A 72089-nucleotide genomic window follows, 5' to 3' on the forward strand; every position below is an offset into this window, starting at 1 on the left:
TCGCCAGGTTTTCCCCGTCTGCGAGCAGAAGCTCAGAACCTGGAATATGGCATTGCTAGGCTCAGCTTCACCAGGTTTTCCCCGTCAGCGAGCAGAAGCTCAGAACCTGGAATATGGCATTGCTAGGCTCAGCTTCACCAGGTTTTCCCCGTCAGCGAGCAGAAGCTCAGAACCTGGAATATGGCATTGCTAGGCTCAGCTTGCGGGCAGCACCTTGTCTGAGTAGATGAGTAAGAACAAAGATCAAGCGAGTTTAACTTTCCACCAATCACATCTATCTGGAAATAGAATAGTTTTTTTAAAATCTAAAACAGTTTTGTTTATAAAAATGAAAGGCAAGCATTAATTTTCTGACCCAAAATATGTTTCGAGAAATGCCTTAATTCTTGCTGTTTTTTTTTCAGGTAGACCAATAAATTACAAAGATAAGTATTTTACACAAATGCTAAATAAATACATAAATACATATATAAATTAACTGTGGATATCCTAAACATAGAACAGTTCTTTTTTGGATTGATTGATGAACGAGCTCGCAAGAGCATCATCACTATATGGAAATCCACCAGAACATTCAGCTTTACCAATAATTATGCAGTAACCAGCTCTGACGGCATCCTGTAAATTATTTCAAGCATATGAAATATCTGAGGAAAGGCCGCCAGCATAGCCCCAGCCTCATTCCTTATTTCCTGACCTCTCTGTTCACCTAGTTTTCTCATGAATGAACCAATGAATAAATGATGTAGCACAGACTTCCTGAAACAAAGTGTGGTAGTGTTGAAAAGTTCAAAAGCAGCTTCCTCCACTTCAGTGCACCCTGTGTGGCGATGGCCTGGGAGCTGCCACTTCAGCCTTGAACCTGCCACCCCGATAGGGCTTGGGCCTTCCCACTCAAGCGACACCAGTAACCAAGTTCCCACATCTGTCTCACCACAGATACCCAAGGTCTGAATGGGCACATAGGGTAGGTGGCTTCTGCAGAACACGAGTCCTACTGATGGGACGAGGTTTGGAGTGCATGTAGGCTGGTGACAGATGACTCTGGTGCTGCCTGGTGGGGTGGATGCAGAAATGGGGCAGAGAGTATGGACTTTCAAAGATGATAAGGAACTTGCTCATCAAGAGCGGAGGTATGTGGCCCGGGAAAAAGGCCATCAGGGAAGCCATCACTGCAATGAGTTCCGGTGCAACATTCCACAGGACGTGCAGTCTGCAAGGAAGCAATGCTGTCGGGTATAGTAACTGGATACAGGCTGACAACATTGAAGGCCATTGCTTTCCTTGATAAAGTGCCATCATGTGCATAGCTCAAGTCCTTCTCCCTCAGACTTTGCGTCCGCACTGCATGGGAGAACCATTGTGGGCTCATCAGTGTCTGTAATCAGTACAATGTCATTATTCTTGTTTATAGGCAATCCTTAAGGACATACGCTGATCCTTCGTCTCCATTAATGATAACACCCAAAGGATCCTGAGGTTATCCCTTCAAATCATGAAATCAGCTATGGGTTCTCTCGGTTGCTAGAAGCAAGGCCGAAATGGTGCCAGAACACTACTTTCCTTAGGAAGAGTCTCTATGAACTGCTTATAGTGACTTCTTGGAGGAACCCCAGAAAAACCACTATTGATGTAAAACGATGCTGCTACCCTCCAATTAGCACCAAGACGAAGCCTGAGATACGGTAACCAAAGCAGAAAAGGGTGGCGCTTCTTCACACTGGCAGCTACAACTCCCTCTGGAATTTTCCTAGAACCTGTCTTTGAATTCAACATCTGCCAGTGTCAGAGTGCTGAACTCCAGGTGGAACCCCTTCTGTGTTTCTGTATGGGGTGCCAGTGGGGAAAACACCCCAATGTCAGTGATTAATTTGCCAAGAATATGTTGTCCTGGCCAGAGGTCACTGTTACAGTCTATATGATCAAAGGGAAAATCCAGTGGATTGTGCAGAAAACCTGACTCTTTGCTTGCCGTGGTGATCAAGAGGTTGTTCTGATTCCTTTCTCCAGTTAAGTATATGTCCGCGTGAACCAATGTTTCTGTCGAGTGATTAGATCCACCCTGCTGCTTTGATTCCTGCTTTAAGTATCCACATGGTGGAGAAGAGCCTAACTCTGGCTCTACATCTACTGTGCAATCTCTTTGTAAAGTGCCTGATAAAACTGAAACACATTGTCCATTCATTGGCTCACAATTAGTCCCATTTTGCCTCGTCCCATCCATGCCTTTGGATTGTTGCAGGTAACCATTGCATGCGGCATGCCCTACATTCAAGTCAATTCCTTCCATGTTAATCCCACAACTGACACCATTAGGACACACAACACTATTCTGCACTTTGTCTTGCCCACTGTTCACAATATCCAAAAGGCTCTTATTCCTTTTAGCACAATGAGATAAATCCTGAGAATGATGTTGCACGCTTATGCCACTGTCTTCTTGTATTCTCATGCTCTCGCTCATTACATCAAGTTGCTTTCGGTAGCCTTGACTACCCATGCAAGTGAGTTGACTTGAGCTGAAGATGGTCCCCCTTGTACAGATGCCACTGTCTGTGCCAGTCCAGCTGTTCTCTGAACACTGAGGCATTACCGGGGAATGCGCTGGGTCATCGAAAGTGGGAGTGAGGGATCGGCTCTCGCTCTCCAGCGATATCTTGTCACTGCCGAAGCCACTGTCGGTGCTCAGTCGAACCGTGGAGTTCTTTTGGTCCATGGATAGCCTCTTCATACACTCTTCATCCAAACACACCACAACGTCATTAATCCACGGAGGGGGCTGCCACTGCTCCATCCAGAAAGAGCTAGCTTTGATGGGCAATTTCTGGAAACAAAAAGAAATGAACCCAGAATTAGCATGTGAAAATAATTCCAGTCACTTTTCAAACAAATACATCTAGTACAGACAACTTTGAACATCAGGTTCATTACAGCACATTAAGATGCAATTGCTCATACTGTGGGAAGCGTCATCATATCGGCGCACATGTAACAGGTACTTCTGACCTCCATCCATCAGTACCACAGGGTACCTCATCTGACTTCTGGCTACCCGACTAACACACCCTGCCGCCTTCCTTAAGGAGCCATGCACAGGGAGGCCAATATTATTGGCAGAGGGGCGCTGTATAGGACCAATGTCCATTACATAGGAGATGGGTTTTACTCTTGAGTTTCAGAGCTGGGGTTTGCTTTCAGTGGGGGAAGTTGCTTCTGTCCAAGAACGATGTGGCTGAGGGCGGGGGCCATTATAAACACTGCAGGGCATTACTATAATGTTGAAGCTCTTGCTCTGTCCCCCTTTCTGGAACCCAACAACACAAAGAAAGACTGGCCAATAGCGAAATGAAATGTCAAACTCGAATTCAAAAGTACGAGAGGGCTGGGTCCGAATCAGTTGCAACTGGGGCACAGCTGACACGTTATTAACTCTGCCTCCTTCCCAAAAATATTCTGATTGCTGCACAGGGCAGACCCACTCTGAAAGAACACACCCGTGCGTGCACATTACCGAATGACCAACAACGCCAACTAGCTGCAGCAGGAAAGCTTCAGTGGAACAAACAAATCGACAATCCGACATCTCGTGTTCGTTGCGAGCCTCCTTACCCGGCCTAAAGCCACACACATGCTGTTACACGAAAAACTTGAAGCTGGCTGTTCAAGCCCCCCCCACCCCCTAGACAACGCGCCAGAGGCCGCTTTCGCTTTCAGTTAGGGACCAGGCTAGGGTTTCCCAGCATCCATTGTGCAGCTACAGCCACCCCACTTCTGATTGAACCGGAAGCTCTTGGAAGGTTCATCGAGTCCAAAGCGGCTTACATGTGTGATGATCATCCAATGAGAGCTGGGAGCATCCCACGCTCTGCTGGAGAACAAAGGCATCAGCTGCCAGTAAGCGGCAGGTCTGGCTCACAACACGACCTGGAAGCACATTTCAGAAGGGCTTCCGCTGCCCACGGCAAGCTAGCTCTCAGGATATGGGATCGGATGTGCGCCAGCATTCTTGGGACATCTGCCAAGCACGGTCACTGGATGCAGATGCAATCCAGACAGAAACCAGACAGCAGATGTCTGGGTGCCAGCCAGAGGCCTTTCCTGCTCGTTATTTGGCACCAGCGCCAGATTTTAGATTCTAAAGGTTCAAAGATTGTAGTGTCAGCCCCCATCCTCCCTCCCTGGGATGGGGAGAGACCTGTGGGGTGATATATTTAGCCATTGCACCTTTTGCAGTAACTGGCAGAAGGTTGCCTGGTCATCTTTTACTAGAAGGATGAAAGGCAGGTCAACTGGTTCACCTTTTATCCTTCCTTGATGAAAGAATGGCCAATGGTCACACTTTTAGAATTTTGGGAGCTGTATTTCATCCCTTTGGGAAAAGCATGAGGGCAAATATTTCGCTTTTCATCCTTTTGTAAGGTGATGAGAGGCGAGTCAGTGGTCCGAAGGGTTTGATTCCCAGAGTTTCTGAAAATGTTCAGTCTCTCCAACTTCCATGAGTGCTCACTGACTGGCGCCCCCTTTCAGTTGGCTATGAAAGAAGACACGGCGCTGCATCGCCCTCCCTCTATTGTGACCCCTGCACGTTCTTCCCCATCCTCTGCTTTATCCCATGACCCCTTTATTGTAATGGCCACTAAGGTCTGGATAGCCCGTGCGGGGGGCACAATACGCCCATTTCTGGACAAGCCGGGGTGCTTTGAGACCTACTACGGTGGTAATTTGGCATAGTAGGACATCTTTGCAATGTAATATTAAAAAATTCGGCCTTTTTTTATGCTTCACCCATGCGATGCAAACAACCTTTTCATTATTTATGATTCATTGTGCGCTAAAAGCAATCTACACGTGTTCTAATGCCCCTTTTATACACATTCCTAAACACAGTGGCACAGAGTTAATGCCGGGTTAGTATGTTTATATCGCATCAGTTGAACTATGGAGTCAAAACTAGCTCCTGGTAGCTGTTGGTGTCAAGCTAACAAGGCTGTTCTAGGCTACAAGCAGCAGCTAAATAGCTCAGAGCTCCTGGCAATGTCATACTCTGCGACCCTACTGCCGTGGCAGGTTGGGTTGGTCACCTGGCATGGGGCGGCAGAAGCAGGATTCAATTCTCTTAGAGCCCCCCACCCAAAGTAGAAATCCATCTCTTAATTGATCTACATTGCCCCTCGCCCCACTTCTTCACAAGTGGTTGGCCCCCATCGAACCCCAGTAAGAGACATCAATTTCCTCCAGGAACCAGAATGCATGGGGGCCAGACTCGCACCAGACAGGTCAGATTCAGAAGCCACACATTATATGTAGGCTAGGACCCATCCTCCACCTCACCCACTCCCTGTAGCAACCTGCTCCAGGTTAGGCTCTGGGCTGGGAATAGCCTTTTAAGTAGCCTGCTTTGAAGGCTAAAGGGGGCCTTCAAAAAGGCCTGTCACAGCCAGGCTTGCAGCTGGCCTGAATAATGGGCTGTTCAGTCGTATAGTGCGCAGAGCCTGTTGTCCACACGACAACAGGATTTTCAGATCGTCTTTTCACACCCCAATACCCCTAAAGACCTGCTGGTCAGGTGCCTCTCCGTTAGGGCATTAATAGCTCCTTCATGTCCTATCAGGACACAGACACAACATGGCATTACACGTGGGCAGCAGGGCCACTAACAATGAATCGGTCAATGCCTGGGCGCTGCCCTTGTAACTGGTTTAAGGCAGACTCTCCAGGCACCCTCAAATCCACTCTGCACTGAACCCACAAAAGATCAAACACAGGAAGGGCGTTTAATGAATTTAATAGTACTCATGACGTACTAGTGTTTCCGGAGTTTTCATTGGTCTCTTAATGTACAAGCAGACGAAGATGTTCCCAAACACCAGGAGCATGCACAGCACCGTGATACAGGAGAATGTGGCCAGCACGATCACCCCGATACGCTCTGCAAAGGAACAAGGCACAACAGTTTTAGGCTTCCCTTCAGCACTGGCAATTATCAGGCATTCCATCAAGCATGCACAACAGTCATATAGCCAATGTATAATGGTGAATGTGAAAATATATATATGCATATACATATTTGACATGATAGGTTATTTACAACGCGCTTAATACCCACAGGTTTCTAAGCACGGGCCTGGGGATTGAACCTGTGTTGCTCCATGTCGTCTTGCTTCCAAGGTGAGCACGTTTCCCCTGAGCTATCCTCCTGAGACAATTCATAATATATATCTATATGGCAGGAGACACCTGTACCCTTCCATATGCAGTTTAGATTTTGCTCTGACATTATACTGCAGCTCTACCCTGAGGTATGAGATTTTCTTCTCACGGTTTGCCATAATGTCTCCTATTCTTTTCAATGGGTGCATGCAGTGCGTCAACATATGCATACGGCTGGACTGTCGAGATGGGCGGAGCCTCCACGTTGGCCAACAGAGATCTTCATCTAGATGAAGTACCAATTCTGCCCTAGATGTTTGATGTATGTATGAGTTTGGCATTGCAGAACTGTTTTTATAATACACATTTATACACACACATACACAAAACCAGAAGTACAAAGTCCACAGACACCTAAATAACCAGGGGGTGGGAGGGTCCTTCGATCATACCCAGTGAGCTGTCCTTGTACCAAGTTCCTAAAGTGTTAAAAACTCTATGCAGAATATGTCTAAAAATAGGTGCTGTTATTACCTACTTTAATGGTACCCAAGTTACTAATCGTGGAAGGATGAATGCCCGAGTCAGCCCTTCTGGGATCTGATTTGAACCTGTGTCTGCATCAGAGGTGAGCGAGTAACTCACTGAGCTACATTGTCAGATCATTATGTATTCTTTTACAACGACCAGACCCACGGAGACAGAGTGACCTTCACCTCCATGCATACTTTGTGTTCAGAATGAGACTGGGCATCCTCAATTAGACCCTATACGGATCCTACCCCAAGCAATTTGCCGTTTGGTAGCGCAGGCTCAGTATGCAAGGCTTCCCTTGGAAATGTGGATGGGTAAAAGACAAGTATATTCCAATACAATACAATCAGTTTGAAATGCAATAATAAAAACATAGCAAACTATGGCAAAAAAAGCACATTTTATATTCAACACTAAATCTCTTTTGCCAGGACGATATGAGTCCAAGAGATTTGGCAGTTCAGGGGAAACTATAAAAGTATTTCTGAGATAGCTAAAATCCAAGAATCAAAATCTATCTTTGTGTAGGTTATTTTTCCCGGGCATTTGGCTGGTGAAAGAAATGTATTGTGAGCCTAAAAAGGTTTTTTCAGGTCCAGCTGCTGACAGATACAACATAACATCTGGGTCAGTGTTTCCTGCTCGCAAATAGGGGCATTCGTGTGCAACGGGTGTCATTTGTGTTTTACTGCCCGTTCCAAAGAAGCACAGAATTTGGTCCACCAGAGGCTACTCTTGCTAGACACCCCCCTTGCCCTAATCTCCTTCACCAAAATCTTCATTTCCTGATGGATGATTCCCAATGGACTTGGTACGGGCCTATTCTGTCACCCCAAAACCCTTTAAGTGTGCCTGGTCCCCAGTGGCGTGTCTAGACTCATTTGACTGTGGGTGCCCAAGTGTGGCACTGACTTACGGAGGGTTGTCATGAAGTACGAGTGCACACACACACACACACACATAATGATCATAGTTGTGGATAATGGGGTTGCACCTAGGATGGCCATTCAGATTCCAGGGGTAGCACGTGCCACCGCAGGCCACTCCCTGGACACGCCACTGCTGGTCCTGTTGGAGTCTCAAACCTTGCTCCGCATTTTTATCTTCAAGAGTAGACTCTTGGAGTCCTTTTATGTTCTCACGGAAGAGGAATCACACAGCCCCGGCAACATTCTGCAGTGAGGTTTGCAGCTTGGCCTGGGTCAGACTTCCCATGACAGTGAAGGCCACAGAAAGATGATCTAGGCACAGGAACTAGCCAAGTCCTGATCTCAAATCCAGGCTCAACCCTTATACAGAGGTCTCCAGACAGAGGTGCACTGCCTGCAGACTTCCCTCACTGCAGAGCTTAGCATACCTGCCGGACCCCTAGAAAAGATGAAATCACCTGGTCTGCCCCAGGTAGCGAGGCAGGTAAATCTGGAGCGGGACCCTTTCTGCCACCTTGGTCCGTGGAGAGAAGCACGAACCAAAAGAAGGAAAGAACTGACGCAAAGTCCACCATGATGGGGAGTATTCCATCTGCTATACCATTCGAAGCCCAAGTCTGTTCTTCTTCACCGTCAGCAAGTAGACCAGTTGAGGTGACCCTGAACGACCAGGGACTGAGTCAGACTATCCTGGTTCGGTCCAGGATTCCGAGTGGGGAGCCACGCAAGCACGAGAAGAAGGCGGCAAAGAGCTAGTCAACAGCAAATGCTAAAACTACCACCTCGAGTGTTACTTTGTGGTGTTGCAACAATGACACATCATTTTTGAGGTTTCCTGGGCCCACATGTAACACAAAGTGCCACCGTCTTGACCCAGATCAGACACTGACGACACACCAGAGGGAATCCAGCCCCAGCACCCTTCACCCTACCGCGACTTCCAGAGAACTGCTGCAAGCTCCTGCCTCCACATTCTGATGTGCTGCCACTCTGCCACAGGTTGGAGGTCAGGACTCTGGAAGGCCCAAGACTCTCCTGACCGGCCCAGTCCTGCTGACCGTAACCCCTTCTGTCCTGACACCGGTGGGGGCCTACTTCATGCAATCGCTGCGTTCAGCAGCAAGCTCGCCGATGGTAGCACGAAAGATGGGGTGGAGGGACATCACCTCCACTTCAGCAAGAGGCAAAAGATGTCCCTCTTCAAAATCACTCCTAATCTAAACGGCCCCAATTGCCGCCAGCTAGCTTGGGCCTCCTCCTACTGTTAAGGACCTCCCGCTTCCCAGGATCTCCAACCTCTCTGTGTTGCTTCTTCGCCGGCCTCATCCTCTGCTTTTTCCTGAGCTAGCCTTCCGTTCCTTGCTTAGCCCACTTTTTACAGCTAGTGCTTCTGCTGCTCCTCCTTTCCTTCCTCATTCCTGAGACATAAGCATTCTCCAACTTCAAAATCATGTTTAAAAAGTACTTGCACATTGCCCCCCCCCCGACTCATCCCAGAACCTCTGTTCTCTGCTACCCCTGCTTTCTAAGTCTAAACCCTTGGGTGTGACCCCTTTGTGCTGAGCTCTGTCGCTTGCCAGCTGGATTCACACTTTATAAATCCCTTCCTTCCATGCATACTCCCCAGCATTCATTTCCATGGCACTTATTAGTTTATTGAAATACTTGTTATGCACTTAGACCGCTGCAATTCTTGCCCCCTCTTTTGTTGCCCTCCTTGACCAGAAAGCTTCCAGGGTATGGGATAGATAATTTGCCTGCCCCACCTTCTCCTTCATTTGAAACGTTACGAAGCAGATGCGTCCGCAGTTAGCGCTTTACAAACCAGAAATAAATAAATAAAATGAAAAGCAGGGATGTGACTTACACACAAATAGGTCTGGTACTTCAGGGATCTTTGGGCAGTATATCTATTTCCTCGTCATGAAAAACCATGAGAGTCCCCTTGATTGGCCTATGGGCCTCATTACAAGCTTGGTGGTAAATCCGCCCAGATAACACCAAACTGTATTACCGTTACCGCCAATTGGTCCGGCAGTAACACCACTGGAGAACAGGTGACGGTGTAAATCTCTTTTTTTTTTTGGAGTCCATAGGACTCAATGGATCTTTTTTGCTGGAATTATGGCAGCAGTAATTCCACCATGGTAATTCCACCCGAATTTGTCGGAAAGCTGGTGGCTTTACCTCCAGCTCATGGCTGGATGTGAATCGTCAAACTTTCTGCCAAACCTATAGTTGGGTGGGTGGTACGGTAATGCAGCTGTATACAGTAAAACCACTGCATTTAACCTGCACCGCCCAACTTGTAATGAGGCCCTGTCTGTTTTTTCAGTTTGGCGTTAAGTCACATCCTGTATCGGCTAGAGTGGAAGCTTGACGTCTCCTTCCAGTGGTGAAGTCCCTGCTCAGAAAGACAGATGCGCAGCACAAGGTTCCGGAGTTTCAACCACAAGAGGAGAAGAGAAACAGTGTGTCACAGAAGGGGCCGGCGATACTTCCATAGCTGCAATCCTTCCATAAATGCTGGCGCAAGAGGCAAAACCCACAGGCGTTTTGCCCCAGTCGGGTGAAATCTGCAGAATGGCGCCTAATTACTCCTCACAAATAATAATAAAAAAAAAAAATAAAGGTGGTGAGGCCATAAATGAAAAGTGTATCATTACTGCCGCGGCATTTTACTGTATGCAGTGTTCCGGACATGATGACAGGAAGTATTCAAAGCATGTGAATCTATGAAATATCCAGCAATGGAGAAGTGTCTGTCTCACGGACATAATGACAAGGAACTTCATCTGGACATCAAACCAGACACTGATGGCATATAAAAGCCTTCTCTTCCCACCGGCCAAGTGAAATTGCCAAGCCCATCCTTTTCCATCTAGATAAGGCTATCAACACATGTCTAGTCTATCCATTTCCATCAAGGTAAGATCAGGCAAGCCAATCCTGTCTACTCCTTTCCATCAGGACAAGGCAAGCCAAGCCCATCCACTCTACCCATTACCATCATGATAAGGACAGCCAATTCCATCCCCTCCACCCACTCCCATATAGACAAGGACAGCCAATTCCATCCCCTCCACCCACTCCCCTATAGACAAGGACAGCCAATTCCATCCCCTCCACCCAATCCCATATAGACAAGGACAGCCAATTCCATCCCCTCCACCCATTCCCATCTAGAAAAGGACAGCCAATTCCATCCCGTCCACCCCTTCCCATCTATACAAGGACAGCCAATTCCATCCCCTCCACCCACTCCCATATAGACAAGGACAGCCAATTCCATCCCGTCCACCCAGTCCCATATAGACAAGGACAGCCAATTCCATCCCGTCCACCCATTTCTAATGAGATAAGAGCAGCCAAGTCCATCCCGTCCAACCATTTCCATCTAGACAAGGACAGCCAATTCCATCCCCTCCACCCACTCCCATATAGACAAGGACAGCCAATTCCATCCCGTCCACCCAGTCCCATATAGACAAGGACAGCCAATTCCATCCCGTCCACCCCTTCCCATCTATACAAGGACAGCCAATTCCATCCAGTCCACCCCTTCCCATCTATACAAGGACAGCCAATTCCATCCCGTCCACCCCTTCCCATCTAGAAAAGGACAGCCAATTCCATCCCGTCCACCCCTTCCCATCTATACAAGGACAGCCAATTCCATCCCCTCCACCCACTCCCATATAGACAAGGACAGCCAATTCCATCCCGTCCACCCAGTTCCATATAGACAAGGACAGCCAATTCCATCCCGTCCACCCATTTCTAATGAGACAAGAGCAGCCAAGTCCATCCCGTCCAACCATTTCCATCTAGACAAGGACAGCCAATTCCATCCCGTCCACCCAGTCCCATATAGACAAGGACAGCCAATTCCATCCCGTCCACCCATTTCTAATGAGATAAGAGCAGCCAAGTCCATCCCGTCCAACCATTTCCATCTAGACAAGGACAGCCAATTCCATCCCCTCCACCCACTCCCATATAGACAAGGACAGCCAATTCCATCCCGTCCACCCAGTCCCATATAGACAAGGACAGCCAATTCCATCCCGTCCACCCATTTCTAATGAGATAAGAGCAGCCAAGTCCATCCCGTCCAACCATTTCCATCTAGACAAGGACAGCCAATTCCATCCCCTCCACCCACTCCCATATAGACAAGGACAGCCAATTCCATCCCGTCCACCCAGTCCCATATAGACAAGGACAGCCAATTCCATCCCGTCCACCCAGTCCCATATAGACAAGGACAGCCAATTCCATCCCGTCCACCCATTTCTAATGAGATAAGAGCAGCCAAGTCCATCCCGTCCAACCATTTCCATCTAGACAAGGACAGCCAATTCCATCCCCTCCACCCACTCCCATATAGACAAGGACAGCCAATTCCATCCCGTCCACCCACTCCCATATAGACAAGGACAGCCAATTCCATCCCGTCCACCCCTTCCCATCTAGAAAAGGACAGCCTATTCCATCCAGTCCATCCATTTCTAATGAGATAAGAGCAGCCAAGTCCATCCCGTCCAACCATATCCATCTAGACAAGGACAGCCAATTCCATCCCCTCCACCCACTCCCATATAGACAAGGACAGCCAATTCCATCCCGTCCACCCACTCCCATATAGACAAGGACAGCCAATTCCATCCCGTCCACCCCTTCCCATCTAGAAAAGGACAGCCAATTCCATCCCTTCCACCCATTTCTAATGAGATAAGAGCAGCCAAGTCCATCCCGTCCAACCATTTCCATCTAGACAAGGACAGCCAATTCCATCCCCTCCACCCACTCCCATATAGACAAGGACAGCCAATTCCATCCCGTCCACCCAGTCCCATATAGACAAGGACAGCCAATTCCATCCCGTCCACCCACTCCCATATAGACAAGGACAGCCAATTCCATCCCGTCCACCCAGTCCCATATAGACAAGGACAGCCAATTCCATCCCGTCCACCCATTTCTAATGAGATAATGAGATAAGAGCAGCCAAGTCCATCCCGTCCAACCATTTCCATCTAGACAAGGACAGCCAATTCCATCCCCTCCACCCACTCCCATATAGACAAGGACAGCCAATTCCATCCCGTCCACCCAGTCCCATATAGACAAGGACAGCCAATTCCATCCCGTCCACCCAGTCCCATATAGACAAGGACAGCCAATTCCATCCCGTCCACCCATTTCTAATGAGATAAGAGCAGCCAAGTCCATCCCGTCCAACCATTTCCATCTAGACAAGGACAGCCAATTCCATCCCCTCCACCCACTCCCATATAGACAAGGACAGCCAATTCCATCCCGTCCACCCACTCCCATATAGACAAGGACAGCCAATTCCATCCCGTCCACCCCTTCCCATCTAGAAAAGGACAGCCAATTCCATCCCGTCCACCCATTTCTAATGAGATAAGAGCAGCCAAGTCCATCCCGTCCAACCATTTCCATCTAGACAAGGACAGCCAATTCCATCCCCTCCACCCACTCCCATATAGACAAGGACAGCCAATTCCATCCCGTCCACCCAGTCCCATATAGACAAGGACAGCCAATTCCATCCCGTCCACCCACTCCCATATAGACAAGGACAGCCAATTCCATCCCGTCCACCCAGTCCCATATAGACAAGGACAGCCAATTCCATCCCGTCCACCCATTTCTAATGAGATAATGAGATAAGAGCAGCCAAGTCCATCCCGTCCAACCATTTCCATCTAGACAAGGACAGCCAATTCCATCCCCTCCACCCACTCCCATATAGACAAGGACAGCCAATTCCATCCCGTCCACCCAGTCCCATATAGACAAGGACAGCCAATTCCATCCCGTCCACCCAGTCCCATATAGACAAGGACAGCCAATTCCATCCCGTCCACCCATTTCTAATGAGACAAGAGCAGCCAAGTCCATCCCGTCCAACCATTTCCATCTAGACAAGGACAGCCAATTCCATCCCCTCCACCCACTCCCATATAGACAAGGACAGCCAATTCCATCCCGTCCACCCACTCCCATATAGACAAGGACAGCCAATTCCATCCCGTCCACCCCTTCCCATCTAGAAAAGGACAGCCAATTCCATCCCGTCCACCCATTTCTAATGAGATAAGAGCAGCCAAGTCCATCCCGTCCAACCATATCCATCTAGACAAGGACAGCCAATTCCATCCCCTCCACCCACTCCCATATAGACAAGGACAGCCAATTCCATCCCGTCCACCCACTCCCATATAGACAAGGACAGCCAATTCCATCCCGTCCACCCACTCCCATATAGACAAGGACAGCCAATTCCATCCCGTCCACCCCTTCCCATCTAGAAAAGGACAGCCAATTCCATCCCGTCCACCCATTTCTAATGAGATAAGAGCAGCCAAGTCCATCCCGTCCAACCATTTCCATCTAGACAAGGACAGCCAATTCCATCCCCTCCACCCACTCCCATATAGACAAGGACAGCCAATTCCATCCCGTCCACCCAGTCCCATATAGACAAGGACAGCCAATTCCATCCCGTCCACCCACTCCCATATAGACAAGGACAGCCAATTCCATCCCGTCCACCCAGTCCCATATAGACAAGGACAGCCAATTCCATCCCGTCCACCCATTTCTAATGAGATAATGAGATAAGAGCAGCCAAGTCCATCCCGTCCAACCATTTCCATCTAGACAAGGACAGCCAATTCCATCCCCTCCACCCACTCCCATATAGACAAGGACAGCCAATTCCATCCCGTCCACCCAGTCCCATATAGACAAGGACAGCCAATTCCATCCCGTCCACCCAGTCCCATATAGACAAGGACAGCCAATTCCATCCCGTCCACCCATTTCTAATGAGATAAGAGCAGCCAAGTCCATCCCGTCCAACCATTTCCATCTAGACAAGGACAGCCAATTCCATCCCCTCCACCCACTCCCATATAGACAACGACAGCCAATTCCATCCCGTCCACCCACTCCCATATAGACAAGGACAGCCAATTCCATCCCGTCCACCCCTTCCCATCTAGAAAAGGACAGCCAATTCCATCCCGTCCACCCCTTCCCATCTATACAAGGACAGCCAATTCCATCCCCTCCACCCACTCCCATATAGACAAGGACAGCCAATTCCATCCCGTCCACCCAGTCCCATATAGACAAGGACAGCCAATTCCATCCCGTCCACCCATTTCTAATGAGATAAGAGCAGCCAAGTCCATCCCGTCCAACCATTTCCATCTAGACAAGGACAGCCAATTCCATCCCCTCCACTCACTCCCATATAGACAAGGACAGCCAATTCCATCCCGTCCACCCAGTCCCATATAGACAAGGACAGCCAATTCCATCCCGTCCACCCCTTCCCATCTATACAAGGACAGCCAATTCCATCCCGTCCACGCCTTCCCATCTATACAAGGACAGCCAATTCCATCCCGTCCTCCCATTTCTAATGAGATAAGAGCAGCCAAGTCCATCCCGTCCACCCAGTTACATCACAAGCAGAGCAGCCAAGCCTATCCAGTCCACAGAAATGGGTAGACTGGTTGGGTTGGCTGTTCTTTGTGTAATGGAAATGGGCAGCAATATAGACTGCGTCACGCAACATAGCTTGTTTTCTTTGGTAAAGAAAAGACATCCAATTAAAATTCGCCAACTTACCTTCAGCCTGGAGAGACACGCATGCCTCTTCTGTGCTGTTCCCTGGGTTGGGCCTGGATGTGATGGCTGGGCGGACGGTTATGCAGTATTGCTCTCCCCAGGCCAGGCTGGACACATCAAAATGTTCAGACTCCTCATTCTGCGTAAACTAAAACACAAAAGGAAACAGGGCTTTAAAGCATTCACTGCCCTTGACCTCTGGGCATCGCTGGCACGAGTTGCAGGGGCACCCATTTCCATTCTGGCTAGATCCTATGGGAAGAAACTTGCTGAGCGCAAATAATCCTTCAACGAGGTGGGTTAGCGTAGACAAACTATATCTCTCTGCTGCCTGAAGGTCAGGTGTATTGGCATTGATGCCTCTGAAAAATTGGCAGGGCTGGGGTAAAGTCAGGCACGTGTTAAGTGTAAAGTTGATGTTTGCCTGACCCTGCCTCAACCCTACCAGCCAACCGCAACACCGGCCAGCAAAGGAGCGCGGCTCCATCTGATGGGTGTCAGCCGGAGCCGTGCAGAAGCCAGTCCCCAGTAAGCCAATAAATAAAGAGACTATAGGGGGGGAGGGGGCCTCAGAACTCCACTAACCCACCAGGTTTTTTTTAATAAAAAAAACATAAAGGTCACACAGAGGCCTTTTACTCTAACCCACTAGGGATGAAATCAGTATTTTAAAAGACCCTGCAGGCCTGAACAGTTCTAGTATCCGGGTACAGCAGTGTCCATGTTGAAAAGGGGAGGGGCTTACCAGCCTTTTCAAGCCCACCTAGGGGGAGGAGGAGGAGGAGGAAGAGGAATAATAATAATCCCCCGAGTGTGCGGGGCAGCAGACCATTAAGTAATTGGGAAGGTAGTAGAGAGAGGTAGTTGGGATAGTGGAGTGGCTCTGGTAGCCGTGTTAGTAGCAGGAGAATCAGCCGTGAGCGGGAGAATAAGGGTTAGCATTAGAGGAACAGAAGGAGGAGGGGAAGTAGTGTGCGTGGAAGGAGGGAAAAGAGATAGAGGAGTTGTTGGAGAGATAACTGCTAGTAAGAACAGGAGTGGGAGAAGAAGTAGGATGGAAGGGTGGAGGTGGAAAGGCAGAGTGAGAAATTGGAGGGGCAGTGACGTGGCGGGAGGAGGACAGTTAGAGGGTTCAGTTTAGTAAAGGGCCAGCAGCGTGAGGCTGTGAAATGTGTGAGCGTGATGCTGGGTGAAAGAAGACGCCATTCCCAATTTCCTGAGGGACTAACCAACGATAGGAGAGGGAAAGTTAGAAGTTCCCTAGGGAGACAGGTAGCCAGCGACAAAGGCAAACCACCCACTGTCAAAATTAGAAGAACAGATAGGTATTACTGGTCGGTAGTGATTAACAACCCAGTAAGGGGGGCCGGGAGGCTGGGAGGTGGGATCTAGGCCCGGAAAGTTTAGAGAGGAAAGGGTCGGACCTAGCACCAAAGTTCCCAGTCCATTAGGCACCGAGCAACCCAAAGAGGAAACAAATTAGCCATTCTGATGATTACATTTTTTAAATAAACATCCTTGGACTTTCCACAAGGGTCAGTGTGGTTATTTGTGGCCGGCCGCCCCGTCACACAAACTACCAGCCAGCCCTAAAAATGTCACTTTCACCACAATTCTTTGCATACAAACCGCACACCACTTCCTACTCGCCAAGAGTAAAATATCACTACCCATTGGCTAGTGGTGAGTGCAAATGTTGTGTCCTGCATGAATTTCTGTTGAAAGCCGAGTTGCTCTTTTAGATGCCTCCTTTGAGGTTCTCCAGTAGAGCCTCACAATGATTTTCGAGGTATCGAAAAAACAGGCAGCAAGGGTATTAGTGTCTGTGTTTCCCATCTGTCTGAATAATGGGGTGGATTTGCTGCAATCTCAAATGCTTTGGGAGTACAGGAATGAGTGGGAGTAGTGAGTTGCCCCTATGCATCCTCCTGCCCCCCCCCCGCCACATGGCATTAATATCAATAAAGCACCAGAGGGTTAGGACTCACCGTCAGGTTGTCTGAAGTCCGTCTGATGTGAACCTGGTAAACTCTGTTTTGTTTGAATATGTCCTCGTAGGTCCGGGTGATGTTCTTCCCCTGTAAGGAGGGAGTGTGGAGAACCACGCGGATGGTATTTCTCTCCACTTTCAGCGACATGTCTGGAGCAGGCAGCACGACTGCGGAAACAATCAAGGAAAGAAACCATGAGAGTTCTGTGGCGCGCCAGGGTATGCCAGATACAATGTTACTGTGTTGACATTTCAGGAGCAGCAGATCATGTCAGACTGATGACATATCAGGAGTAGCAGGCACATGAAGAAGTCAAAGTGGGAGGGAAATAAAGGGTATGGTGTTCCCTTCTCAGAAAAATCTCTCATCGTTGCCCTCCTTTATGTGACCTAGATGGAGTACCGTTCCAGGACCGTAGGAACGGCCACCTTTGTATTTATTTTTTAAATTTCCCCCTGCTGGGGAATCGAACCTAGGCCCTGCCAGTAACAATCCAGTGTCACGCCGCATTGCGCTATCTCACAGGCGCTGGTCTGGCTAGTTTATTTCAATGGACTGCTTGGGACATAAAGCCCATTCCCCAGCAGTCAAAAAGCCCAGCCCAGCAGCGATCTGCGAATTGCTGTAGGGGCAGGAGTGTTTGAAGGTATTGAGGGGGTAGACAAGGAGGGAGAGGTGGGTCACTGGCTTTAGTCCTGGGCATGTGCCTTAAGAGGTGTCCATGGTGATGATTGGAAGGGGAGGGTGCATATAACTGTATGGTCTAAGGTAGCCAAATTATGTGTTTAGCTTAATTGTGCAAGGTAGTCATACTCTGCATTTAACCTTATGGTGTAAGGTACCCATATTCGCATTTAGCCTAATTGTGTACTCTAGCCATACTGTGCATTTAATCTTACAGTGGAAGGTAGCCGTATTCTGCATTTAGCCAAATTGTGTACGGTAGCCATATTCTCTTTTGTGCAAAGCTGTGTGGGGTAGCCATATTCTGCATTTGGCCTAGCTCTGTGGAATGGCCATATTCTGCATTTGGCCTAGTTTTATGGTGCAGCCTTATTCTGAATTTAGCATAATTGTGTAAGATAGCCTTACTGTGCATTTAACCTTACAGTATAAGGTAGCCATATTATGCATTTAGCCTAATTTTGTACGGTAGCCATATTCCCTATTATGCCTAGCTGTGTGGGGTGGCCATATTCTGCATTTGGCCTAGTTGTATGGTGCAGCCTTATTCTGAGTTTTGGCCTAGTTGTGTAAGGTAGCCACATTCTGAATTTAGCCTAATTGTGTATGTTAGCCACATTCTGCATTGGGACTAGCTCTGTGGGATGGCCATACTCTGCATTTGGCCTAGTTCTATGGTGTAGCTTTATTCTGAGTTTTGGCATAATTATGTAAGGTAGCCACATTCTGAATTTAGCCTAATTGTGTATGGTAGCCACATTCTGCATTGGGACTAGCTCTGTTGAATGGCCATATTCTGCATTTGGCCTAGGTGTGTGGTGTAGCCTTACTGTGCGTTTTAGCCTAATTGTGTAAGGTAGCCATAATCTGTATTGGGACTAGCTCTGTGGAATGGCCATATTCTGCATTTGGCCTAGGTGTGTGGTGTAGCCTTACTGTGCGTTTTAGCCTAATTGTGTAAGGTAGCCATAATCTGTATTGGGACTAGCTCTGTGGAATGGCCATATTCTGCATTTTGGCCTAATTGTGTAAGGTAGCCACATTCTGAATTTAGCCTAATTGTGCAAGGCAGCCACATTCTGCAATTGGCCTAGTTTTATGGTGCAGCCTTATTCTGCATTTTGGCCTAGTTGTGTAAGGTAGCCACATTCTGAATTTAGCATAATTGTGTAAAGTAGCCATATTCTGCATTGGGACTAGCTCTGTGGAATGGCGACATTCTGCATTTGGCCTAGTTGTATGGTGCAGCCTTATTCTGAGTTTTGCTCTAATTGTGTAAATTGGCCTTACTCTGTATTTTGCCTAGCGGTGTGCAGTGGCCATATTCTGCATTTGGCCTAGTTGTGTGGTGTAGCCTTACTGTGTGTTTTGCCCTAATTGTGTAAGGTGGCCATATTCGGTGTTTGGCCTAGTTGTGTAAGGCAGCCACATTATGCATTTAGCCAAATTGTTTATGGTAGCCATATTCTGCATTGGGACTAGCTCTGTTGAATGGCCATATTCTGCGTTTGGCCTAGTTGTGTGGTGTAGCCTTACTGTGCGCTTTGGCCTAATTGTGTAAGGTGGCCATATTTGGTGTTTGGCCTAGTTGTGTAAGGCAGCCACATTCTGTATTTTGCCTAGCGGTGTGCAGTGGCCATATTCTGCATTTGGCCTATTTGTGTGGTGTAGCCTCATTGTGTCAGGTAGCCATATATTGCATAAGGTGTTTTCCAAAATCAATCCCTCATTGTCTGTCCATGCATGTTTGGTCCTGCTCCCCAAGTAAATCTAGTTGTTTCCTAACTCTGGTCTCATGACGTCCTCCTATGCATTTTAGGCCCTGCTCTCCCTTTGAATCTATGTGAATCACTGTTCTTTCTACATAGACGGAACCCGGAATGTAGACATTGTTGTTTGTACAGCCAACCCATTTCTCCTCTTGCACACCATACCTTTATAATTTAGCGGAAGCCACAGGCTCCATCCACACACCCTGCACTCATCTATAACAAAAAAACTGCACAAGACCACTGCCATATAAATGAAGCTACCTTTAACACAAAGAAATCGAGCTGTAGCTTCCCACATAATTCTCTTTCTCCTTAAATGCAATCCACCAGGTTTAGTTCATAGTTTACCTCCGCTGCGTCCATCCACACGCCATTCAGACATGGGTGACAAACAGGTTCTTGGCCGCCCTCACATAACTTTAATGGCTGAAATGCACACACGCATAATAGCACCTCCCAATTCTCCCAAATGTGTGCTCTGGTCTCTCCACGGGCATTCAACCAATATATCCCAACTGTCGGAAGCCTAGAACACCACAGTGACGATATTGTGCCAAATGTTCACATTACCAAAGGGAAACCCATTGTGGTGTGGCAATGCTGCAGCATTTGTGTAACCTGCAATTATATGTCCAGCTCACAGGATTAGTGTAGTACGAAGAGTATTTTAGCACATTATCACAAAGCAGTAATGCGGGTACACGTCAGAGGTCTTGCACTCGTCCTACCTTGTTGAAGGCTGAATCGGGTGGTTCTGGTCCAGTTTGAAGTCTGGTTTCCGGACACAGCTCGGACTCTGCCATACCAGCCCTGGGTTAGGGGCAGGGTTTCCATTGTGAGGTCGCACCAATGGTTGGCAATACCCTTGCAGTTCGCTGCATGTGTCCATGGTGTGCTTCTGGTTGCATACCTGCAGGAAAAAGGCAAAACCACACTTTGAAGCCTGATGCAAGACTGCAATCTGATTGCCCCATAGTTATCTCAGGCACTATAGTCCTGTGGTAGTTTTCTCATGCACTATAGTCCTGTGGTAGTTATCTCACGCATTAGAGTCCTGTGGTAGTTATCTCATGCACTATAGTCCTGTAGTAGTTATCTCAGGCACTATAATCCTGTGGTAGTTATCTCACACACTATAGTCCTGTGGTAGTTATCTCAGGCAGTATAGTCCTGTGGGAGTTATCTCACGCATTATAGTCCTGTGGTAGTTATCTCAGGCACTATAGTCCTGTTATCTCACGCATTAAAGTCCTGTGGTAGTTATCTCATGCACTATAGTCCTGTGGTAGTTATCTCAGGCACTATAGTCCTGTGGTAGTTATCTCACGCATTAAAGTCCTGTGGTAGTTATCTCATGCACTATAGTCCTGTGGTAGTTTTCTCATGCACTATAGTCCTGTGGTAGTTATCTCAGGCAGTATAGTCCTGTGGGAGTTATCTCACGCATTATAGTCCTGTGGTAGTTATCTCAGGCACTATAGTCCTGTGGTAGTTTTCTCATGCACTATAGTCCTGTGGTAGTTATCTCACGCATTAGAGTCCTGTGGTAGTTATCTCATGCACTATAGTCCTGTGGTAGTTATCTCAGGCACTATAGTCCTGTGGTAGTTATCTCACGCACTATAGTCCTGTGGTAGTTATCTCATGCACTATAGTCCTGTGGTAGGAGTTTGCAGTGTGGGACAAACAGTGGTCGAAGTGTACGAAAATAAGTAGTGGAACTATATTCCTGCTGGCCTGCCCCTGCTCCCTACAAACCCCATCTCCACGCCCCCTCCCATGCGCAATCCAAACCCCACACAAACACACCTGCTGTTTAAGGGAATGTTCAGTGCAGTGCACTGAAGTGCACGTTTAAACTTCTTCCTACACTTTTATTTTAAAAGTAAACACTTCTGGAATGGTTTCTTTTTAAAATAAAAGTATAGGAACAGTAAAACTTAAAAACAAAAAGTAGAGGAGCACCGCTCACAACCGCTCCCGCCCCTATCGACCACTGGGGACAAACCTTATTTTGGGGATTTGTGCATGTCCTGTACTCCGGATAGAACTGTTCCCCCGAACAGCGCTGGAAATTGAAAAGAAATACTGTGGGGACCCACCTCCTATGGGTGTAAGGTGGAGGGGGATTGGCTAGAGTGATGCATGCAGGGTTAGGTGTGGAGTCATGGCAGGCCACTGACAGGTTTTTTAAATGTGTAAAAAATGACACTGGGCTAAAATAACACTCCGTCCTATAGTGATGACTTGGAATGGGCACAAATCACATACTAAATCTATATCACAATGTGTAAAGTAACATGATAACATGTTGAGCAAAAACAGTAGGATTCTAGCTTTATTTTCCAGTCCTGAATAGAAGCCAAAATGACCAGCATGTCAAGTAATGTGTGTCTAAAAAAGTGCCTTCTCTGAAAGAAAATGAATGATACAATTATCTGCTTTTAACCGTTGCTTTACAAAGCATACCACTGTATGCACCACTCCCATTTCTAATCACCCAACATCCGCACCTTGTAAGGGACATGCCATGGAACCTGGCCATCCCCCATGACCCAGTGTCTGCTGTGTCTGGAGTCCTCTAATGTTAAAGACATTTTAATGTGCTTAAATGAAAAACAAAAAAGACAAACCAGAGCAGAGGTCTTCTGAACTCAGAAGTTAGTCTCCAAGCGCTGGGAGCAGCGGAATCGCTTCAGGCGCAGTGATGTATGGTGACTAGGCATTGGCCATTGGTTTCCGTAAATGAAGTGATGCTACAATCCCATCACCCCAATTATGTCACAGGAAGTTGTGCCCCCATGACCTTTGACTGTTTCCTGACCCACGTCTGACAGCAGGGATTTGTATGATTTTTTTAAAATGTGTTTTAAGGCATTCTTTATTGAAAAGTAAGTATCTTCTGCCCATCACTCAAGGTCTATACATTCTAGGCCATCTTATCAATTAGCAAATTCAATTTGATACCTCTTTCTGACCGTGAACCCATCGCCTCCCACAAATAAAGAATGCACAGGGTGCCCAAACCCCGACAGTCAATCACCCCTGAAGACCCACCAGCGCAAGACATGGGAAGATTGGCTACAGGCCCTGGGGGGCAGGAGCAGCGCCACTCCACAAATAAGAGGGCACTTCTGCAAATGATGACACTCCGATTCCTCCAGAGCCTTCAAACTGAGCATAATGTATTTTTTTGATGCAGGACTGAGTAGGCCACACCAGGATACAGACCCATGACCTGAGGTTACACAGTCTCGGCAGGATAGCTCAGCGGCAACGTGCTCGCCTTGGAAACAAGAGGATAAGGAGCAACACAGGTTTGATCCCTGGGTCTGCGCTTAGGAACCGCTGGGTATTAAGTGCATTATAAATAACCTATCACTGCAGCAGGCACGTGACCCACTAGTACATCTTTAAAGCATTTGGCTCAGCAATTATCCCAATCTCTTTCCAGATCAATGTGTTCTTTTCTTCACCCCCACAACCACCAAGGAGCTTCTGTGTGACCACTGACACTTACTTTTTATATTCCACCTCATACAGGTCCCCAGTGGACTGGCTGTGGCCTGGCTCCCACTCCAGAACATGGTGAAAGAAGTCCAGACTAAAATGAACATTCCTGGGGCTGGGCAAACCTTCTCCTGTAGAGCAGGAAAACAAAGAAAACACAGAAATGAGGTCAGCTCAACATCCTAATGACATTTTTCATGGGAAAAGGGCTCGGTGTAGGTCCTGTGCCTGGCACAGCCTGGGGTCAGAGGGTGTCCAATGTTCAAAATTGAAGATGGTTGAGAATTATCAATGTGGTGGGCTTGGATATAAGTCACGGGGACCCACTGTGTGGAGTCTGCATGCAACTCAGGAGGGCAAAGCTTCCAAATGCAGGTGTATCTCGAGGGTAGCGAATGCTTGGATGTGACGGAGCGTGAGGGTGATTAATGTACTGAACTTAGAAGAACATGATACAACAGTCCTCAAACCCACTTACAACTCTCAAATATTCTGCTTACTTGCTCTAAACACAAAACTATATAAGACATACCTCTACTGCAACAAAGCATAAGACCATCACATGCCAGAACGAGCTACACACGCCACATAACACCAAACAAAAAACAAGCCGTCCACACAAACTAGACACACACCCACACACCTACCACAGCACAGCAACCACATTTCACAAACCAGCACACAGTGGCCATGTTTTCCGAAACTGAAGCTACCAACAGCACATCAAAGCTCCTGCGCTTTTCCCTCTCTATCCCACTAATAAAACCCCCCTGCAGCACTCCTTCCTTTTCAGATCTGCCAGAGCGCCAAGAGATGACGTAGGTGGCAGTAGTGCACGGTACAAGACCACATAATATAGAGTAACATAAAATCCTTTCAAATCTTACAGACAACACAAGAAAATGATCCCTTGGCAATGTTGGTATTGCCACCCAAATTAGAGGACCAGATTTGTTTGGCTTTTCAAGAATTAATCCCATGTTCGGCCATGCCGGTTTTGACGACCTGGTACACGTAAGGTATTATCGAATCTCCTCAGTGGGCTTGCAACCCACTGAGCAATGTCACCACTGCTGAATGGAGGGTGCTGCTCCTTCTGCTTCTTCTGGATGTTCGACTGTTATCATTGACCAAAGCATGCTAGAATTTAAAGGCAACTAATAATGTGCTTCTGGTGTTTCACCAAAGATTTTTGGGAGAAGGTTTAACAAACCTCTGCCTACTTTGTTCAGAATGGATTATGTTATGTGAAAGGTTCTTATCCTGCGCACTGTCACCACCTGCGTGGTCCTTTGCCGCTCTGGCGGATCTGTAAGGCAATAGGGCAAGGGGAGACAAGTTAGTAGGACTGAGCAGGAGAAAGAGCAAGGGTGCTGTGGTGTGCTGAGGCAGCTTCAGTTCGGTTTACACCGTTTTCTGAGCGCAGGTGTGTTTTTCTGTTGACAGCCATCATGTGCTGTTGTGCGAGGCTATGTGTGGTTTGTTTTGTTGTAGCGGCAACTAAAGAGAAAGTTGCAATGGGAGATGTGAGGATTTCCCACAGTATTATTTTCCGTGACGGGCCCCCAGAGTACATTTTTAGAGCGCTTTGGGCGTGAGTAATTTGATACTCTGATAAAAGTTTAAGAAGCACACCCACAACTGCGAGAAATTGCCCGGCAAAATCCCCCGCCACCGATTTTTCTTTCCCTGACACTGCTTATATTTTATTCCCCATGAATGCACAAGCGCTTTCAACTGCAGAAAGTAAGTGCTGTTGTGACCTCTGCATATCTACAACAGAGAAAATAGGGCCTGGCTAATCTTTTTTTAATTCCAAGGATAGTTTTTTGCTCAGAAGACTCCGCACACTGGGGAATGCACAAGGGATTTAAATAACCACAGAAGGAGTAGAAGGTTTGTATGTTCATTTTATGGATAAAAGGTCATTTAATCCCCAAAAAAGGTAGTAACTAAGGCAAAACAAGGTGATGCAACACTGAAGTGGATGAATGTTACCATGTATTCAAACCATGGAATCACTGCACGGTAGTCAGCGAAGGCGAGCAGGCGTACAGTAGCAACCTTTTTTTGCTTGAAACAATGCTACGGGACGAACAGAACAGATGAAACTAAGTCTCACATAATTATGACACTTTTTATTTCATATAGCTACAATGAAGAAACAGACGTTTTGCTGCATCAACAGCTTAGTCATGGTTTTGGCAGGACAATAGACAGTGAAAAAAGACTTCATGTATGCTTTCCTTAGGATTGGCACAATGATCATAGAAATGGGACAACGTTCAAACTTTGTTTTCAAAAAACAGTTTGATATTTAATGCATGATTCTACTTATTAAAGGGAGTCAAGCTTAACACGAAATTACCTGTGCAAAGTGCAAATACATGCGCAAAAACGCGTTTAAATTGCAACGCGTGATGCATTGACTCTAAGATTTTAAGATAACAGTAAATAGCAGACCACATTAAGTCACAGAGCATTTACATCGAATTTAACAACTTGACAACTAAACTGCGAATGTGTGGTTACATGAGTCATATAATTATTACCATAGTGGTTATTTCACTTACTTTATGTTACTATCTAGAGAAGGATAGTTACCTGCTGGTTTAGTTTTAGGAGGCATGGTATTACAACACATGGTCAGATGCCAAAGGCCCTTCCTCTTGTTGCTACTCCATCTGCTCGACCAGTACAAGAGCAACAGTGTAAGGTTTTCCAGAGTAAAGTCTTTAAATTCACTTTGGGGCGAGCTTCCAAATCCCCCATAGAGGACCTCATTTGGAATCTATTTGCTGAAAAAACTTGAATCCTGATAAGAGAGACACTATGCTCCTCGGCGTATATTCGCAGATGTTCAGTTAACTTTCAGGAGAGCAAATCATCAATCTTTAGAAGGCATTCCATTTTTTGTGAAGTCAAAATATTTCTGTACTCAATATTTTGGCATCAAATGACGTCCTGGACCAAGATAGTGCTAGTCAGTTTTGACGTAGTACAATGGGTAGAATTCTCCTACCTCCCTCACTTTCAAGTCTGAGAATAAAATGCTAAAAAAGCAGCAATTATATTGATAAAAGTCTCATCATGTCCACAGGAAGTGGAGGGCTCAGTGTCAGCATGGGTCAGAATGCTTCTAGGACATTTAAAGAGAGTGCTCCTTATTTTTGACTCTTTTTTGTGTTTTTTTCTGAATTTAAAAAACTGAATTCTTGCTGCTAATCCCTCCATGAACTCTACCTCTACAAAGTGGTAGTTGTAAAAAAGATGCCACAGACATTAGAACAAACAATATCTCCCCAACGTTATATGGAGTATTTTAATGAAGAAACCCCCTTGGATAAAATACATCTTAAAAGAAAAGTATATTTGTACAGATATACTTATGAGTCTTTTTTTTACATAGAAAAAAACAAAACATTGTTAAAATGCCCCCCCAAAAACGTGCCTTGTATCGAGGGATATCACTTTAAAAAAATGTTCCCTATGTGCCTAGGAATATGCTGGGACCCCCACTCCTAAACAATGTCAGTGGTTAGATAGAGTGCCGCCGTGGCTAGATGGGTTTAACGGATACTTTTGGTAGACTGCCCGAGAGGGGATCTTGCACATCTGTGCCGGGACCTGCATCTGTAACTAGGGCTGCAAAGGGGTCAATGGTTCCAATGATGATGGTCACAAAAAGAAATGACCTTTTAAAAAGAATTGGGCACACCTGCACCACTGACATCTCATCCCACCATTCTCCACACTTGGTTCCCCCCATTGCACGTATTGTTTCTTCCTACAGAAGTTGCCCTGGTGCTGTAGCTTGTGGCAACGCGGAAGGTCCCTAATACACCCCTGCAGTCCCTGCAGTCTTTTTTTTATTTTACTTGCCTGCAATGCTACCATCAAAGGTTCGAACTTTTGGTGTTGGAACCTTTGGTGGTAGCATTTTTAGACCTTTTTGTACGTGCAACCGTTTAGATACGGTCAAAACGTACAATGCCCCTAATATAACAAATGTGTAATCTAGGAAGAGACAACCAGAAAGTCAAGGGGTGCATTGTTGCGAATTGACTAAAGTAGGGTTGGCCAACTGCAGATCTCAAGGTCTGGAAATATATTGTATTTTCAGGATACCGCTCATTAAATTCATGAGATTAATTTGCATACAATGATTCTAAATGTATGCAAATCTTTTCTCATGAACCTTAGTGAGGGATATCCTGAAACCCGGTCCAGATTCCGGGCCTCAGGGCCTAGAGTTGGACAACCCTGGACTAAAGTTTAAAGTTTAAAGATACAGAGGTAGCTTAGACTATTGGGACATCTCTCAACCGAGCAGTGGCTCTGGAAGGCTTATAGGAATAAGGTGTGGCCAGCCATCGGGCAAGAGAGGATTGATTGCTTGCCCCCCTTCTTTTAATTACTTTTGTTGATATATATTACTTGTTAATGAGAAAGGAGAGCAAGGACACCATCCTCTTTGTTATGTTTGTTATGTTATGTTAAATGAATTTATAAAGCGCACATTCACCCCCAGCCATCCTGTTGCTAGTAAATTAACAAAGGCTGAAAAGTGACCAGGAAGCTAAAAAAGAAACATTTTCAGTGTGGCAAGGAATTCCACAGCCTGGCAGCCAACACCGAAAAAAGGCAACACTCCAGTCCTTGCAAGTCTATGATGAGGTACTTGAAGATAAGGGACCGAGAGCCACTCCAAGATGGCAGCCCGGCACTCTGTTCTACTGATAGACATCAGGGATAGGCCATTTGCATGCAAAGCGTGCACTTCACGTCTTCCACGCTTAGTCATATGAATATCGGAGCCGCTTTACTGTTTGCCTGACTCGACCGAAATTCACTTTGGGTATCTGTATCAGTATGCTTTGCTGCCCTATACCTGGCATCATTTTAGGTAAGCTTGCAACCATTGTGTGCCCTCATATTTATGCTTTTGTTCTTGTTCAGTGTAAGTGCATGGACGCTGTGACAAATCAATTTACGGGGTACCAGTGGTCCAGGAGTGAATATCGGTTTCTAAACCATTGGTCATCCCGCACCCCTAATACACCAGAAGGGATCCGAACGGATTGGAATAACAAGCAAATTATAAACCTTCTCGTCCAATTTTGGTAATGGGAATGGAACGGCAGCTTATCTCCGAAAGGTTGTGAATCATTGGTTAGTTGCAACACAGCGAAAATACAATTATTACCCAATGATAAAAGCGACTGTCCAGTCAAGGTTACATAAAAAAATATCTACGTTATCTATATCACAACAGATAGTTCTAGCAACACTATGAAATCCAACCCACCATCTCTAGGAATGCAGAGGACAGACAGTTTCAAGAAGGAAAAGTGATGCACTCTGGATACTGACAGGAGGGTATTAGGTATGGTTAATAACCACAACAGTTTAAGGTTACTTGGCTTCAGCACGAAGGGAGCAATGGGTCTTGATAGGTCTCTAGGGGCCTTGCGGGAAAAGCCAGGGGGACAGAACCACAATGTACCTTGAGCTGTAGGTGTTCTTGGTGCTCGACAGGTCCAGGTTGGCTTCAGGGTGCTTTGCAGGCTTCTGTGACAGAGATCGGGATGGGAGTCAGCTGCAGGGATCAGGCGGCAAGGCGGTTGAGCGAGCGAAGCTGGATGAACGGCTGCAGGCTGGCGTTCATGGCGGCTTAGATTCAGGAATCGTTGCCTCATTGGTGATCCGTGGTTCTGAAGCACTGGGTCAGATGTCTTGGATGTTTTTAAGAGACTGCGGCTTGATAGCGGTCAGCATTGCAGTCAGTTGCAGCTCGAGGAACTCGACTGGTTCGACAATGTCCTTTAAGGTGGACGGCGGTAGATGCATGTTGAGGCACATCTCCCATCTTCTTCCATGGGCTTGTGTCATCCTTTAAGGCGGATGGCCCAGAGCTGTGGAGCGTGTTGCAAGCAGCAGCCTTGTCCTTGGTTGTTGGTTCAGAGACCTTCTGGCACTCCCTGTCCAGGGAGCTTGCTGCAGAGCCTAGAAGGGCATACTGTGTTCTGGTTAGGTACCGGATCTGGAGAGGCCGGAGGGTCCTCTGAGTTCTGTTTCTCATTCTTTTCCCTGAGAGAACATTAGGGGAGGGACCTTGCTTCTCTCTTTGAACATCCTGGCCTTCCTTCACTGGCAGAAGATTTAAGGCAGACTGTATCTTCAGCCAGGGTCGTAGTCCCAGACATGACAGCTCACTGTCATTAATACTGTGGGGGCAGCTGGCTTCAGGTTGACACCATTACATATGAACGGTTGATGGGTTTCCTGTCTCCTTTGTTAACCTCTGTAGCCAGGCCCCATGTGGGCCTATTTGAAGTACCCTCGAATTGGTATGTAAATCGCTGCCACCAGCTAGAGGGCTGAACAAATGAGCAGGTTGGATCCATAGAGCCTTTGTTAGTTAATCAGGCTGGTGTGACGGCATCATGAAGCAGACCCAGACAACAGAAATTTAGTTTGGGATACAAAATTGTGTTCAATGTAAAATGGTTAGAAAAAAGCCTATCTTGTCCTATGCTGAGGTGGGATTTCCCTACTGAGAGGAAACTAAGTATAGTCTGCGTCAGGAAGTCCAAAGAAAACAACCGTCTGAGTACAAATACTACACTTGCCCTCACATCTATTTATATACACTGTCTGGGATTCTCAATGTCAAAAGAATACGTATTCAAAGTACAAGTTCTGAGCTTCTTTCAGCGCCTGTCTTGCTAGGGGGTTCCCTTCCCAAAGCCTCAACACTGTTCACAATGCCACGGGGGTTCCCTCCCCTAGCTTTCTTATTCTTCACAGCACAATCTCCAGCGACACTTTCCAGATCCTCTCATTTGGTTATTCTTCACAAGTTTCACAACTACATTTCCTCAATTCTTCCATCAAACGTCCTTTATGTTCCATCACAGGTTTCTCGGCAAGTATTTTATGTGGCTTTTCTGTGGGTGGGTGTCCTGAGCCTAGGCGCAGTTGTCAGACAAAACAGTCCACTCAGTGTAGGTCACGCAACCGATACACTCTACTTGTTTCGTCTTGACCATCGCTTGCTTGGCCTCTTCTCATTAGTTGCCACTTCATGCACTTCTATGGCTCTTGCCAATCTTTGGTTTCTCAAAGCACATAGTCTCCAATGGCTCTTGACAATGCTTGTTTCACACAGTTTCCAATGGTACTGGCCAATGCTTGTTTTACACAGTTTCAGAATGGCTCTTGCCAATGTAGGTGCATATCTTCTTTCTACGTGTGTACACGCTCCCAACTTCTCCTTAGAAAACACATAATGTTCCCTTGGCTTTTTACGGAATGGATGTACAACTCTTTTCTTCCTTTTACTTCCCAAAAATGCTGGCATCAAAGATTTGGTCTTATTATAAAGGAAAGGTTTGCTCGCGAGCTATCTTTCTACAGCAAAGCCACTAAGTTGCTGTTAGTGTGTGGGTTCCTTTTCTCTTGCGAACGTGTTCAGCAATGTCTCATTTACTTGCATTTGTGTGAAAGACCAGTAGGTGTTTCTTATGTCAGTGAAACTCAGTGGTGCTGTTGCTTGCCTTTCAGGTCTACGCAAACCTTTCTGCACTCTTCTTCTTCCTTTGGGGGTCTTCAGCTCACCCCTTGGACACTCCGGCATTCCTGCAACGTCCGGAGGTGACAAGCACTCTTCGTGGGGATCAATGAGATGGCACTCCTTAGCCCTGCTTCCTGCTGCACCGATGCAGCATAGCGGCGCTCCTGCTCCAGCGCCACTCACAGGACCCATCCCAACCAGCACAGGGGTCAGTATCTTGGCGCACTTTTTGCCACAGAACCGTCTCTCACAGCTCCCTCCTCGCTAGCTGCTTCCTCGCCAGCTCCTTCCTTGTCAGCTCCTCTCTCCTTGCTTTAGGTGGAAAAGTTATTTTCATCCTCTAGGAGTGTTAAGTGATCTCTAGTGTGGGTCATTAATTCCAATTGCCTGACGATGGCCAAAGCTATTAGGTGGTCTTGCCTGATTGTTCCACCTGCAACCCTCTTGATTCCTCTTCTTAGTCTCAGTACCAGACTGGTGTGTGTATGTATGAATGTCTATGGGAAAATAGGGGTCTGAACTGCAATACCATGCAAAGGTCTGGGGGATTATTGGAACATCTAGAAAGGGAAATGAGGGATACTGGATCTCACCCAAGGGTGCCCCATCCCCACTCCCCAAATTTCCTCCACCCAGGTGATGCCCCCCATGCATATCCACCCTTGGGTGCAGGATCCAAAAGGCGTGGACTTTCCTGGCCCCTTGAAAACAGGATATATGGGGAAAAAAGCTGAGGACACACTCAGATTCCTCACACTGGCCATGGCAGGGTGACGCATGGTCCTCCCCCTTCCTGGAGATGACTTAGTGTACTCCTGGCTGTCACATTCCAAATAAATATGACAGGTGCCGGGCTGTGACTGTAAACTGTGCCGCCCAGAGAAAATGTGTGTGGATTAGCCCCACACATTTTTCTGAGACTGGTCTACCATCATTCCATTTAATAAAACAATTTGAAAAAGCCCAGGCGTGTGCCAACCCACCGTGCGGATGGTCAAATTCCTCACAGGTGCTGACTGGTTCCCCTATTTTTTTTCTTTTTCTATTCATGTAGCTAATATAGGTTAATCATCAGATTACCTGATATGAAATTTGGTTGGGGAATGTCACTGGACCCTTCATTCTTTCAGCTAAGGTAGCACATGTAGTCTTACTGTGATGTGTGCTTCATATCACACTCTTCGAGATTTCTTTTTTTTTATTAAACAATATTTGGATTAGTTGCATGTCAGAGGCTTAAGCGCCTCGCCAGGGAACCTAGGTGCAATCTACAGATGACCATGGTTCATCACTCACATAATATGACTTATCCATGCATTGATAGAGTAAGTCATTTACTTTCTCTGCCTGTGCTTTTGGCTCTTCTTCTTACTCAGGACATTTGTCCTTGCACTCTTTGGTGAAATAGCAACTCCATTTAGATTGCATTGGTGTTGGGGCACTTGGTGGTTTCTTATTTTATTTTTGTGGAGGTATGTTTGTAATTGTTTTGACTTCTGCATTTTTAGCAGTATTTTAAAATGAGTTAAATACTGCTCATTCAATGGGTTTATTCCCAGGGCATATCTGTCTGGTCCTGAAGAAGGCAGAGTCACTTGGCTATCCCGCTGAAACATATTGGCCCAATAAGCTAGCAGCATATGTGTCTGCAAGACCGTACAGGTGTATTGGATTGGATTACTTTAAGACATACGTGTACCCAGGTTCAAAGGGTCCTCCTAAATGGTTACAAAGATTCTCTGTTAGCAGTGCAGCTAGGGAATGCAAGAGGGACCCAGTGGTTTAATTGTCAGCATGTGTTTTTATATGGCTTTTTTTCTATGCTGGCAAATGGCGAGTAGCCAGGGGGAAGCGGCATGCGGTTTTCGTTTTGAAAATCAGATATAGATGTAAGAGACTTTTGGAAAACGAAGAGTGACATCACTGAAGCAGGAATAAGACCTGCTTAGAGCTCCCTGCTACACAAACGGAGGGTTTGAAATTAAGGAGAGGTGGGAGCCATTTAGCGTCTGCTTCTAGCCTAGTAGAGCCTGTTAGCTTGAAACCAACAACTACTAGGAGCTCATTTTGGCTCCTAGGGTCATCTGGTGCCTTCCAAACATGTAAATGTGACATTAATTTTGAGTATTTGAGAATGTTAATAAAGAGGAATTAGAACACATCTAATATACATTTAAACACAATGGCTCATAGAAATCAACAAAAAGTTAAAGGAGCATCTCTGGTAGCTCCTGGTTCCTCTATGGTAGCTCCTGCCTATAGGGTGATACCCAAGTGATACCCGAGAGCTGGTTTTGGCTCATGCTCACCGAATCTCAATTTTGAGCCCTGCAAACTCACACTTAAATGGTAAACTGTCTCCTACTCCATCAGATAACCTTGGGGCGGGGTGGGGACTAGGCCCTCTCTCTTTTCGTTTTGCTTAAGGTAATCTCTACTCTTTCAGAATTAGTTAGTGAGAGATTCACTGACAGTTGTCCAAAGTCTGCAATCTCATCAGATTGTTTTCTGTATCTTTTATACACAAGCTATAGGTGATCATGAAGCTGCCCTGAGGAAGGCCAAAGAGTCGAATTGGCCGAAACGTGTCAGGGATAAGTTTCACACCAAGATCTATGAGACAGCACATGCTTTGAAAAGTACAACTTTGAATGCTGCATGTGTTTATCGTGACTGTGATGGAATAAGACACTTCTTTCAAAAGAGATTGGTGATTTTAGATAGGGTTAACATATAAGACTATGATAGAAACATAACATAACTTTGTGATAAATGTTTTGAAATAATGAACGTGTAAGAAATTTGGACAACTGAGACTAGAGAGATTGCTATGTTTTACATGTTGTTTGTACCCCAGTGGATCCCTACCCTCAATCAATTTCTGGGACCTTCTCTTTGGTTAGAATACATCATTCTACACACCTGAGCACTAGGCAGGTGCTCCCTCCCCCATCAAACAAGGCTTTCTCGAGACAACATACCACATGTCAAATAATTCCATGCATGCAGCTCCAGGTCCATCACTTTCTCCAAATCGTTACAAAATATAATATGGAACTAAGGTGTCACCCTGCAACACAGGGAAGGCACCGCACTAACAGCAAACAAAATAAGTGGTGTGTGTAAAGTTTTGAATAATTCTTAACTGGTGGCATTGCTCTGGGCATCCCTGCAGACCATTATCCTTCATCCTGCCATGACATTACAGAAAGCGGAAAGCCCATATGAAAATCAGGCTCGGTGCCACACAGAAGGGGCAGTCACGTCCAAACTGATGGTGACATCACTTCTGCACGATACTGCAAGCAACCCTAGACACATTGTGGACGCTTTTGGCTTTATCTTTGAGTTGTAGTTTGGGTCTCTTGGCCCAGTAGCCTCAGGGCACACGTCTGGGCGTACCCGTCCCACTCAGGGTGACTACAGCAAAACAAAAAAGGTGATGGCTGGAAGGTTTAGACCTAATTGTAACCTCTGGCATTGCTCTGGGCAACCCTCCAGACCATTGTTCTTCAGCCTGCCAGCTTCCAGTCATCACTCCTTTTCTTTGCTTTAATCGCTACCAGAGGTATGACGTCATCAACACGTAATTACCCCCTTCTCCCTCCTCCATGAGACCATGGCAGGCAGCCTTACAGGGGGTACACCCTAGGTGTCAAAAGACTCATCGATAGCAATAATGCCACCGGGCAAGAACCTGCAATCTCTCCCCAAAAGAATAGGCGGGTGAGTTGTGCGAGCTGCACACAAGTGTCACTCTCACACAATGGCATACAGATACAGTGTCCCTCTCAGTGTGCAGCCTCAGCTCAGTGTTAACCCGGTGATGCAATGTCACCCTCACAGAATCACCCACTGTAGCAGCGCCCCTCTCGCAGAATGAGCCACAGTAACATGGCGCCACGGCACGGACTGACCTCACAGCAGCCCAGCATCCGCTTCCACAGTGATCCATAGTCATGGTGTAACACCAACACCGCAACCCTCTGCATAGAGTGACCACACAATAACACACCATGCCACGGGTTCCCAAGCACGCGTAGAAATACCAGTGCCCCTTACAGATGCGCCCACGTGAATAGAACAGGTGCCCACAGTATCAGTGGCCATGCACCTAACAGAAGAATCCCACAGAAAGCCAGTGCCAACCCCGCATGCAGACCCGCAAATGGCATGGCATAAACTCCACCTCTACCATGAGTTATAGTCGTAGGACCAGCTCCCACGCTTGGTGGTCATTTGGTGGTAATCCTTCCAAATGACTGCCAAAATCGGTTACAGTTACCACCACTTGGTCCCGTGGGGTAACTACAGGGTTACAAGTGGTGGTAAAACAGTGTTAGACCCCATTTTTGGAGTCCATAGGACTGCACAGCGATGTTGGTGTAATTACCACTCGAGCAGTGAAAACGTCAGTAATTCCGTTCCCACCAAAAAAGGGCAGTGGTGGAAGTACCACCACTTTTTTACCACTCCACCAAACTCGGAATGAGGCCCAGTGCCAGGAGCGTCCTCCTCGCAATGGCTTCAAGTTGGGGGTTAGAAGCCTCCCAGTTTCAGGGCCACTTCATGGAAGACATCAGACAAACTGAACACCCCAACCCCCGCCCCAGACGGGAAACCTAGCGCGCCGTGCTCCTGGTCTGGCGTGCTATGTGTCGCTGTGCTATTTACTCTGGCTCTCTTTGTATGTACTCACCCGAGAAAAAACCAGTGTCATCTTTTTGTTTTCACAACCCAGGTAATAGTACTTATGTAGTCACCATTCAGTCTCTCCAACAAGGATTTGCAACCGGGATTGCTTACTCACAAACAGTTCTACGCAGCAGGAACTCAACCCACTGAGCAAACGGACTGCGATGGGAGTCTGTGAGCCGAGGTTCAGTCACAAGGACAAACGAACGCACCTTTGCAGTGAGCACATTAACCACCTGGGCTATATTTTTTCTCCGAGTAGGCGGGGTAGGGGCACACACAGGCAGGTGCCTTACCTCGCGCTCCGCTCAGACAGAAGGCCGTCGAAAGGGCGAGGACCTGCAGTGCCGACGGGAGTCTCAGTGCCATCACGGTTTCCCTTGCATTATCCGAACCTGCCAGGCTGATGAGCGCGCACCACTGAGCGGCTGCAGGGCGGGCCTGACAATGTGGCTCCCCAAAGCTCAGCCCCTACCGCGCCCGCTCCACCCCTCCCGGGCAAGTCCGCCCCCTAATGCGAGGGCGGCAGGAAGCCGCCAGTTCCCCATTCCTCTGTCCACCGGTGGTGAACGGGTTCACCGCACCCCCACACTGCGTTCACACAAGCCCAGGAAAACCCCTCAGCCTATTTAAAAAGAGAAAAAGAAACGTGAAAAGTTTCAGCACAGTTCATCTTAACCCAGCCAGGATACGAGGCAGACAGAGGGAGGGTCGGGCTGGGGCAGACAGCGGGAGGGTCGGGCTGGGGCAGACAGCTACCTCGGGCACCAATGAAAAAGTGGCCCACTGTTGCAAATGGCAATTCATTCCTTTTGTGACCGACTGAGTAATACACAGGGGGGAGGTTTTTGATAACACGTGATGGAAATTGGGCATTTTAAGGAATATTTATCAATAACACTGGTCAAAACTACTATCCACATGGCGAATAAACGTATCAAACTGGCTGACATGGGCCAAAAAGTGGCCCACTTTGACCAAAAAAAACTGTCCCACACGAGCATTTTGTGTTTTTTTATCTGGCATTGCCCTATAGGCCAGTCCGAGCCTAGACAGGCGTCATTATGAGTTTGCCGGTATCCAACCTGTAATTCCGGCGAGATACCGGCAAACTGACCTACCGTTACCAGCACCTGCAACGGCAGCCATTACCGGTTCCTGGTGTCCCATAGGACTCCATGGGGGGCATTGCCGATATTACCGGCACATGTATCGCTGGTGCCAGTAATACCGGCTCTTTTTTGTCAGTGGCGGCCTGTTTTACTAGGATGGAGGTAAATTAGATAACCCCCACGCGGTGTAGGAAAGTGCCGGTAACGGAATGCCATTTTTACCACCACTTTTGCCGCTGCGCTAAATTCACAATGACCCCCTGATTAATGGCCCCAATAAAATAAGAACACTGCCTCAAACAAATCATTTTCACCAGGAAATGCCAACACAAACATCATAGTTCAATTCTAAAGGGAGCGCGCCTCCCCGCAGTGTAAACACCCAGGTATGTTTACACTGTATTCCTACCAGTTATGCTGGCACCTTAACATTAGTAGTCAAGCAGCCCTTGGTTGTGTCTTCGCAGCTCCCCTCAAATGTTATGTTTAAAAAAAAATATATATTTTTATTACATTTTGTAACATTTGCGTCCAGATTTGCATATAACCCAGTGCTGTATGATAACACATTACCATCATATTATCTGTTATGTTCTTTTTAACTTAACTCTGAACTGTTCCCAACCCCACCCGCTCCCCTTAACTTAGCCAAACTGTAATATCTAGTAACAATGCTGTACTCAGATGTGTTTATCTCGCGCTGTCCTCTGTGTCCAATTCAAGTGTTTCATTCGCGTCTTATCTTGTTCTGTTATGAACAAAGTTAATGTTAGCTCTGACCATTGCGTCAGGTCTCCGCAAGGGTCTTGTATTTGCCCCCTTGCCGCTTGCTTCCACACCTCTGTCTCGGTCACTGTCCATTTTTGTAGTTCCTTCCACCACCTTACTACTGACGGGCCTTTGTGCGAATTCCATTCCATTGGTATGCAGCGTTTTGCCAGTATATACGCTAGGGCTTTCAATTTCCGAGCGCCTTTCCATTCTTACTCGCCCTAGTATACATGCCTCCGGTGATTGGACGTCCAGTTCAATGTGCCCTGTGGATAATTTGTGTGCAATGTCTTTCCAGAACTTCGCTATGACTGGACATTCCCAAGACATGTGCTGAGTTTAGGGCCCTTTAGGAACGTGCATGCAATAGGTGGGTTCACAGAATAACTCTGAGTCCAAATAACCGAACCAACTCAGGAAGATGGCAAAGTACTGGTTTATTAACAATGATCTAAAACAAGGAGTTACAACGATCATCAGCGGACGTTCGCGCAATTTCTCTCAGCGATCTTTTCACAAAACTTTATACTAAAAATACAACAGAGGTGACATCATACTACGTGGAAAATAATGACAATCCTACTAGGCATTGTGATAGGCTTAAGGGAAATATCTAAGTATACATTACATGGGACCTAGGATTATGATTGGCTGCCCACTGTCAGGTGGACAATATACATCTACCTCTAAAACATGTAATCTTCAAAACCATTAAAGGATAGTTCCGGGACTTTTTTTTTATTGTTCCTATGGTTCGGCCATGTGTTTTTAAGCATAAATCGGTAGATCGTAGAAAACTTTCCTATGGACCTTACCCGACTTTTCGTCCATTAACGCACTCGAAAACATCCGCCATTTTATGATAATCCTCTCACTTGCCGCATCGCCCTGGCTCACCTGCTTTTGCGGCACTAAATCAAATCCCCCGCCCCTGAAACAGACTTGATCAAAAAATTCATATTCCCCGCCTCTATCCGTGACGTGACTGAGCTGCGTAGGCAAACGCGCCCAGGCGTCTTCTACGCGACTCCACACAGAACCAGGAAATCAACACAGATGAGCTCAAACAACACAGCGCGCCACAATTGGGAATATGAAACTGTGCTTTTAAATTAAACCGCAAGATTGTAAATTTGGTAAAGTACATTTATTTGACATCAAATGTTTTGAGAATATTCAGCGATTAGCATTTTTATTTGCTCACGTTCCAAAAAGTTCGTTTCGAGGCACACGATGTTCCTTTGCTGTACACAGGGTCTTAGATCATCTCACAATACAGCGCCACAATTCGGAATATGAAACTGTGGTTTAAAAGCAAACGGCAAGATTGTACATTTGGCAAAGTACATTTATTTGACATCAAATGTTTTGAGAATATTCAGCGATTTGCATTTTTATTTGCTCTCGATCCAAAATATTTCGTCTTGAGGCAAGCGATGTTCGTGTGCAGTAGACAGGGTGTTGGTTTACGATAAAATAAGCTCTTTGGTCGCACTGATAATCGCATGGCTATTCCAACAACGAGGCACTAGGGCACCACAACGGTCTGTATGTTGCATCTAGCCGCTCGTACCGCGTAAGGGCATACTTGTACTTGGCGATCGTCCCACAAAATGGTCAGGGTGCTAACGTTGTTCACGCGGAGAAGCAACTGGCGGTTATAAAACCCATCCGCCGGTGTCTGGTACTCGTGACACATGCAGTAATGGACGATGTATCTATTTGAAAAACATAAAAAAAAGGAAATTAGTCTCACCATCAGATCTTTATTAAAATTATTCATTTTATATATTAGGTCTGGAAATTATTTCATAGCTAGGACAGTGCAACTGGGTTTTATACGTCAAGGGGGGCTGTAGGATACTGAGACAGTCCCCCAGTGCAGGGGTTGACAGGGAGTGCAGGTGGAGAGTGGGAGGGCCCAGTTCCGAGGTCGCAGACAGTGGACAAGTTGTAGCAGGGGAGAGGGAGAGAGAAAGCAGAAGCAAAGAGGAAGGTTTGGAGGTGCTTCCGTAAAAGGAGACGGTTCTCCCCAAGATAGTGCGCGGTACAAAACAATATGCCACATAGAATGAACAAGTACAACTTAACCCGTCTTTAAAGCTACTGTATAGTAATTAAATTGCGGTATAAACTCATCTAAAGAGTTACTTACATTATATTTGCATTTTCCATTGTGTCTGTGCGTAGGGCAGCCCCGAAATACCACTCCTTCTATGCCGACGTTTTATTTCTTCTAATGAACGAACATGAAATGGCTTTTGTTTCTGAAATTATATTCATTATCGTTTCTTACGTGGTCCCGGCCTGTCAAGGTCAAATAACAATAGAACCTTATACTGAGTCGTGGGCCATTCTGGCACTCGAGAAAAAATCAAAGCAGCTGACCTTCACTTTGAACGAACACACATTCCTAGTTAGCTAAATTCAGTGTACGGCCGTTTTCCAGGACTTGAAATTTACACTCCATCTTTGCATTTTGTCTGCTTGCTTTGCTGCCCCACAGAACCATAAATACGGAGACATTCTATATTTTTGGAAAAATAATTTATATTACTGTTTGGTTTAATTTAATGCGCAAATGAACAAGGTTGGATATATAAACATATTCAATGGGCCTGCGACATGAGGAGACTCGAGAGAACAGACAATCAAATTACAATCATTAAACCGTGATGTGTATTTCTCAATGAGCTCTTCTTTAGGTGGACATGGAACAGAGGCAATGTTGGGTGGCAATGCAGTTGTCACCTGCACAGGTTCGTTCACAACTCCATTTATGTGCCTATCTAGGACGTCAACAATAAGTCTCTCAATAAACTCATATTGCATATCCTCAAACACTGGTTTGATCACCCATTGTTTACTTCTTTTAGTGAAGGCCTTATTGTAGCGAAGCGTCCCTAAAGTTCCGGTCGTCCTACTTTGTTGACGTCCAACGTTATGGTTATGTGCCAAGACCGCTAGAAGAGTCCGATTTATCATGCCCTCCATGCCAAAATGCAATCGTTTTGGCCTGTACTTTAGGCACATATTGTGGAACACCTCCAAATCTCCTGTGTGGCAGAATTCCGTGAGTCCCCTCAAATCTCTTGTTATAGTTTTATCAAATACAATCTTTTCAATGGCTTTGTGAGTGGGTGATGAAGGAATCAACCACTTCTTCTTCCGTGCCTCCTCTGTGGACAAATGGCCATGTTCACAATTGTGGAAATGTTGGTTTGTGTTCCAACGATGAACGTTTGTGCAGTGTGGCATTACTGACCGCCATTTTTCCAGTAGAATTTCCAACGACCCTCCACATGTTTTTGAGCTCCACCAAAGATGGTTGCTGATTGACTTGGACCACTGTGAAATACCTTGCGTTTCTTTTTTTTTACCTGCAGCAGACATTTTTTTATTGATTGTTTTTGCAAGATGCCAAACGTCAAATTGGTGATTTATATTTTTGTACTCTTCTCTCATTGTCTTGGCAATTGAAACGTGTCTGTCCGTGGCTATCAGGTCGATCACCATTCCCCGCGATTGTAGTTCTTGCAATGATGCTACAAAGCCAACTTTCTCCATGGCCACTGAGGATGTACTTTGTGACACCTGCACAACCACCGAACTCACAATTTTCTTACTTTCCATGTCCTGAAAGTGGTAGGTGCAGTACTTGGCTGAAAATCCTGGGCTGTCGCACTGTCCATCACCGGCTAGCCTGAACCGTTTGCCCGCGAATGTACTATCAATAGACATTTTTTCCATTCTCCAAGCTTCGCTAATGGCTGGAAATAGATAATCGGTTTGGTATTTGTAGAACTGAGTTTTCGCAATGAAACGGATTCCCACAAACTGAAAGAAAGACTCTAATTTTTTAAAACTTGAACCACTAAAAAGTGCAGCCGCTGCACAAAGTAGATTGCCTGCTGGCAGTTGTCCCAGCATGGGTTGTGCAGACCATGAGAAAGGATGATATTTTGTACAGGTGGCATGTATTTTAAGGTTAGTGCCTCGAATTGCACGAGTCACATTAATCAATGGCTCCCCACATACTTCCCCACCTACCAAATGCCCACATTTCAACCGAATAATTATATCAATCAAACAACTATCGAATACAATGAATTTGGCCTCTTTCCTTATAGTGTCACTCTGCATCCCAGCTGGTTCGGCCTGTAACGTTGAGGACAAGTCACTCACATGAAAGGTAGAATCTCTGATATCGTCTTCCGCTATGTTCAGTGATATTGAAGGTGTTTCATTGTAGTCCACTTCATTCTCTTCCATTGCAACATCTGTTCCTTCTCCGGCAATGGGTGAATAGGACAATTTCTTCAACTTTCTCGCGGTCTTAGTTTTTGCGGGTGTGGATTCTGTGAATTTATCTCCAACTGCATCCGAACTACCAGGAGGACATTCACTATCAATGGCTGGTGGTGGTATAGCTCCGTTGTCAATCACTTCATATTCTTCCCATTGGCACGATGCATCTCCAGTCTCAAGTCCCTGCCAAAAGGTTTGACAAGCAACATCTCTCGTTCGCTTCACTGTCTGTGTAGATCTAGTTCGTACACCCACTCGCAACTAGAGGACAGATTGGAAAAGGGATGTTCAGTTTAAACACAACTTACAGTATTGAACTATTAACAGTGACAAACAACATAATATAGTGACCAGGACACTAACCTTCTTTTGCTTTCTTTTCTTTGAAACTTTCTTGCCTCGAACTTCAACATCAGGACGCTGTTGCTCCGACTCGTGTGTGCATGTCTCCACTTCCTCTTGCGCTGCAACGACTACATTTTCATGATAAGCACATCCATCACGCACTGACGCTCCATCGACTCCCTGAAACATAGAACTTTCATTAGTATGTATAATAATATTGAAAACACAAAATGTACTTGGGGACCAATACCCACGTACATCTCAATAGCAAAACACGAATGAACGCTTTGTGTAGAACATTCAAACGACAATTATTCACGCATTGTTGATCTAGTTAGATGGAACTGGCAAGATCCATACCTCGGGCTCCTCATAGACTTCCATTGATGATATTATTGAAGATGATGCTTCAGTGACTCCCTGAAACACAGTAATTGCATTAGTATGGTTTTCTATTTTGATAAAAAGAACAGAAACTTTGTGCAGGCGTGAACGGCTCATCTAAATAGACCTGCACAAATGATCAGTTGTCTAAAATAAATAATGGATATGTAAATATGATTCGATTTGCTTGATCGTTGGAAGTGTCACCACCCAGAGATCTGCATCAACTACTAGGGGTGATGTTCTTGTAGAAGAAGCTCCGTCATCTCCCTGAAACATAGTACTAGCGTTAATAAAGAAGGAAGTATAGCGGATGTAATCACGTCATATGATTTCGCTTGATCGAACTGTCAGTATCCATATCTCGAAATGCATAAGAACATCAAGGGACGATGTAACTGCGGTGCACACTTCTGCAAGCTGTTGCGCCGACCCGTAACTGCATGCTCCCCCTTCTTCTTGGACTAATGCTCCATCGACTCCCTGAAACATAGGACTTTCATTAGTAATGAACACAAAATTGAAAAAAGAAGACACATAGGAGGGCGACGGAACTGTCCTGAAACGTACCTCGAGCATCTGAGTGACATCAACGGTAGTCGTCAATACGTTGGACTCCTCAGCATCTCCCTGAAAGACAGTACTTGCGTTATTTTGGATAACAATAATTATAACTGAAAACAAAGACTAGAGGACGAGTACAAGGGTGTACCATTAGGTAACATAATTACACGATAAATTAAAACTATTGATTTACATGCCTAAAACAAGTCAGTGGCAGAATAGCTAAGTAAGATTACCCGATAGGCGCTTGAAGTGGCTGATGACTGCAATAATGACACGGATGGAGAATCTTCCGCCTACATATTGAGTGGATACATAAATGGGGAAATTATTGTTAGCTAATGCTACACACTACCGCAAGGCCAAGAGATAAATACGTAAACTTGACTCACCAGTGTAGGGATGTGGACGAATAAAGTGGGAATAGCGGTTGAGAGCAATTTTCGCCTCGCTCGCGGTGTGTTCTTCTTTATTAGCAATGATGTGGAGTACATGTCAGAGGTAAAGTGCCTGCTGCAGATGCGGTATCGATCACCCCTCTTGTCCGCAAAGACCTCTAGGACTCTACTTTCAAGCTCAGACGGTGGATATCCGCAATATCGGACCCATTCTCTTATCTGATCTATTGTCTTAGGGAAAACATGCATTATAGTACCTTCGGATTTATTATGGGTCTTCGAAGGACAACCGCCAATGGAACAGGCAGGCATTGTGGAAAGTTCTGAAAAGAAAAGATCAACAATTCTCTATGAATACCAATGTAAACTCAGAACATGTGACTAGTTCCTTGCATGTACTTGAACGAAAAGAAATTGGACGCAAAATGATTATGGTACATGGCCTTACCTTGACGAACAAACAGTTAGATGCAAGGATCAGAGTAGTTTCTTGTCGTAGAACAGGGAGCAGTTCACAGGTTGCAATCTGATGAGTTTCCTCGAAGTGGTCACGGAAGTTCACAGAGACGAAGAGCAGATAACCAGCACCTTCACGGGTTGACTAGCAAAGCGCAAAGAAGTGCTCATTAGAAATATGAAGTGGGTTATAAAGAATTTGAAACAGGGGTGTGTTTGTGAATGAATGACGTGTATATGTCGTGGCATTATGTGGATTGCAGGGGGCCGTCCAGCGTGAGGGGGGATGCTTGGCAGGAGACACGGGGTCTGGAGGTAGACATGGGAACAACAACCCATGCTCTATAGACCACTTTGAAGTGTACATGGTCTTTGGCACCTCTTGGCCTTTATCGCTCCCTGACTGCTCCAGTTGCCAGCACAAGTACCCCGGTGCGAACTGCCTTTGATAGGGCGGGGGGTGGATTGGGGCGGTGGTCGTGCAGACAAGACTCGTTTGCCGCAGGGCCTCACCAAGGAGAGGCCATCTAACTGCATGTAAGAGGCTGGCTGCAGGATCTAGTACATGGAAGGCAGGGGGGTGAGTTTATAAATACCTCACCCTCCCAGGAGAATATATGGGTGCAGTTCACCCTGGAGACCCTGGATGCCTAGGCAGTTAGTCAGCAGCAGGCTGGCCTGTGGTGGCAAGGCGGCACGGGCCAGAGGGGGTCATCTCTGTACCCGGTGACCAAAAGGATGATTTATTATGATCAACCATATTTACCTATAACCATGTTTTGTATCAATAAAATACAACGGCCTTCCTTTTATTGCCAACGCTTGGACAAATCAAAACAACCATTGTTAAAATATATATTGGGTTTTATTTTGGATCTTAATTTCAATTGAACATAAATAATAAACATTACACATTGTAAATTTGCGGTTGCAGCACATCCAGGGAAAATCCGCGGTATTGTCCACTGTCGCTGGGGAAATGTTGTCTAATGGCAAGTACCGCACAGGCAGGTATTACTCTCCGAACGCGGTGTCCGAGCCTCCCGTGAAGCCACCAAGTGAAGCAACGATAGGCCACCAGCCTGTACCACCTGTGAAAATGAAAGATGCAAACTGTATTAAAATGACAAAACTTTATCACTATCGATTCAGGTAAAAAATGTCATTCTGCTTTGAAAAAAATTCTATCTAGAAAATGCACAATATGGAACCAATTTACATGCATTCGAATGATAGTAGATGTAATTTTATATGTGGGAGACGACCATGACATAGTAGTGGCATCACTGACATCACAACCAGAGTATACTTACTCGTTACTCGGATTACGCGGACGAACAGTGCCGCGAAGTTCGTGCATAAGCACCATCATCATCCTCAACACGGTCCGTGAGAGGCAGGCTTCCCTGAACTCTGGCAGCTCGGTGATGCATTGCGGACTTTGCTCGCCTTCCTGCAGACTTTGCTCGCCTTCCGAAATGTAGGCCAGGCATCCCGAGTTTTCTCTGCAGCAGCAGTTCTCCTCCTCAGTTGGCATTAGCTCGCACCGATTGCACGTGCACCAGGTGGAGACGCCGTCCATGCGACATGGTCCAGGCTCTTCATCCGTTGACTGGTCCTCCCAACTGCCGTCCGAATCCCCATCGTTTTCGCGTGCTTGCCTTTCCAGTAGTTCCTCCTCGGTGTACTCGGGCTCGTACATATATGGCATTATTGTAGCCATTGTGTGGTAAAGAAAGTAAAATAATTTATAGCGGTGCTACTGGTATCTGTTCACACGGGCTACAATCAACGAAGGTAGCAGACCAGAGCACAGAAACGAGTCACAGAATACTCAAAGTAACACAGAGAGAGGAATGGATTTGAAAATCTGCTGCTGTGTGTTGTGAAACGGTCTGTTTATACTTATTGAGGAAAGAGGCGTCCTGCCATTTCCATGGCGACACTTCATTAGCTGAGGCGCAGCGATTGTTGACACGAAACGGGAAATGGGCGGTACGCGTCTGCTGATGTCAGGCTCAGGGGCGGGGGATTTGATTTAGTGCCGCAAAAGCAGGTGAGCCAGGGCGATGCGGCAAGTGAGAGGATTATCATAAAATGGCGGATGTTTTCGAGTGCGTTAATGGACGAAAAGTCGGGTAAGGTCCATAGGAAAGTTTTCTACGATCTACCGATTTATGCTTAAAAACACATGGCCGAACCATAGGAACAATAAAAAAAAAGTCCCGGAACTATCCTTTAAGTAAACGGTTTCCAATTGGTCTTCGAACTATAAGGTCCCTAATTATTTGGACCTCTACAATTGGTTGGCATGCTTGTGCTATGTCTGTAACATTCGGTTCACTTAGCAGCATGTACACCTAAACCCAGGTGCAAGGAGGTGGGCCTGACTCTACCTCCCCACCCAATTGGCCCAGCATCTTTCATCACCAAAGCCTTCTGCCATGAAGATTGTCTTTGAACTTGGACTTTAAAAGTATCCTTGTCTCTGAAAATACATGGGAATGCGGGCACTCACTATCGTTGTTCTAGGACTCCAAGCTCAACTCTATTTTCATCCTTGGCTCACGTGACAGGAGACCACAATTTGGTACATTTTGCAGGTTTTAAATGTCTTAAATGAAGAAAACTTGACACGCTTGGTGTTCTTTCTTTGCGCCTAAACAAGAGATGATTCATCCTTCATAAATTCACTCCTTTCAAGAATAGATAACTAACCTTGGCTGCTTCAGTCTTGACTCCAGGCCAGACAACCTCGCCATGCAGCTCCACGATTTCAGCTTATTCTTGCTGCAATACAATTCTCCCTTCCTTCTTCATGGGTCCTGGCTTACTAAATTTGTGATACCGATGTCCAGCTTCTATACAATGGCGTCTTCGCCTGCATTCTATTCACTATGTATAGCCAGCTTCTATGATGTCTTAGTCTATCTTGCATTTCAGCATCTGTACAATTATTGAACGATTGATTCTCTGCAGCACTTTGTGCACATGTAACTTTCTTTGCATTTAAAAGTTCACTCAATTCATTACTTCATCATTAGTTTCTATATGATCCATACATCATTTTCAGCCAGTATCTCGCGACGTCACACGTCTCTTGTGACGTCACTAGCTTCTTTCTTTGCTCTTGTTCAGATTCCTTCAGGGAGTTCCTCCCTTAGATTGTCGTCTCTTCGGGGATACATCCGATAGGGTTGTCCCAATGGGTATCTTCTTTCCAATATATGCTGCAGTATTGGCACAACTGCTGGTGTCAAACACGGCACAATCTCAGATTTCAAACATATTTGAGGTAGGGGGGAGGGCGGGATTTCCTGCAGAGGCATGTAACTGCTCCTCTACAACGCATTCCTGAATTTTCCTTCCAACATTTTGGACAGCTTTGCTTACTTGCTCCTTTAAATCCTTATATTGTTCTCGGTGTTACGTACGTTCTCAGTGTTACGCACATTTGTATTAGTTGAAATTTATAATTCCTGGAGACCTTCTTGTGATAGTTTACTACCTTTTGCCATTCATTGTCCGCAAAGTTCTTGCCCAGTTCTGTTTCCCAGCTTTCCCTGATTTGTAGTTTGCTCTTTCCGTGATTGTTTATGAGTGCATTATACATCCTTGATATATCATGTCCCCCCTCTTAGATATTTATTGTTGTTTCCTTTACATCACATTCTATCGTGTCCTCACCTATCATTGGCCACCTCTTCTTGATCCTGTTCACAATCGATTGGTATAGGAGGTATTGTCCCTCGTGTATACCTGGTATGTCCTGTAATTCATTAAAGCTTAACCATGAACCTTCCTTTCACAAGTCTTCTATAGTTATTATCCCACATGTCTCTCAATTGGTTCTCACATGGGCCTCAGGCCTCTATTATCTGTCATCACTACTACCAGGGGTATTTGTGGAGATGTTGGGTCTTTAATCTTAAATATTTTCCAGGTTCTGTGCCACATCTGTATGCCTGATTCTACTAAATGTGGGTATTCTTGAGGTACTGTTGGGGGTACCCACAATACCTCTTTTAGGTGTAGGTGTTGTATTGCTGGCTGTAGGAGTATTGTGTCCATTATGTGTTCATCCGCAATCCAGCCGACCATGTGCTGCATCTGTCCTGCCAGGTAAAATAGTTCAAAATTCAGGATTCTCAGTCCTCCTCTTTCGTAGGGCCTTTGGTGGGTGCTAAGCACGACTCTGTGTCCACCTCCTTGCCATAGGAAATTTCTGCACTCTTTTTTGAGTTTGGTAAAGAATTGTTTTAGGGATATTATAGGGTATAGCAATGTAGGATTCTAGGTAGCACAATCATTTTCAGTAGTGCTGCTCTCCTCATTACTGACAAAGGTAGGTTCCCCCAAAATGTCATCAAATTTACGACTCCCTCTAGTGCTTTTACCGTGTTGAATGTTTGTTCCTGCTTGGGGTGTGATATTTGTCTAAACCTAGATATCTGAAGGTGTTTGTCTTCCACGAGAGTGCCAATTTTGGTAGGTCCCCACTGTCCTCTGTAGCTAGTTTAAATAGCGGGAATAGGCAGGATTTGTCCTTGGCGATCGTGATTCTCGACAGCACGCTGATGTTTCCTAGTACTTCTTGTATGTGTTGGAGATTATCTTCTGGGGTTTGCAAGTACAGCAGAGTATCGTCCACATACATAGATATCACATGCCATCCTCTATCTATCCTGATTCCTGCATCCTGACATTCAGCAAAGCAGCTATCAGTTCCATAGCAGTTATGTAGAGCATTGGAGCCAGAGGGCAGCCCTGTCTGGTTCTGTTCTGTAGTTCCCATCTTTCAGAGTAGATGCCACCAGTTTTGACCCTTGCCAGTGGTTTAGTTTAAACTGGCTTAATCCACTGCATATACTTTGGCCCCTCTCCCAGTTTCACCATTGTCGCGTATAGCCAATCCCAATAGATTGAGTCAAAAGATTTTGTTGCGTCTCGTCCCTATCGTTTGTGCTGGCGATTACGTGATGTAATCTTCGTAGGTTCCCGGAAATGTCTCTTCCTGGCATGTAACCCGTTTGATCAGATGAATGAGTTCAGTTATCACTCTCCCCAGCTTGCTCGCCAGTACTGTTGTGAGGATTTTATTGTCCAGGTTTAATAGTCTGTTGCTTCCTTATTAGGTTTTGGAAGGGCTATTATCACAGCTTCACGCATGCTTCCTGGGAGCGTGCCTGTTTCTAACGCCTCCATGTATACTCTCATCAGGATCGGTGCAAAGCTGTCTGTGTACCCTTTATAGAATTCGCTCGGCAGCCCGTCCATGTCTGGGGTTTTCCCTGAGGGTAATGTTCTGAATATGGCCAATTCCTCTTCAGCTATTATGGGTTCTTACAGCATCTGTGCTTTCTCTGACTGTAGGTGCAGTAAGGCTATGATTTCTAGTGCCTCTTGTATCGCACTACCACTCTCCTCTCTAATGTCTTCATACAGCTCCTTATAATATTCTTGAAATGTGGTGTTCACCTCCCTTTGCGTATTATACACCATGCCTTCTTTACTCTGGATGTAGTCAGTAGACGTTTTTTTTCCGATCATTCTTGCATAGCCATGCTAGTAGTTTGCCTGGTTTATGTCCTCCCACATTTGTTTTTTACGTCAGGTAACTAAATTTGCCCAGTTTGTCCCATTGTTTTATGTACTGTTTTAATCTGATTTCCTCCCCCGATTCTTCTCTCCCGTGCTATCTTTTTCTTTACCTCTGCAAGTTCTACTTCTATTTTGTGTAGTTCTGTGGTGTCCTGCTTGGGTTGTCGTCTCTCCTCTGCGCACCACTTTGTATGTTTCCCATACTGTTCTTATTGAGCCTACGCTGCCTACATTTATCTTGAAGAATTCCTCTGTGTGTTTGCGCATATGCTCTTTGAGCGCCATGTCTACCAGTGTTTCGCTCCATAGTCGCCAGGTTGGGATAGCTTGTCTGGGCATTACCCATTTAAGTGCCAATGGGGCATGATCTGACAGTGTTCTTGCTTTGTATTCTGCTTCCTCAAATTCCCTCATGTGTTTGTTCCCCGTAAATAAGTAGTCTAACCATGTGTAAACTTTGTGCAGGGAGGAATAGGGAGGAATAGGGAAAAATAGTGCGAATAATCTGTGTCCTCCCCACAATAGTACTTCTCTTCTGTACTAGCCTAATCTTGTGTAAAGTGAGCGAAATAATGTTGTTGCATTGTTGTATTGGTGCGTATGTGTTCACAGTGCACATTTCTCTGTTTTCCAGAGTGCCATGAATCAGTACCATTCTGCATTCATCGTCCGTTTTGGTATGTAGTATTTTCAGTGGGACTGTACAAGCCACCCATATTAGGACTCCCCTGGAGTAAGTCGAGTAAGTAGACCCCACAACCGCCCCACCACATCCCCATTGTTGTGCTAATTTCTCTTGTCTGACTTTATTGAGGTGTGTCTCCTCTTTCAAGGCTACTCCTATTTTGTTCCTACGCAAGTACGTAGTTCTGTGCCTTTTCACATAACTATTCAGACCACGAATGTTCCAGGTCACTACTTTAATAATACCCTTCATAATGTGTGTACTTAATTGTCTTTAGATGATGGCACACTTTTAGGCCGTTATTCCTTGTGGTTATGCGTATTGATGTGGTCCACCTATAAAGTATACAATTTGGCTTCCCTTTCTTCCCCGGTGTCAACTCCCCACCCTCCTTCCTACCCAACTGTCTCTTCCATAATGAAAACAGCTCAGCTATGTGATGCATGCTCTGACAAGCTCGCTTCCACTCCCACCCTTCTTAGTCTTCCGACCAGGCGTTTGGTGCACAATGGGTGGGTACTGATAGCGTACCCTAACAAATATGTATGGGGAAGTTAGGGCATGTCTGTTTCCAGTACCACCCCTCCTTTAGAATCTGTGTCCGTACAGCTTGTCTTCCTGCTCAGTGGCCTTTGTTTAGGTACGGCTTTGCCACTTCAAATAACGGGGACAGTTTCGATCTAATTCCAATTAATATCTCGTGACATGGTGTTAAGATGGATTTCTGAATTCTGATCTGGTGGGCAGAGGTTCAGAAGGCCAGCCTAGTTTCTTGGAACAGGGTAACCACCTGGACAAGCCAGACCAATCAAGGTAGCATTGGTGGCGGTCAAGAGTAGGTCTCAGGAGGGGTGAGGGTGACTGAAAGACCTCAATGAGCCCACACAGTAAACAATACTAAAAATTACTCTGAGTCAGGTGTATATATCAAAAATACATATACATTTATTAAATAATTTTTAAATCAAACTCACAGTATATCTCAGCAGTATTAACAAAACCAACACAACACTAACAATGAAACATATATACAGTAATCAATGGGCTAAAGGAATATTAAACAGTATAGATCCCCAACCTGTAAAGAAAGGGGTCACACAGTGTGAATATACCTTAGGCAGTCCACCAACAATTCAAACCCTAATTAAGAGGCAGTCCAGTCCTTGCGATGAGTGGAGCCACTCAGTGGCTGGTAACCATGGACGTCCCTCTACACGAGTATCCCACAAATAGAAACTGTGGAAATGGTAAGAAGAAACCTATCACACAACCTGGATCTAACATCGGGACATGCAGGGTTCATCACAGCAGTTACTGAATTAGCCCTAACAAAAAGCTTTTTTCTGTATAATGAACAGTTCTACCAACAGATATCCGGCACAGCAATGGGTGCCACCTTTGTGCCTAGTCTTGCAAAACTATATGTGGAAAATTTCAAAAAAGAAAATGTGTATTCCGCCACCAACTCTTATATGAGCAAAATCCAGACATGGTGGAAATACATTGATGACATTTTTATCATTTTTGAGGGTGACAAGAATGACTTATTAGCATTTCACCAGTGGCCAAATGGATGAAATCCATTTTGAAGGTTCTCAATAGAGTACGATAACATGGAGACACATTTTTTGGACTTACATACATGGGCCCATGTGGGCTGCTTGATTTCCAAAGTCTATAACAAAAACACTGACCGAAATGCGCTACTGAACTATGGGAGTTATCACCCAAGGGCTTTGCGTGAGAATTTGCCCTTTGGGCAATTTCTCCGGTACAGACAGACATGCACTAAAATAAGTGACTTTAACACACTATCAGAGGAGCTGAAATGTCAACTGATTTCAAGGGGATACCCGAGGAGAATAGTTAATAGTACACAGAAAAGAGGCATGAATATCCCACGGGAGACAACTCTACAACAACATGAAAAGGATAAGGCAGAGAACACCAACACAGCTGTCCTGAGCTATTCTCCCATTTTCAACCCACTTAAAAGGGAGATAAAAAAACGGTGGCCCATTCTAAACATAGGTGGGACCGAACTTGCCTCCCCAACCTTTGCGATTAAGCGTAGGAATAATATTGCACACGTTAAAGGAACAGAAGGAAATCCTGGAACAAACTCTGTGGGGCACAACACTGCCCAGTGGCAACACACCATGTGGTTCCTGTGTTATGTGTAAACAAACAACAAAAAGCAAAACAGATGATAATGGATGGAACACGCCCTGGGAACAGAGATCACTCACGAACTGCAAAAGCAAAGGGTCATCTATTTAATCACATGCCCCTGCAATCTCAGGTATGTTGGCATGACAACATGCACCGTGAAAACAAGGCTGATCGAACATAAGTCCTTCACCAGGACCAAAAAACTTACAGCACCCATGGTTTCTCACTTTGAAAGATGGAAACACACAGGCGAAAACTTCAGGTGGACTATACTTGAAAAGGTTACCCCTCCCAGGAAATGAGGGAATTTTCATGGAATGCTGCAATAAAAAGAACAACAGTGGATCTTCCGTTTAGACGCAGTATAAAACGGTCTAAACAAGGAAATCCTATGGAACAGCCTGGCATTGATCAAATGACTGCACGGATCCATGACATAGGAGTCCACAAGCACTAATCAAAAAGGCCTCCATACACGCACCCGTCTGCACCGACAGACCGGTATGTGGATAGATACCACGGAAAGTGAGAATTCCTTTCAAAAAGGTTGTGAAATAGGAGCCTTCCCAATACCACTCCGGCCTGGGATTAGGGAATTATCAACCCACCTGACCCGACTAAGACCCCACATGAGACCTCCTATTGTGCCACAACCATCGGACTGTGCATATGGTGAGATACAGAGTCTTAGAAATTAAACATCATCAAGCAGTCCTGCCACTTCGATGTGCCCATTTATGGATATCAATGAATCACGGCCAATCAACAACATGGACCGATTAGACCTTTATTATATCCAAACAGGGTGATTGAGAAACATAACGCAATATGAATAAGTAGTCATAAAATACAAAGCGGAGGTATTATTTTTTCTTGTAATACTAGCAAATAATTATAGGCAATCATCAATTTTAAGTGCAGGACTACACACTAGCAGCTATGTGTGGACAGCACTTGGTGCAAGAATCCGTCCATCTGTATAACATACAGAACCCTCCCATTATAAAAATGGCCACCAGCCTGGGCCACCACATCCCAAACCAAAATGGCGCATGTATCCGGAGCCCAGAGCAGTGCGAGATTGCGACTGAGGAGCCTCGCTGCACGCTCGCAGCAAGACACAGAGTGGAAATAGGTAAGCAATTTCCTACAGGACACCGCAGGCCCGCGAAACTCCTCCTGAGGGGAACACGACACTGCTGAGCGACCACAAACAGAGCACGAATGTAGAACTAATTTAATTAAGAGCACAGGAATATTAATCACACAGCTACAAACCCAAATGTCAAAAAGATAACATTAATACCACATTGTAAACAGTGATAACGTAAAGAAAGATTCTACATAAAAATAGCAAAATATCACCTGAGCTAAAAAGCAAGACAAAGAATCCCATATGATCTGTTTGGTCTCACTCCACAGTATCACCCCGTGGACCAAAGCATTGCCTACAAGACGAGCAATTATGAGACCAACTTACCTTGAAAGACCTTTCTCTGCGAATATTTGTCTAATCCCGTGCCGAGCATATACAGTCACCAGGTAAAGAATCAAATAATTGGGTATCTTCCAGAAAAATATCAGTATGTGGATACCAATGTAAATTGGGTAACAAAAAAGACACCCAATTCCCTTGTGTTTACCTACAGCACACGTGAAAAGACCAAGTGCACCGACGGTGGCCTGGATCCACCCACGTTGAGTGCAGATTGAAATTCCACCTACACAACGTGTGAACACAGCGTGTGAATCAGGTATACTAGACAATGCATCTCTATGTCAAAACTACTATCCGTGCAACCCATGAGAAACCAAGAATGTTACACTCCTGGAGCCCCCGGGGGAGGGGGAGCCTCTTTTAGAACAAGTTAAAAAAAATTGTAAATGTTCCATAGAACATGTATAAATGCCCGCATGCTCAATCCTCAGTAGAAGTCACCACTGACTTTCTCATATTTTTGTCCCACAGAACATGCTGTGCCAGGTCTGTTGGACGAACAGATTCAGTCTACCTAAACAAAGTTAACACGTACTGAAGAAGATGTTGCATGAAATGACAGATCATTGAAACCGGTCGATCATAGACCCAGATGTCCGAAAAATAAGGGGGACACTCATATATATATATAAAGGAAGACAAGACCCGCAAACCGCCACAGTCCATTTGGGACGCTGAAGTGTGGGTCATAGTTTTAATATTATGGAGAATCCACAATTACAGTAGAAGGTTCTTCTCCCGAAAAAAGTGTCTTTTGTGGTGGCACAAGAAAGAGACACACCCAATAGTGAGACGATGTATTGAGTAACATTTCTCACACATTACATGGTTTTTGATGAAAATACCATTGTGGTGAGCAGACACACTCCATGGAGGGCAAATAAACTGTCATTCGGACATATAGACCCATGTGGACTGCCTGATCACACAATGAACGCAGTACAGGAGTACTAGTCCAAAATAAAAACTGCAACCGTTTTGGCAAATTGTGCTATGGGCAGTCATAGCTGATGATAATTTTTAGAAGTAACATACTCATTGTAGCAAGAGGGCGAGTCTCCCCTACCAATCCCTTTTAGAAAGGCGGAGCCACAGTGCTACCTAGGGTTAGATTACACGACGAAGGGAAAGGGTATTCTTCCGATGAGGGCAAGCGTTGAGGGTACACAATAATAGTGTGAAATAGTTTTTTTGGCATAAAGTAAGCCACATATGTCCGTTGTTTTGTATGTTAAGGGTGCCCAGTACCAGCCAGGGATGAAGGAGGGAAACCCTGAAGAGGATTCATGGCAAAACAGATGCATGTAATGGAATGCCATTTGGAGGGGCAGTTGGTGAAGGACAAGGGCACCAAGACCAATGAACAGGCCAACAAGAGAAACCCTTTTCCTTGTGCCCTGTGAAATGCCACTGGGAAATTATGCCTTTGCCTGATTGAACTGCCTAGCAGAGGCAATGAAGGTGGACACATTCTTGAGAGCAATATCCGTTGAGATAAACAGGAACGGAAACCTGATTGTATGGGGTTTTGAAGGTTGTGGATGTCCAAATAATTTGTAATACGGTGGAACACAACCCTTTTCGAGCACTTTTGAGTAGTGTGGAAGGAGAGACACAGGGTGGAAGTTAGCCGGTAGGTTCGGGTCGGCCCCCTGCCTTTTTAGGAGAGTTATGAAAACAGAAGGAAAGCAAGCAGAGTCGAAGGACAGGTTGAAGAGTTCAGCAGGGTGACAGGCCACTAAATGGGCAATAGGCTTGACTAGCTGAGGTGCAAGAGAGTCTGATGGGGCACAGTAGGGGTTAGCCTTCATCACTAGAGATAGCACTTCATCAGTATTAGTGTGACTAAAGTGGGAGGTAGTGGCAGAGGATGATGTTAGAGTAGGAGGAGGGTAAAATGTAGGAGGGACTGTGAGGAAAGTCAGGAGAGAGTCTCTAATATTGGAAATGTTTGCAGTGAAATATTCAGCTAGGTCATTAGCTGTGAGAGTGGAGTTGATAGCCACAAACTTGAGGGGAATGAGGAGGGAGTTTAGGGTGCCCTGTAGCCAGCAAGGATGGTTGGAGCGAGAGTCAATGGGGGTTAGGTAGAATTCCCATTTTGCTCTATCAAAAGTGGACTTGAGAGAGTTCAAGGCAGAGAGGTAGAGTTGCGGGACCTCATGCGAGTGGGTGCGCCTCCATTTGTGCAGCAGTCGACGCATGTCTGTGCAGAGAGAGTGTATGAATGGGGTGACCGATGGCTGAGGATGCTGAAACTTAGGGGTGAAAGTAAGCAGTGGGAAGGGAGAGGAGGGTTCGATGGGTCAGAAATGTGAGATGGACACCAAGTTATAGTTTTCTCAGTGTTTGCCATTTATTACAACAAAGAGGGGTGAGCTAAACACCTATCTTTCCCTATCCTAACAGGGATATTCCTACCTAGCAAACTAAAACTAGAGAAAGATGACCTAGTGTCCAAACGTATCTAACCTTCACACTAATACATCTAAGTGTACAAGGTAAATATATCTGTCTTCAGTTTAACAAAATAGTGCAAAAGTTCAAACATATAGTTCTTAGAAAGTACTCCTTGCGACCAGGGTTTTGTCTCCCTTTACATGGATCAGTTCAGGAAAACCCTTGACAAAGTTCTGATTCAACAAAGTTCTGTTCAGTTCAACACAGAATGTCTTTTTCATCCAATGGATCCTTCCACTTGGTAAAATAAATGTCTCTTTCACAAAACACTTACTCAAAAAACAAAACAACTGTTTTCCTCCACACAGTATCCTGCATGGTAAAGTAAATATCACTAATTAATAAACCAAAGCAATTGTTTCCTTCACAGAGTATCTGTCCCAGGATGTACAGCAAATATTAGGATATCACAATCATTCTTCTAATCGAATACTTTTGTCAGGATAGCCCAGCAACTGTCTTTTGTAATGCAACAATTTGTCAGGATGATAAAGTTAGCAGTTTCTTTCCACAACCCTTTTTTGTTACCACAACCACATTTCTTCAAAGAAACTGTTTCCTTCCTTGTATATTCACCTGCCAAGACTAACTAGAACTGTTCCCTTTCCTGGTTTCCACGCCTGCCAGGAAGAAAGACTCCTACTACTACAATCTGTTTTGTTAGTGGCAATATTTGTTCCAAAGTTCTCCACACCAGTATCCCATGTATATGAGGAGGGTTGAACAATGACTGCCTTTCCTTAAAGTATCTTGACTGTTGGAAATATGGGTTACAGATTTCCACAAACTGGTTTCTCAGGAAAAGAGAATTGCACCTGTGTTGCTCTTTTGTTTCCTTGTTATAGTATCTTGGCTGTTCGCAATGTGGGTAACACATTTTCCGAAGTTGGCATTTCATAAAAGGAGAATTTTGCCCTTGTTTTGCCTTTTAATTCTGCTTTCTCAGTATTCAAAATGATCTGGTATTAGTGAATGTTGTGGTTGGAGCTCCCAAGGGTTACCTTTTCTTGCAGGCCAACTCACTGGCTTCTCTCAGCTCAGGCTCAGTGTCACTCTTTGCTGCTGCAGTGGACCTTCTGCAGATTGGGAATTCTGTTGGCAACTCTCCTGTACCTGCCACCACATGCACAGCCCTTCTTTGGAGCTCCACCAGCTCCAGCGGGTCTCTACATCCTTCATTACCATTGAGTGGCACGCGTTGGGTCGGGAGCATGTCTCCCACGCAGCTGACCTTCTCTCCCTGCTGCGAACCATGACTCTGCTTCCTGAAGCGTGTACTCTGCAAAACTGCATGCCTTCTTTTCCTGCATTGGCTTCTGCTGGCTCTCGCTGTCATGATGCCTACCCCGGGCATCAGGATCAAGCCCATCAGCTCTGGGAGCAGGCAGCCAGATACTTATTAAAACCCCAACAGCCCCAGCTGGGGGCTGTTTGGGTTCAGTCCTGGCGCCTTAGGCTAGGTCATTAGCTGTGAGAGTGGAGTTGATAGCCACAAACTTGAGGGGAATGAGGAGGGAGTTAGGCGCCAGGCTCATCATAGAAATCAGTCCTGGTGTCATAGGCGCCAGGCTCATAGACTTTACTTACCTTATGCAGACCATGCTGCTAGTGAGTCCAAGCCAACGTGAGGCCTGGATGGGACTAGTTTTTTACAGGGACTATTTTTTACTCGGGTGTGGTTCTAGGGAACTTCTTACCTGGAACTACTTTGGAGGCTATTTAAACCACGCCCGAACAACAGCACACGCTTCGTGTTATTCTGCATCCAGCAGCGGAACGCTCACCGTGCCTGCAGTCTGCATCCAGTCTTCTGCCACGCCCGCCTCGAATCTGGAGCTCCTAAAACAAAGAGGAAAGAAAAGGACAAGGTTAGAAAACTAACTATTTTTGAATTCCTCACCTGATTCCGGATCCATCTCTCCTCTGGACCTGGAAAGAACATCATTTCTGTACGCGTCGCATCTCCAGCTGCAGCGCTGCCCCATACTCACCAGTCCACGCAGCATCTTTCTATTCGGCGCTGCCCCCATCATTTATTCGCCAAACTCCGGCACCTGGGGGACAAAAGAAAACAACAAGGTGAGCCGAGAAAACCAACAAATATAACTCTATTCACCATAGACTTACCTGATTTACCACCGGAGGCATTATTCTATAACTCTCTACATCTTCATGTGCCGCACCTGCAAAGAGAGACAAAACAACATGTTAAACACGTGCAACTTTTACCGGACAGCGTCGGGTAATACAGACTCTTACCTGAGCGCCACCAGCTGCCTCGAGAGCATCCTCTTATGATCTCAGCTGCAAGACAAGGAAGGGGGACAAGAGTGTAACACCGGACATATTGAACTCTATGAACTTTCTACTTACTAGATCTTGCCAGGAACCTCAGAGTCAATACTCTCCGGAACTCTCCCACGCCTTCAAACCAGTGAAGTAACTGGCATCAACGGGCCCCTGCAATCAATGCAGGATGGAGAGCTCATCTTTCTAGAATATAAGGAGAATACTTCTACGGGTCAAGCATACAAGATTAGGAGGGCCAGTTCAGTCAGTCATCTCTGCACTACGCATCACGTTGGTGGAGACCGCAGCCGTCCGGATCCGACCGACGCCCCTGTGGGAGCCAGGTGAGCGTAACACTCGCACTCCGGCTTCATCTGCAATTGCATCGGCCTCTCTCCTGTCTGCGTCTGCCTCTTCTACCCCTTCCCCAGGTGTGGCTCATTCTCAGGTTTAAATGTCCCACTCAGGTGCCTCGACTTTAAACCACTAGACTGCACAGTTCATTCTGCAGCACCTTTGATCCTCATTAACTCTGTGTCCCTCTTCCTTGTCCCAGTATGACATGCATTATGGATCTTGAAGTCCATTGTGGGCTGAATGTAACCAGAGCTTGGAGGTGTTATGTGAACAGCATTTACATTGTTTGTCTCTACTTTACAATATTCTATAAGTGTTTCAGGGAGAATAGAGGGATCATGAGTCAAAGGAGTTACCACTTCCTCCTGATATGAGTCCCCTCCCATGTGATCCTCCCTCATAATAGCACCCAAGGGTCAGGATCAGGTAGCATCTGCCTTCCCCTAGCCACATAAGAGGAGGGCCATACCGGGGTCTTAGTAAAGATTTAACTGGATTCATCACAAGGGATTGGAAGCTGGAGAAAGCAGTGTTGGTGAAACAGGCATCAGGTGTGAAGGAGGAGAGTAAGAACTGTGGGTCAGAGAGAAAGGGGGAATGGCAGAAGATTTAAATATCATTTAAGTAATAGGTGAGGCGAGTGGTGAGGAGAAGTCAGAGGGTGGAAAGGAGATGGTGGTGGAAACAATTGAGTGATCAGATATGGATGGTGTGACAGTAGCATTAGTGGCTGAGAGACAGGTGGAGATGAATAAGAGATCCCCCTGTGTGGGTGTGTGGGTAAGTTTTGGATAGAGTGGGGAATGTGGTCACTAAGAAAAGACTGAAGTTCAGATTTCTCAGAAGTGGTTGGAGAGGGAAGGTTCAAGTCACCTAAGAGAATGAGTTGATGTTTAGTGGAAAGAGAATGAAGGAGTTGTCCAAGATACTCAAAGAATGGTCCAGTGGGACCACGAGGACGATAGAGAGAGATGATGTGAACCGAGTGAAGCAATGCAATAGTTGAGATGGTGAATTCAAAAGAAGTAGGAGAGGACATGGCATTGGGGTTTTTTGAGGCCAGAAGAGCTCAGGTGTCTGACGCCTACACCTCTGCCAGTTAGTCGAGGAGAGTGAATAAATGATAATTTGGAGCAGTGTAGGGCCGCCTGAGGGGTGCAGTGTTAGATCGAGGAATCCAGGTTTCAGTGATAGCAAGAAGGTCTAGGGGAGGAGAGCTGGGGTGAAAGTAGTCACTGGTAAAGGAAGTTTTGTTGCATACAGACTGAGCATTCCAGAGTGCAATGTTCAGTAGAGAAGTTGGGTCTCAGAGGAAGGGAGGCCAGGTGGAGAGGTGTTAGAGGAGGTATAAGTTAGCTTGGTGGAAGGAGAGCGACGGAGAGGCCTGGTAGGTCTTCTTGTCCTTGGTCTTCGCTTTAAACGGGTTCGCTTACTGCGAGCGTATGGCCAGAGTGAATGTTCTGGAGTTGTGTTGTAGTTTAAGTCGAGGTTTGATTTGAAGTCAGATGGACTAGGTTTATATTAAGCAAATAGTTCATTTGGAGTCACTGCTTTTAAGAAACTTTGTTTTAATTGTCATTTGCAAGACAGGCCAGTGGACCAAAAGAAAACAAGTTCTGTAGAGACAAAGAATACATGCATGATATGGCAGAGTCTTACGCAATCCTCTCCGAGAACACCCTAGGAGTTTCATAGAGTGTCTGCAACGTCCAGGCACAGACAAAAGCCACTGCTCAGAAATGCAAAGTTCCGTGAGCTCTGTGTGCCACTGCTCTCAAGAAGCTGTGCTGGCCTCCCACCATGTATGTGCAACACGGAGTCAGGCAAGGACTCGCTACTGCTTTCCATAAATTATGGTAATAGACCAAATGTCACAGTGAACGATCTTAAACATACATCGCATTTGATCAGAGCTGAAATTGTGAAAAAAAGAAATTCTCAAAAATATTAAAAAGAGCAAACGCATATGGCATAAGTCGGCGGAGGTGTCCCCTGTGCCCTTGAGCATGCTTTGTCGCTACACATGCTCTTACATAGAGTCTCAGACTCTCTATTACCAACATCTATAACATTACCCATTGGGGTGGTTGCTGCCCAGCAACAAACAACGGGATCGATTATGAGACCACCGAGCAACAGCAATTCTTGTAATATGTGGGTTGTACTCCCTGTGTACATTTGCAGAGGTGTATATCTACAAAAGAGGTGCATATCTGCAGAGGTGTCGATATACAGAAGAGGCGTATAGCTACAGAATAGGTGCACATCTGCAGAGGTGTATATCTACTGAAGAGGTGTATACCTGCAGAATAGGTGCATATCTGCAGAGGTGTCGATATACAGAAGAGGTGTATACCTGCAGAATAGGTGCATATCTGCAGAGGTGTACATCTACAATCTACAGAAGATAGTGGCCCACTTGGGACACCTTACTGCTGCCCAGATCCTTACATGAGCCTTGAAACTCTGAAGTTGTACTTTTTTTTTAAGACTAAGGGTGGCCACACTGCACGTCGGCTTGTGATTGGCGAGTTTCTAATTGGAGCTTAATGAAGAGTGGGCGATCTTTCAGCTGCCAGGAAATGCACTTGTTGTAATGTGTTTTTGCTATCCAGTTACAGAGTCTGAAATCCAGCAATGAGAAACTCCCCATCGACACATGTTCCATGGGGACGCCTGCGACCTTCAGCACAGCCTTTAATGCGACCATACTTTGTCATCAAAAAAGGAATGTGAGAAAGAAACTTACCCTTTCAGGAAGCGAATCTCGAAGTTGCCCATTTCGATTTTCGAGGGTTTTGGCACAGGCCTATTTCCTACCTGGAACTGGTACATACCAGGAAAAGTTTAAAAATCGTATCTGCCTAATTCGAGCTATTCACTTTTTTTTTGATAATTTATTTACAATACAAATAAGAATACACCAACGCATAATACATTAACTTTATATACAAAGTCACAGAAACAGTAAATAAACAACAAAATTTCAGGACCCAAACCCACCCAACCCCATGTTCACATCTCGTTACCTACAAGATCAGATCAACACAGTTCTAAAAATGTTCCCCAAATCTTAAGAAACAAACCTATTTTGCCTTGCTTTCTATACAGTCGCTCCTCCATAGCTGCCAAATTCCCCATTTCAGTCAGCCACAGCTCTTTGTCTAATGTAGCAATCGACTTCCAATTTCTGAGGATAATCTTTTTACCCATTGCAGCTCCTCTCAAGAACCATTTTTTCTGGCACTGAGTGAGATCTTCCAAAATGGAATCATTCCCCAGAATTAACGTCTCAAAATTAAAATCAATTGTCACATCCAAGATATTCTCACAGATACCACCGATATCGTTCCAAAACCCACGGACCTTCACACAATCCCACAACATATGTTCCATAGTACCATCCTCCTGAACACATGCCCAACATTCCGGTCCATCCTTCAAGCCTCTCCTCCACATTATTTCCGGGGTCCAGTACACCCTATTCAAGATCTTCACTTTTGAAAACCAAAACTGTTACCCATATATTTGGACCTTAGCAGCAGGTCAGTAGTTACAACAACATATATTTGATGTGTGTCTTCCATTACATCAGTCCATTACCCAACATAATCTCTCTGGGGGAAATGGATGACTAGGCCGGGGAATGAATGGATGGGTGGCCCGGTGAACGCATGGGTGGATCAGCACATGGATGAATAGATGTGCAGATGGATGGACGAATGGGCAGATACACGGATGGATCTATGGGTGTCTGGGCATCTGGGTGGATGCATAGGCAGGAAGATAGTTGGGTGCATGGATGGATGGATGGATTGGTGGCTAGTGGATGGGTAGACATGCAGGCAGGCAGATGGGTGGATGGATGGCTAGGCAGATGGATGCATTAATGGGTGGACAGGTGAATGGATGGATTGGTGGGTGGGTGGATGATCAGCACGTGGATGAATGGATGCGCAGATGGATCGATGAATGGGCAGATACACGGATGTATATATGGATGTCTGGGCATCTGTGTGCATGCATAGGCAAGAAGGTAGTTGGGTGCAATGATGGATGTATTGGGGGCTAGTGGATGGATAGAGATGCAGGCAGGCAGGTGGGCAGATGGATGGATAGATGGATGAATGGCTAGGCAGATGGATGAATGAATGGGTGGACAGGTGAATGCATGGATTGATGGGTGTTTGGGTGGATGGATGGATCAGCACACGGATGAATGGATGTGCAGATGGATGGATGAATGGGCAGATGCACGGATGGCTATATGGATGCCTGGGCATCTGGGTGCATGCATAGGCAGGAAGATAGTTGAGTGCAAGGATGGATGGATTGGTGGCTAGTGGATAGATAGGCGTGCAGGCATGCAAGTGGGCAGATAGATGGATGAATGGATGGATGGCTAGACAGATGGATGAGTGAATGGGTGGACGGTGAATGCATGGATTGATGGGTGTGTGGGTGAATGCATGGATCCGCACATGGATGAAGGGATGTGCAGATGGACGGATGAATTGGCATATACATGGATTGAAATAATGGATGTCTGAGCATCTGGGTGCATGCATAGGCAGGAAGATAGTTGAGTGCATGGATGGATGGATTGGTGGCTAGTGGGTGGATAGGCGTGCAGGCAGGCAAGTGGGCAGATGGATGGCTGGGGAAATGGATGAATAGGTTGGTGAATGAATGAATCGGTGGTCAGGTGAATGCATGGATTGGTGGGTGGGTGGATGGTTCAGCACATGGATATGCAGATTGATGGAGGAATGGGCAGGTACACGGATGGATATATGGATGTCTGGGCATCTGAGTGTATGCATAGGCAGGAAGATAGTTGGGTGCATTGAGCGATGGCTTGGTGGCTAGTGGATGGAAGGCAGGCAGGCAGGTGGGCAGATGGGTGGGTGGGAGAATTAATGAATAGATTGTAGAATTAATGGATGGGTGGACAGGTGGATGCATGGTCTGGTCGGTGGGTGGATCAGCACATGGATGAATGGATGTGCAGATGGATGGATGAGTAGCTATTGGATGGATAAGCATGCAGGTGGGCAGATGCATGGATGGATGGGTGACTAGTGGATGGCTAAGCATGCAGGTGGGCAGATGCATGGATGGATGGGTGACTAGTGGATGGATAAGCATGCAGGTGGGCGGATGCATGGATGCATGGGTGGCTAGTGGATGGATGAGCATGCAGGTGGGCAGATGGATGGATGCATGGGTGGCTAGTGGATGGATAAGCATGCAGGTGGGCGGATGCATGGATGGATGAGTAGCTATTGGATGGATAAGCATGCAGGTGGGCAGATGCATGGATGGATGGGTGACTAGTGGATGGCTAAGCATGCAGGTGGGCGGATGCATGGATGGATGGGTGGCTAGTGGATGGATGCATGGATGGATGGGTGACTAGTGGATGGATAAGCATGCAGGTGGGCGGATGCATGGATGCATGGGTGGCTAGTGGATGGATGAGCATGCAGGTGGGCAGATGGATGGATGCATGGGTGGCTAGTGGATGGATAAGCATGCAGGTGGGCGGATGCATGGATGGATGAGTAGCTATTGGATGGATAAGCATGCAGGTGGGCAGATGCATGGATGGATGGGTGACTAGTGGATGGCTAAGCATGCAGGTGGGCGAATGCATGGATGGATGGGTGACTAGTGGATGGATAAGCATGCAGGTGGGCGGATGCATGGATGGATGAGTAGCTATTGGATGGATAAGCATGCAGGTGGGCAGATGCATGGATGGATGGGTGACTAGTGGATGGCTAAGCATGCAGGTGGGCGGATGCATGGATGGATGAGTAGCTATTGGATGGATAAGCATGCAGGTGGGCAGATGCATGGATGGATGGGTGACTAGTGGATGGATAAGCATGCAGGTGGGCGGATGCATGGATGCATGGGTGGCTAGTGGATGGATGAGCATGCAGGTGGGCGGATGCATGGATGGATGGGTGACTAGTGGATGGATAGGCATGCAGGTGGGCGGATGCATGGATGCATGGGTGGCTAGTGGATGGATGAGCATGCAGGTGGGCAGATGGATGGATGCATGGGTGGCTAGTGGATGGATAAGCATGCAGGTGGGCGGATGCATGGATGGATGAGTAGCTATTGGATGGATAAGCATGCAGGTGGGCAGATGCATGGATGGATGGGTGACTAGTGGATGGCTAAGCATGCAGGTGGGCGGATGCATGGATGGATGGGTGACTAGTGGATGGATAAGCATGCAGGTGGGCGGATGCATGGATGCATGGGTGGCTAGTGGATGGATGAGCATGCAGGTGGGCAGATGGATGGATGCATGGGTGGCTAGTGGATGGATAAGCATGCAGGTGGGCGGATGCATGGATGGATGAGTAGCTATTGGATGGATAAGCATGCAGGTGGGCAGATGCATGGATGGATGGGTGACTAGTGGATGGATAAGCATGCAGGTGGGCGGATGCATGGATGCTTGGGTGGCTAGTGGATGGATGAGCATGCAGGTGGGCGGATGCATGGATGGATGGGTGACTAGTGGATGGATAAGCATGCAGGTGGGCGGATGCATGGATGCATGGGTGGCTAGTGGATGGATGAGCATGCAGGTGGGCAGATGGATGGATGCATGGGTGGCTAGTGGATGGATAAGCATGCAGTTGGGCGGATGCATGGATGGATGAGTAGCTATTGGATGGATAAGCATGCAGGTGGGCAGATGCATGGATGGATGGGTGACTAGTGAATGGATAAGCATGCAGGTGGGCAGATGCATGGATGGATGGGTGACTAGTGGATGGATAAGCATGCAGGTGGGCAGATGGATGGATGCATGGGTGGCTAGGCAGATGCATGGATGAATGGATTGATAGGTATGGCATTTTCTGCTGGGCGGACATCTGGCAGTAAGAGGGTTGTATCTGCACCCTCCTATATCACAACATCTGCAACAGCTGCTGCACAGGAGCCACTCCTCATCTTTGGGCCACTGTGGCCAAATTACTGTAATCTAGGGGGCTGGGCTAGGGAGAGTGGGATGGGCCACTGAGGCCAAAGGACGTGTATCTGGGGGCTGGGCTAGGGAGGGTGGGATGGCCACTGAGGCCAAAGGCCTATTATCTGGGGGGGGGGTCTGGACTAGGGAGGGTGCAATGGGCCACTGAGGCCAAAGGCATATTATCTGGGGGGGCTGGACTAGGGAGGGTGGGATGGGCCACTGAGCCAAAGGACTGTTATCTGGGCTGCTGTGCTAGGCAGGGTGGGATGGGCCACTGAGGCCAAAGGCATGTTATCTGAGGGGCTGGGCTGCGATGGGCCACTGACTGTTATCTGGGTGCTGGGTTAGGGAGGGCGATGTTGACTTTTTGAATGTAGAAAATAAACATGGCTTTGCATGCTAATTGAGGCTTCTGTATCTTATGTTAAGTTCCTTATGTTGCTGGTGCGCTGTAGTTGCACTGAGAGCTCTACACACAGGCACTCCATTCAGGCAAAGGCACCTGGACACCCATCACACTTCATTCTGGCCATGTATGTCTCCAGGGGCCTCCTAGGATAGTCTTGGTTGGGGCCAAGTCATCAGGGGTTGCTGTATGTGTGTTTCCACTGCCGCGTATGCTCCTCTGGGTGTGTGATAATGTCCCTCTCACGGCATCACAGTGTAGTGAGTAGCTGCTCAGTGGTTGCTCCATGGGGGACGTGGGTGAGGGTGTCACCCCGGGATTTGTGTCCAAGCTTGCATTTTCGCTGAGCTGCATGTGTCCTCTTGCACAGTTTTTCTGAATGTTTTTTCGAAACACCGCCGTCCATGACAGTGTGCCTGGGATACCGTCGGCGGACTTTCTGAACTATCTACAGGCGGACTTCTGGCAGCGGAATCCAGGCAGAGTACTTTCAGAGGCATTTGCCCAACTCATAATGACCCTCCACATGTATTAGTTCACCCGAAGTTTGCTTGCGATTTGGGAAGTACCCTCTGTCTCATTGCTTACTGGGGAACCGACCTGTATTTTGGAAAGCAGTTTAAGTCACCTGGTCCATTCTGATTTGACTTTCGAGCCCCCGAGATCAGTGAAATGAAGATATGACAAACATACACAATACATTTCATGTGATGGGGCATGAGCAGCAGGCCACCTTTTACTGATAGTATGTAAATAGAGGCTCTGTGCAGCCAGCTGTTTGTATTTTTATCACAACCGTCCACAGATGTGATAAGCGTAAAAATCCCTGGCGGTTTTCTGAATGACTGATCAGACTTGTGAGATGGAAGCTGGATTGTGGAGAAAAAGTGTGTGGTTTGGCCGAGTCATCTTTCCTCAGAAGAGCTGGGTAACTCTACCGCCTTTAACAGGAAGTACACAGTCATACACTCAACAGATACTAAATGGTTTATTTAGTATCTGTTTATGCTCCTAAAATTCTAAAGTGGTTCAGTTGAATCCCAGGCAATCCCCAAAGCGTGGTCCATACTTCCAAAGGCAAAACGCAAAGTTGTGGTCTGGAAGATTTTGAATTAATCATAACCTCTTGCATTGCTACGGACAAACCTCTACACCGTTGTTCTTCATCCCGCCACACCATTACAGAAGGGGAAAGGCCAAATGCAAATCTGTCTTGGTCCCACCCCAAAAGGGCCTACATATGCCAGACTGCTAGGACGCATCCCACAGGCCACCCTAGACATGTTTCGGCCTCATACTGCATCATCAGTGGGCATTCGCTTGGGTACCCTAGGGCTAGTAGACTCTACACCTAAGTCTGGGCACAATATCCCACATGGGATGACTTTGGGAATATAGAAGTTTGATGGGTGAAAGGTTTTGAATTAATTATACCCTCTGGCATTGCTCTGGGAATCTCTCCAGCCCATTGTTTTCCAGCCTGCCATGCCAGCACAGAAAAAGAAAGACCATATTCAAATCAGGATTGGCGCCAACCCAAAAATGGCTGCCAGCCCAAACTTCTTGATCACATGCGTTCTACACAAGACCACGAGCAACCTCAGACCTGTTACAGACTCAGTAGTCCATTCATTGTTCTCCGATCCCTCTATAAGCTCCCCAACGCTAGCGTTCTATCCCAATAAAACCTCAGAACTATCCAACATCTTCAACGAAACGCCAGATGTCAACCAAGACAAAATGCCTATTGAATTGTCCCGAAAATTAAAAGATTACCTGTTGACCTTTTCAAGTACAAAATAGACAACATGAAGCACAAACGCAACAGGCAGCCCCCAGGATCATTGCCACCTCAATTATCAGCAAACCCCAAGTGTACCATCTCCTACTCAGCTACACTTACAGAACCTACCAAAAATGGAATATTTCATGAAAGCCTGATCATATTCCCAGCAAGCCTAATGGCGGAATAAGTCATTGCACTGGCGCCAGTTCCTCTGTAATTCTCCCTGCAATTTGTCACCTAACAACTTGAGAAATGGTTCTACGTTGTTTCATCAAAGTAAATCAACTTGTAGTAACTTACTTTGCTGAAATTACGTCACGGCCTTTTCTTTTTTTCCCTGGTAATGGGGGTCGTCTTCCATTTTTTTCTTTTAGTGGGGGTCCCCCACACCACTACAACTTCCCACCCTCTCCCATACTCTTCCCCTCAAACTTCCTACCCCTCAAGACACACGTACCTTCATTTACCGCCACAAGGTCATTTCTGCAAAGTAAATGGCTACAATGTAATTTATTTTGACAAAACCCCAGCGTACATGAAATTTAGTTATTTGTATATATCATAAGTCAACATAGTATAGTTAAGAGTAACCTTTCGTCCCAACTGGTATTACCCATCGCGTGTTAAAGAGTTGACAGTGGGTATGGGATGAAAGTGAATATGGGAGTGTCTGGAGGAAGGAGGGGGTGAGAGACCAGTCCACAGACATGCCTGCTTTCCAAGAGCCTTCCAAACCAATTAGCAAATCAGTCTAACAAGGATGACCAAATATGAGTCAATTTCCTTGTGTTCTTCTCCATTGCAAGAGATCACTTTCCAGTCAGCCAGAGGACGTGAGGTCCTCTGCATCCACGTGATGACGTGAGGTCCTCTGCATCCACGTGATGGCGTGAGGTCCTCTGCATCCACGTGATGGCGTGAGGTCCTCTGCATGCACGTGATGACGTGAGGTCCTCTGCATCCACGTGATGGCGTGAGGTCCTCTGCATGCACGTGATGGCGTGAGGTCCTCTGCATCCACGTGATGGCGTGAGGTCCTCTGCATCCACGTGATGGCGTGAGGTCCTCTGCATGCACGTGATGGCGTGAGGTCCTCTGCATCCACGTGATGGCGTGAGGTCCTCTGCATGCACGTGATGGCGTGAGGTCCTCTGCATCCACGTGATGGCGTGAGGTCCTCTGCATCCACGTGATGGCGTGAGGTCCTCTGCATGCACGTGATGGCGTGAGGTCCTCTGCATCCACGTGATGGCGTGAGGTCCTCTGCATCCACGTGATGGCGTGAGGTCCTCTGCATCCACGTGATGGCGTGAGGTCCTCTGCATGCACGTGATGACGTGAGGTCCTCTGCATCCACGTGATGGCGTGAGGTCCTCTGCATGCACGTTTCTATCAGGTGGGTTGAACATACTTCCCTTTTTGTAGGACTTGTCCTTTTGCTTGTGTGACAGCCCTCATTAGCTAAAGCAGATTACAGGTGGTAGGTTCTCCTATATGTATTCCGCATCTAGAATATTCCATCGGGCCGGACTTTTCATTGCATTTTGCTGCAGGGTGTTTTTGGTGGGCCGAACCCTCCCATATCATTCTAATGCAGCCATACCACTATCACTGTACTCCACCTCCCTACCTGCTGCACCCAATAAAATGCTGCAGTGAAATGTGGTGAAATGTCCTGTAGGAAAGGGCTACAGCAGTTTAGGGGGACACCACTTATGGCACACCTAGAATAACGGTGAGAAGATTCAGAATGATTGCGGTTTCCATGGTCGTATTAATCCTCTGGGACACCCCCTGATAGAATGGTCTGATCCTGCCAGATATGCATCATGTGCCCATTTTTGGCAGAACCATTACAGCAGCCAGGGGCGCAACGAAAATGACATTTCGGGGGTCGGGGAAGGCTAACTGGTGGTGGGTGGGACCACTTCAGAACCTGGGCAGGGCAAACATGAGGTTTCACCCACTCTGTTCTACCCCAATGATTTTCTGGTGTGGGGCCCACATATCAAATAGTATATTTTAAAGCACAATTTGCCAGTGTTCATTATATGCCAGTATAAACATATTTGCACGCTGAGTGTGCCCATACATTTCCATTCTGGCTGCACCAAAATATGCCATATATGAACATACTCATGTTTGCTTTGTGTATAATGCCAGTAATGATACTATACGAAAACATCCATCCCAGTGAAAAATGTCAAGCCACAGTCATAAATGACTAGACTGGCTGCACTAAAATTCCATTCTAGCCACATAACACATATCATGCTTACTTTATCATGGATGTGCACTAAAATATTATTTTTAGCGAAATCCCCCTTTCCCCACCCATCCCTCTCCCACAAAACACCATCCTCCCCCCAACTCCCACCGTCTACCCACCCGAATCAGCTCCTCTGGCCAACATTACACCTAAGCGCGCACATACAGGCACAATTACACATTCACTCACTCATTTAAACATCCCATTCACCGTATACACACTCATTTACATGCGCACCCAGCCCCCATACATCATACACTAATTCAGACACACTCACTCATTCACACATACATTACATTCACATACTTCTTGCATGCATACATACATAATGAGCGAACATACAACACCCTTTAAGTAAGCGTGCACATCTGCCCCTCCCCTCAGATGTGAAAGAACACTTACCATTGTTATATGTTGTCTCGCATCTGTGGGGTGGGGGCTAATGTGCGCATTTGATTTTTCTGAGGCGGAGAGGCAAGGGAAGCCTTTGTTGAAACTAGCAATTTTAAAGTCTTGCTGCGTTTGTGCAAATACGTCTTTCTGCACAAACACAGTAACACTTTAACTTTGCCACTTTCACGAAAGGCTTCGCTTGCTTCTCTACTTAACAAAAAGCAGGTGTGCTCATCACCCCCTTCCCTTGGATGTGAAATGACATATCATGTTGTTATATGTTCCGGCACATCTGTGGGGAGGGGGCTGATGTGCGCATTTAATTTCTTTTAGGCAGAGAGGCGATGGAAGCCTTTGTTGAAACTAGCAGCTTTCAAATGTTGCTGCCTTTGTGCAAATACGTTTTTCTGCACAAATCTAGTAACACTTTAAAGTTACCGGTTTCAGGAAAGGCGTCTTTTCCATCCCTGACTAACAAATAGCTATGTGTGGAAGCCCCGCCCCACAGCTCACATTTAGAGGGGGGGTGGCTGAAGCACGCTTATCTAAATGAAGTTGCACCCCTGAGAGCAGCTGTTCATGTCTGAAAGGACACGTTTTAAAAGTCCAGTGCAGTCTGACTAGTTTGTCTGTTTATTTATTTGTAACGCGCACCAGACCCGAAGGTATCAGGGCGCGGGAACAAGAATACTTTAGGCTTACAAGTTGCTTATGGTTACATAGGTTCCAAAGGCAAAAATGCAGATTAGTACGAATACAGCAGGTAATAGATATGCATTACAAATGAAGTCAATACAATAGGTAGTCGAAGGTGCGGGTCGCGCACGAAGGTCAACAAGTCCAATTTGTTTGCTAGGTCAACTACTTTGTGTGGCTGGGCTATCGGTCATTTTCTTTAAAGCCACTTAATCACATTTGTTCTAAAATGTGGGTATGATTGGTCCGTCCTTAATGAGGGTGGGAGGGAGTTCCTTAACTGGGCAGCTTTGACGGGGAAGCTGTTTCCTCCACTTGTGGTCATTTTGAAGAGGGGAACTGATAGGCAGTTTGTATAGGCAGCTCTCGTGGGTTTAGATGTAACTCTTCTTTTTAATCTCTCTGTTAGGTAGCTTGGTGCTAGGTTGTTGAGACACTTGAAAGTTAAAGAAGCAGTTTTTAAGTTGATTTTGTCGACTGTGGAAAGCCAGTTAGATTGTCTTCTAGTCGATGATATCTGAGATCTCCTGGAGATTCCTAGTGCCGCTCTAAGGGCATTGTTTTGCAGTATTTGGATTTTTTGTCTGCTGTATTTATTAGACCCCAAATAGAGGGCGTTGCAATAAT

General features: G+C 46.2%; 1 protein-coding gene across 1 annotated transcript; it reads right to left on the bottom strand.

Annotated features, from left to right (window-relative positions):
• Nucleotides 1–1645: 1645 nt before the first annotated feature.
• IL10RA (interleukin 10 receptor subunit alpha) lies at nucleotides 1646–35960 on the bottom strand. Its single transcript, XM_069614460.1, has 7 exons — nucleotides 35809–35960; nucleotides 23252–23372; nucleotides 20460–20641; nucleotides 17273–17442; nucleotides 15285–15432; nucleotides 5805–5929; nucleotides 1646–2824 (listed from the first exon to the last, which is right to left on the bottom strand). Exons 1-7 carry the CDS (start codon nucleotides 35879–35881, stop codon nucleotides 1751–1753), a joined length of 1893 nt encoding a protein of 630 aa, XP_069470561.1. The 5' UTR covers nucleotides 35882–35960; the 3' UTR covers nucleotides 1646–1750.
• Nucleotides 35961–72089: the final 36129 nt, after the last annotated feature.

This window comes from Ambystoma mexicanum, chromosome 9, assembly GCF_040938575.1.
Source record: "Ambystoma mexicanum isolate Mex_15411 chromosome 9, UKY_AmexF1_1, whole genome shotgun sequence".
Lineage (NCBI taxonomy): Eukaryota > Metazoa > Chordata > Amphibia > Caudata > Ambystomatidae > Ambystoma > Ambystoma mexicanum.

Coding starts and splice junctions, on each gene's coding strand:
- IL10RA (XM_069614460.1), bottom strand. CDS start 35,881: ATGGCACTGAGACTCCCGTCGGCACTGCAGGTCCTCGCCCTTTCGACG. Junction 23,373..35,808: donor CTGTCTGAGCGGAGCGCGAG/GTAAGGCACCTG, acceptor CCTGCTCTACAG/GAGAAGGTTTGCCCAGCCCC. Junction 5,930..15,284: donor CGTGTCTCTCCAGGCTGAAG/GTAAGTTGGCGA, acceptor GTTCCTTTGCAG/AGCGTATCGGGGTGATCGTG.